Consider the following 54,716-nt stretch of genomic DNA (forward strand, 5'->3'; position numbering starts at 1 on the left):
CTGCCCTGCCCTGCCCTGCCCTGCCCTGCCCTGCCCTGCCCTGCCCTGCCGTGGGATGATCAGCAGCAGCTCCCCTTAGCGCTGTCCAGGCTGCGGGGGCTTGGCCTTCTGGGTACCCATTGCTGATGCTGGCTACCATTTCTCTGTTAGAGGGGCCCGTGCCCTGCTGCGCTCCCCCAACAGTGCACAGGCTGCTAAAGAAGGGAGAGGAGTGGGTGAACAGAACCCGCCTAGTAGCTAAACTAACGTTAAAGTCATTAAGAGGGAGGTTTCTGCAAAGCTTTCCAGACCTGGAATTGCCTAGAAGTTTATATTGGCCCAAATGCCTTCAGTGATATAAATGACAAGTGAGTGTAAAACAATTGCATAAGCACTTTCAATAATTTGTTTTATTTTTGTATCTAAGTAGCATTCTGTTGCTACCTCGTTGGTTGGTAAGGGATGCTGCAATATCCTACCAAGACTGGAGAGCAGTGATGACTTGCTTGTGCAGAAAAAACTCATTTTAAATAAAGCCTTTCTCAGTCAGGTTGGTGTGTCTTGTAAAACTCACAAACCCTGACTTTTAAAACAGAAACCAGAGATTCTTTTCAATTACGCATGCTAAATGTCTTTGCAGATTTGCCATTATTTTCAAACTTGGAGAAAGACGGCTGCATCTTCATGCTTTTCCTGAGAAGGAATTACCAAGATGCTTTGTTGGGTATTTTTTGGTGAGTAACATACTATGAAATCACAAGTACCAAAATAAAACTCAGTATCATGTTACTGTTTATTTTCCCTTGCCTTCCTCTCTAGACTTAATTTAAATCCAGTTGGAATAGAGAATGGACAATGCATATTCTTTGTAAAGTCCAAAGTATTGTGCCGAAGAGGCTTACTTTTCTTTGCTCAAAAAACTTTTCACCCTCTTTTTTTGATCTAACAGGACAAACTGTATGATTCAAAATAGATACCATTGCAGTGGCTTCATAAAAAACAGGGTAGAGTAATGGAAGGTGTATATGATATCTTAAATTTCTCTAATATTTTTCTGTTTAAAACTGTCTATTCTTCAAAGATGTTTACAGGGAAGCAAGTTAAAAGTTTGCTTTTTCACTCCCCCTCCTCAACCCACATACACATCATTCTACATTAGTGTGTTATTTGTGTCAATACTTGTATTCAAATTTTTGGTACCTCTAGGAATCAGGCTGACTTTATTTTACATATCCCACAGTACTAAAACCACACAAATATGACATAGAACATACTGAAAACTTCCTCAAGTAGCAGCTGGAGGTCAAGTAGCTTTCTTAAACGTTGTTAGGTGCCTATGTCCATGTCTGAAATCTAATCCACTGTAGTTACAAAGCAGTTTCAGTATCACTACATGTCAGCTACAAAATTTTCCCTCTCAGCAGACACTTTGGCACCCCAGAGCTTTGCATATATCTGATTCCAGTTGCCTTTGTACAGTTACCTTTATTTCTAAGTGTTTTCACGCACCAGTAGGAAATTACTATCAGTATCTTTTAGACAGGAAAAGGAAATATTTATAGAATGGTGAGGTATTGGCAAAATATCAGCTTTTTTATGGGAAATTGCCCTGACGTGGGTATTCCCACACTATTGATTATTATTGTATGTTTGCTTACTGTTCATCCAACAAGTATGCTGAATTTATTAAAAAATGCTATATGACCTGTACTATAAATTTCTATCTAAGAGAATTTGACTTCATGCCTTTTAAACAGATTATATTGCTGAAGAAAAAAGATCATATTAAATAGTGAATATATTCTTAGTAAAAGACAAATGAAATAATTTAAAATACAGAAGACCATATGTTTTAGTACACGAGCACAGAATTTGACTTGTTTCAAAGTTTGAGGCAGGAAATTAGTGATATGTTTGCCTTGTAAATTAAATTCATATAAAATGCAAAGTGAGTTTTGTTTTTACAGAAGCACAGTCTGAGTTATAAGGACTTGGCCAGATTTCAGAAGAGAAAAGACATTAAGTATTTTTTGTGCTATAATATTTGACTCAGGCTAAAATTATTTTTGCTCATCTTGCTTTGCAGGTGGCAATTACTGTCATAGGTTCAGGGTGAATCAGGGTTGTTGAAGTAACAAAAATACATGTATTCTTTGCATTTCTTCCACAGTTTTGTGGGTTTTCCTGTTCTGTGCCAGCTGACACAATGTCCACTTATTCCATAATTTAACACTGTTGCACAATTTCATATAATTTTTTTTCTGTTTCTTAACTCATTTCTTCTGGATTTTTTTTTTTTTTTTACAGAAAGCTGTGTGAAATCTTCCAAAGAAGAAAGCAGCTTCTATCCAAGCAGGAATATCCAACTTAAAAATAAGCACTAAGTGTAGGTAAGTTCTTAGTGAACATAGACTGAACACAATGTCTTGAACACAATGCCTTCAAAATACATATGAAAGTAAAAATAAGTAAAAATTGGAGGACACCATAAGTTTGAAAAAAATATCAAAGAATCACATTCAAAAAGCAGGCAGAGCTGCATAATGCTAGAATTAAATATTAGCCTCATGATGTGCTTCAAATCAAGTAATATTTCACCAAGAGATATATCTGAGCAAACTATATTAAATACCTGAAGAATCTTCCCTTGGATGAGGTAAAAGTCTGAGATATTTATATGATCTATTTTACAGAAGACTATTTATAAAAATTTTAAAATAGAAAAGCAGTCTAATCTTTATTTTGGTATTTAGGGTGAGTTAATGCTAAAATACAAATCAGTCATGTTTTTATGTTCTCAGATGCACTTGGTGATGAGAAAAATCTCTTTTTTACGACTGTGCAATTATTCAGTCAGTACCTATCAGTTATTAAATAGGACTTTTTTAAAATCTGGAAGATGTCAAAATGTGATTTTAGGTTTCCACCTCGGGTATTAATAGTCTGATGGAAGAGATGATTCGAAGAGTTCTGTATTTTCAAAAGACAGAACTCTTGCATACAATAAGATTTGGTTTTGGTTTTTTGGTATTTTTTTTCCCAAGATACTTTATTTTTAGGAACATAAATTTCCTCTCAGGAACCTCAGCACCCTTTCCTGTATCCTCAGAGATTTCAACTGTGGATCCTGCATTGGTACTTGAGACCCTACACAAGCCTTTGAGCAAGGACTCCTAGAAGTAAGCAACATGTTGAAGAGAAGTAAGCAAGGTCAGAAACTGAACCATAGGACTCATGCCCTCTTTAGGGCAAAGAAGATTGTAGACTCTTTCTGTTGAGTTTGGTCTTGTATTGGACACCTAGCCCATGGTTAATCCCAAAAACTGTAGTGAGTGTGAAATGCTTTTTTTTTTTTTTTTTTTGCCCTTTGATGGCATGTTTTGTATGCCTTAATTCTTTGAATTCTGGGTTGTTTATAATTATTTATAGAATGCAGATGCTATAGCCAAGTTAGAGGTATTTAATAGATGAAGTGTCAGTGCTAATTTTCTATGCTTGGATAGATATGCAAGTACATATATAGTAGATTAAGTGCAGCACTTTCCACTATTTTGGTATTTTCTTCAGTGCTTTTTAAGTACTTAAGATATTCTTCAAAACATGAAGTCTGAAACTAAAAGCTCAATTTAGCATGATTTAAAATAATATAAGCAATTGTACCTTTTTTATTTGACAGGCAAATACTGCCATGGATTTGGTTCCACACAGAATGCCAGAAGGAGAAAGAAGTGAAGAAATAAACCTCACATTAATTTCCTGAGGCTTTTTTTCTGATGAGGAGCATGAAATTATACTGTAGCATTGCCATTTATGTATGGAAGGTACAATATCTTTATTTTTGCTAAAAACACTGTAGAAACTTATAGAAGCAATATCCTATCATGTCCTGCTGTTTTGAGAATTACTCTGTCCCATGTGACATTGTGATAATGTTGCATTTGCTTTCAAATAACAAGCAGGTGTAACTAATCCCAGGTGGTGGGTAGGTGTTGGAGTTTCATGCATATCACTATTGGATCAACTTGGATCAGTTCCCATCTGTGATCTTGGACAAGGAATTTCTGCCTTCAGGGTTTTCCAGATGTTGTTTTACTGCCAAATTACATTCTATGGGAAGCATGATGACACCTTCACTAGAGTGAAGAGGGATATTGGAACACACCCAATATTTTGAAACATTTAAGTCTTTAGTGTAAAGGTAGGCCAAGTGAAGAAAGGTATTTTAATAGTTTATGCAAAGATACAAAAATTTTCAACTGTTTGAGGACAGAGCATGGATCTGATGCTGCTGATCTGGAGTCATGTGAGTGTCACTTTGATGTAGACTCAGGTCCACATCATTAGTCCCAATGGTGGTGCATTCAGAAGCAAGTTCTGGAAGGATTTTTATTTCAACCTGCTGGTGAATAGTCTTGCCACCATTAGAGCTTACCTGTAGCTCACATCTATGTGGTGGATTAGGTGGGCTACACAGTAACCTTATTGGTTTGCCCATTGCAATTTCACATGGGCATAGTGTGTGTTTTTATTCACAGTGATCTTGATATATATTAGGGCCAAAGGGAAAGCATTTGTCCCTTTCAGACCAGTTTATTCACAAACTTTGGCTAGTATAATTCTTAAACAGATTTCTTCCTTTCAGCAGCTTCAAAGTACAAATGCTGTCAGGCTCCTAGGGCTTTACACATCCCCTGGACAACCTATCCTGTGAAATGAGTCCCCTGGTCATTACGTGGTGCAATCAGTACTCCAAAATGATTTTTTGAAGAGTTACTTAGTGATATGCTTAGATCAGCATTTCTACATGGACAGAGCTCTACCCATCCTGAGAAAAAGTTTATGATTAAGTAAGTATATTTGTGGTTACATTGTTTGGACATCTGCATAAAATTCTCTTGCAAGTTTACAGAGGAAATCCATGTGTCTCGGTGTACTGCATCTTTGGTTTTGACCCTTCATCCGACAAGGGTGAATTGGACAAGTGCTGCAGTACTGCTGTGCTCTAACAGAAAATTTGGGGCCAACCAAGCTTGTTGTATTGATGCAATCACACCCCCTAGTCAGGATGAGCCACCAGGTGAGTCACACCAGCAGAGTAAGTGAGAAGAAGCTGAGGTGCAACAAGGTGGTTATCTGGGGATGGCCATAAGGAATCAAGGTGTAACTGGCACTCCTGGCACAGCCTGGCAATGTTTTCATCTTCCAGGGCTGAGTCCTGCAAAACAGTTCTGAAAGAGAAACAAATGGTGACTGCTCTGTAGAAAGGTGATGAGGTCATTTACAGGAATGTGCCAGCCAGAAAGACCCATTGTCCTTCCTGATTGATCAATTAACATATTTTCTTGTTTGGTATCATCATAAGGAAAAACATGAGTGTAGTATTTTACTATTGCTAAGAGCAGTGAGAAGCAGGCATATTGCTAATGCTTGCAGAAGAGCTTCAACATAGCAGCAAGGCACTTGCATAGGAGTGCCAGGGAATGTTAAGAAGCTGAGTTGCTTTCAAAGTTATCTGCAACTGTGCATAGCCCCAGAGGCATATCAGGAATCAGTGTAACACAGATGGCTAAGGAAAGCCAATGGCTCTTGTGCAAGTAAAGAAGTACTGATCAGGACAGTAAGTCCTGCAATTACTACTGGCGAGCAATAATAAACTTCCACTGCTTTGGTGGAAGTACAGACATTACACCCTGAAGCTGGATCAGAGGGCTGGAGCACCTCTCCTATGAAGACAGGCTGAGAGAGTTGTGATGGTTCAGCCTGGAGAAGATACAGGGAGACCTTGTAGCACCTTCCACTACCTAAAGGGGCGGACAAGAGAGCTGGAGAGGGACTTTTTACAAGGGCATGTAGGACAAGGGAGATTGGCTTTAAAGCTGGAAGAGAGTAGGTTTAGATGTGATACTAAGAAGAAATTGTTTACTGTGAGGGTGGAGAGGCATTGGAAAAGGTTGCCCAGGGAATTCATGGATGCCTTGTCCCTAGAAGTGTTCAGGGCCAGGTTGGATGGGGCTCTGGGCAACCTGACCTAGTGGAAAGTGTCTCTGCCCATGGAAGGTTGGTTGGAAGTAGATGATCTTTAAGGTTGCTTCCAGTGCAAACCATTCTATGATTCTCTGGGTGGCCTGGGGAACCACAGGGAAGGACCCATCTATAAGAAAGATTATGTCTGGCTTCTGTGGGAGAAAATCTTTGATGTCATGGAAGGATGCTAATGGTTATTCTATGACAGCAGGGCAGTCATGGCAATCTCCACAGGCAGGGCCACGATGTAATGCTACAGGAATAAGGACAAAACAGCAGAACTCCTGGCTGTTGACAGGAGTTTTTGTTGGAAAATGTGTCTGTGCTAGGTGGAAATATGCAGAATTTTCTCTTTTCAAAAGAGCGATGCAGCAGGGTGGAGAAGAGCAGCTGTTAGGAGATATTCTAGAACCAGACTACCAAGGTTTTTTTCACTTAAAAAACCAGCTGCAGTGACCTTCCATGATTTCTTTTGTTTAGGTTTTATTTAGGTTTTTTTCCATTTGATGTCTTTTCATACCTGCTGAAAAAGACATCCCATTGGACTGTGCCACCAGGTTGCCTGATTCTTTATACTATTAAACATTCCAACAAGGGAGCCAGACTTTAAAAAATGAATGCCTTATGAAAGTGATATTACAAAACAGGAGTATGCATATTTCTTCTCGTTTGGTAGGACTGCAGGCCCAGAGAATTAAACTAATATGTAAAGAGGTGTGACATGACCCTCAGTGCCAGAACAATTTCTCATCTTTTCTTGCAGCACTTTACTGTTATTTTTAAATGTAATCTGAACTATGAATATGTAGAAAAATTAAAGAATTTTAAATGTTTTGTCCAGCTCCAAACAATTTTTCTTTACCCTATTTTCAGGGGAGCTCAGGAACCTTAACTTGGCAAGGAAACAAGTTGAAGGGGATGGTAGTCACAAAGGCAAGGAGAGTTGATATTTGACTTTGCCTGTTCTGCTAAATAGATGGGCTTAAATTCAATCCCTCAAGACCAGCTGGTATTTAGGACTAGGCCACTCTCTAGAGACTTCCTGGAATCATCTCATCAGAGCAGTCCAAATACATCTGGAGAGTAGCTTTACAGTTTCCTGGAATCATCTCATCAGAGCAGTCCAAATACATCTGGAGAGTAGCTTTACAGTTAAGTAGTGTAAATTACTAAGAGGTCAGTGTTTCAGGTGCACCCAGCTGCTATTTATTTTTTTCATTTAGTGATACAAATACTTAATCAAAGTCTTCTCTTTTAGTTAATGCAGAAAGAAAAGTTTCTTTACTGGTTGTTTCAGTTCCCCTGATGTAAAATGACTTCAGAGGGGAGATATATTGCAGGAATCTCCTTGTGTTAATTTGTAGGACAGTGACACCCATAGGCTCAAATTGACTATGTATATGCAAATGTCCTAATACAATTCTTGAACATCATGCCATGAGCCATTTCTGCAAAAGTTTCTGTACCTTATGTCAGCAGCTACTAGTGGCTTGATCATTGTACAGAAAACTTTTCATTACTGAAAAAAGTTTTATATTTGCATGTGAACCTTTTCCTAGTAAAATTGTAAGATCAGTTTTCAGGGGGAAAAAAAACAAATTCAGAAGGTCTCCTTGTGGCAGTTCTTGAGTTTCTTGTTTTCACAGCCTTTGACAAATGTTCTTTTGGAAATGAGTCTTTAGAGAAGGAAAAAAGTCAGCTCCAGCATGCCTAAGGCTTACACGTAAATCAGTGTCTGACATAGGAGAAATTAAACATATAAGATGAATTCCAGATAGTTGGACATATTTACAGGTGGAAGACTCAAATAATTAACATAAAAGCAGGCTGGTAAAGTCTCAAGACAAAAGGCTGCAAAATATATTTTTAAAAAGTCATGAGCCATTCTACTAAAATAATAATGGATTTTAAAAATGATCACTTTTTATGTATTTGTTGAGATTTCTTCTGAGAAGATTTTGTTTGAATCCTAGTCATTCTCATTTCTCCATCCATATTACCAGATGTCAATGTTATCAAGAAAAACTAAATTACTTGCAAGACTTGGCAACTAGGAGATAACATCCTGTTTTTATTGTGATGTCCTGGACTTCACAAAACTGAAGAATTTAATATCTTGAGAAACAGACCACCAAGTTTTGTTTGTTTGTAATTAAAAAGGCATAAATAAGACATAAATGCAGATTCCTTTCACAGGTGAAGAAGATTCCACTCCACATCCCCCCCAGCTTGTCAAAACTTTTTTTTCAGAGATTAAAACTTTAGTGCTACCTCAAAGTGTTATGTACAGTGATAGGATGCTCTGGGACTTCAATACCAATTTCTGACACTGGGTGGATCTCTGAAGTCAGGAGAATAAGAAAATAAATTTGTAATTGACAGAGTTTTGGCATGAGAAGATTGGGCTCCACCCTGTTTGTTAGCGTCTTGATTTCTCCATTTTTAATCTGCTTCAGGACAGAATGATTTCCTGTGCCATCACTGAAAGAATGGGAATAAATTATCACGGAAAGCAGCAGAATAGGCAATGCAATAGCCTTTCTGATAAACTTCAGTAGCTGATAACATTGAAAATCTGCAATTCTTTGTCATAGGACTTAAACTCACCTTACTTTTTAAATACTTTTTCTGCACCAGTTCTGCTGAATCTGGGCTGAAGAGAAAAAGGTAAGGAATTTTTCAGCTTAACTTTTGAACGCATGTTGTTTTAGCCACCTCTTTCAGTAAAACCTTCCTTCCTTATTCTATAGTTTTAGTTTTCCAGGATACTTTCACATTTCATACTTAATTATCCAGTTTCTAAACTGAAAAAGTCTTCAGTTCCATAGCAGTGTTTGAAGTTGGATGTGTAGGTATTTGCCCTGGGTAAGCCAGGACCAAAATTCTGTACTGCCAAAGTCAAAATCCTATTTTTGCATGACTTAATTTTTTTATTTAATAAGTATTCAATGATACAAAACTCATTCTTTATTAAAAAGTAGATTTCCCAAAATGGAGTTTATTGATCACAGAGTACTTGCTGCTTTTGTGGATCTGCAAAATGCAGCTCAATCTGTAGTGCACTTGGCAAGCACGTTATCCTCTAACATTTATCTCTCAGAGGAAATAATATTTATCTGGTATAACAAAAAACTGAACATTTGCCCAGGTAAGACACAATATACACAAATCTACAATCTACATTAAATCTAGGAACTATGAGTTTTAATTCATATTATAAACTTCATAATAACTGCTGCAGTGTATGTAAGAAAAATAATTCTCTTCAAAAACGTAAGACACCACTGCTGTCCATAGTAGTTTTTAATAGGCTACTACTAAAGTGTAGGTTCTTCTGTGGCATAAGTACAAATGAATACAAGATTTCTACATTGTATTAAATGTGGAAGGTCCCATTGTGCTGTGGATTTGAATTTGTGCTCAACCCACAGCTGGCTATTTCCCTTATGAACTTTCCTTATAATTTCTTTGGTAGTTATATGGGTTAACAATTGAAGAATCATTTTATAATTTATCTTATTACAGTATCCAGAGACTCTGGATTAGGGCTCAAGGCAATGTTTACAAACATTTACATTTAATTAAATGTTTCACTGTGTATAAAAAAATGGCAGATAATCTGGGTTTATGTTGTTATGTTTTTCATGTGATCTGAAACAAGGCATTGACCAATATTATTTCCCTTCCTTAAACTTTGCCCATTTGTGAAGTTTTTTTAACTTTGTATGATTAACTGCTATAGAAACATTAAGTACTTGTTGCTAATTCAGACACAATATCCTCAATATTTAAGTTGTATCTTCATAGCTGATGCTTGTGCTTCTCATCTGTATATAACACCCTGCCATAATGTAACACTAATAGTGCCTTTATTCAGTATAATATTCATATTAATTTTGATACTTTCAACTGTTCCATGCTTTTAGCGACAAAAAGATGAAATAAAGTTATTTAAGAGGCATTTTACATGCTTTATAGATAGTGTATAATGGATTACAAATGTATAACTGAAAAAAAGAGATGTGACAGTTTTTTTCTATACTTCCCTAGTCAGAACTGAATTAAGTACATGTGCCTCCAATCTTAATCAACTGAAACAGACATAACAGCCCATCAGTATTCATCATATGGTCTCATTTATCCATTTGATGGTGCTGAGTTTTTTTGGGTCAACCTTCACATTGTATCACCACATCTTCCCTGACTTGCATGGCATTGCAGCATCGTACAGCCACAAAGGGTTCACAGCCAGAATGCATGAAATCTGTTTTGTTACAAAAGCATCCCTCTCTTCACATGAAAAAGGTGGTGAACTGGCATCACTATAGTTTAGAGCAACTGAAAACAATCCTGACAAAAGGCAATGGGGAAGATGCAAAGTCATATCCTGACTGGAAACTCAACAGATGAAACATTATCACCCATTGGTTACACTGACAGAGTTTACCCTTCAAACAGCCATTGTGTACTTTAGTGCCCTTTTATTTCAGATGCAGATAAAGACATTATGAGCAACTGCTTGAAAAGTCTCAGTCAAACACTATTTAGATAGAGACAGCATTTTGATACTTGAGCCATTGTTCAAAGAAAGCATCATTTACCATGTCATTAAGGAGATTATTTTTAAAATGAGCCACATGTTTCCATTGCTCTTCATCTTCCAGTGACTCACAGAGTGGTCTACGTTTTTGAACCTCTATAATGAAACGTAAATTCACAAATAGCTGTACTTGATAGCCTGTTCTTGTGCTTTCTCTATTAGGAAGAAATGTTGAGAATGCTACTTTTTTTTTTTCCTTTTGCTAAGTGCTGTTAAGCTAATATCAAAACATACTAGTTGTAACTGGTTTTGGGGGGGTTTGTTTGTTTATTTTTTGTTTGTTCGGGTTTTATTTGGTTTAGTTTTCTTTTGTGGGAAAGCTTCAAAAGTCAGTACAGAATGCAAACAAAACTCTTGTAATACAGACATCCCCTAGAAAATCCATTAGTCTGCTGGCTGGAATAGTCAGTTAAAAACAGTAAATCGAATTTCCATCCTTGTTCTGCTTAGTTCTGGCAAGCCAAGATTAGTAAGCATTGGTCTTCTACATGCCCAGTGATTTCCAAGTCATTGATAAAACTGTCATGTCTGCAGTCAGACATCACTTTTTGAGCTCATTACATTCAATCTTGATAACAAGAAGACACAATTATATTTTTTTAAATGCTTGGCAAGCTTGTAAAAATACAAGCCTGGTCACTAACAATGTGGATGCAATATTTTTTAGCTAAGATTTTATTCCATATCTAGATGTAGCTTTGGTGACCCCTCACCTCCTAGTATCTCTTACAAATTATTTTAAGCACAATGAAAGCTAGTCATCCTAAATCTTTAGCAGTATTTACCAGAATTGTCTGCTAAACAACTTAAAGGTAAATGTGACAGAGTTCTTGATCCAAAGATCTGTTCCTGTTTGGGCTGTGATATAGTTAATTTCTTCTTGGTAGCTGCTACATTGCTGTGTTTTGGATTCCATACGAGACTAATGTTGTAACACCCTGGTATTTTGGTTGTTGCTAGGTTGTGTTTATCCAAGGACTTTCTTGGTCTCATGCTCTGACAGATGGTACACAACCAAAACCAAAAACAAACAAAAAACAACCAAGCAAAAACCCCACAAACAAACAAAGAAAAAAAAATTATTACAACAAAAAGTCTCTCACCAAAACAAAACCCAAAACAAAATGCAAACAAACAAACAAACAAAAACCCCACCAAAAAAAAAAAAAAAAAAAAAAAAAAAAAAAGCCAAAAAAAAACCAATGACAACAAGAAAACCCAAAACAACTGTGAGGGACCATATCTTGGGCAGCTTACCTGAACTGCAAAAGGGATATTCCACACTACAGACCATCCTGCCCTGTTGCATAAACAGAGGGAGCTACCTGTTTGCCCTAAGGGAGGCTAACTGGGGCTCAGGGATGTGTCTGGCATTGGTCAGCAGATGGTGAGCAATTGCTTTGTTCATCACTTGTTTTTTCTTTTTATTGTCATTATTTACTTCTTCTTCATTGATTACTTCCTTTTCCCCTTTATTTCAATTATTAAACTGTTCTTATCTTAACCTACAAGTTTTGCTTTTGATTCTCTTCCCCATTCCACCAGGGTGAGAAGGAGGTAAGTGAACAACTGTGGGGTTCTTAGTTGCCAGCTAGGTTTAAACCCAAACAAGACCCTAAAATCTAACTACAACCAGTGTGGGAAAAATACATGTCCATAGTTCCATCACTACTTCTCACTCTGCCTAAACAAGTTAAACTCCTGATTTGAATCATTATGTATGTCAAGTTACACCTACTTGCTGTGGCAGATGTGGAGGACATGAGTTTTCACAGGAAGAAAATGTATGTAACTTTATGATTCTGAATCATTTAAAAGTTATCTCAGTCTAAAAGCCAGACAATCCTGTTCCCTGCATAGCTATAATTCTGCATAAATTATGCTCTACATCACACAGCAGAGATGCAGCTCTGATGCCAGTCAGTGGTACTCTACCAAGCAGACCCTTGAAGAGACCAGTCTCCTCTCCTGAAGTCCAGGGCACTGAGCTTGCTGTGCACCCTCCCCACTGCCCTAAGTGTCTAGAAAGCCACCATTCCATGGTCACTTGCACCCAAAGCTGCCCTTCAGGCCCTCCTTAGTGGTGAGAAGGCCCAGCAAAGAGCCTCTCCTTGTTGGCTTCTGTGTCACTTGGAGAAGGAAGTTAACATCAACACACTTCAGGAACCTCCTGTATTGCTTATGGCCTTCTGGTATGTCTGAGAGTTTGTATCCTTCCATTCTAACACCAGTCACAGAAGCCATCCACCATGTCTCCATGGTTCCAATAAGAGCGTGGCCCTGCAGGCATGTGCACATCTCTAACTCTGCTTGTTTATTCTCCATGCTGTGTGCATTTGCATAGAGCCATTTAAGTTGGACCTCCCTATGAAGCCAACTCACTGGCTGGAGTGGCTGGAATTCCTTTGTGCTGCTCTTCAGGTGCTCTCCTGCTGGCCTATTGTTGCCTAAAATCAGAAGAAAAACTTTCCAAACAATATTAGAATGGATAACATAAAGAGCAGGTTTTTAATGAAAGCTTTCAGGTGCACAGATTATCCCTATGTGCACACACAGTATCAAATTTTCACAATTTTTATAAGTTTAACTGATTAGTATATATAGCTAGTACCATCCAATGAGAGACTGCTTGCTGTGGTAACCCACCCTTGGACTTGCCCCACTGGAGTTCCTCCAAGGAGCCCTTAGCCCTGTATCATGTTATGTCTCCCAGGTGCTGGTGCAAAACAAGATGTCCTTGTTGGAAATTCTTTTCCTTGAAAGTAAGACCAAACAGAATGTGACACAATGTATGAGAAATGGTAACTACTGTTCTAAAGTGTAAGAAAGTGCTAGAAACTATACAGCTATATATTAAAATCTACCAAGCTACAAATATATAAAGAAGCTAAAAATCTTTAGGCATCACTAAGATCCTCCTCCAGGTTCTGGGCATCTCTTGCAGGGGCACTGGCATCACACCAGTGGGACTGGGATGAAAGAGGTTCTCCCTCCCTGGCAACTTTAGTTTAAAGCACTTTTACTATCTTGGCAATTCTATGACTGAAGATGGTCATTCCTTGTGCACAATCCTTTTAGATCTTTACCTGCCTTGCTTACTATTACCCTTCCCTGTTATTGAATTACCCAATGAACTTTTAATTTTTATTAACTTACTTTTGCACTATAATTTAACTTCCTCCTCTGTAAAATGCAAATATACTGGACATAACACAGTCTTGAACACACACTACTTTCAATACGTTGGTTCTTTCCTGAATTACTTGATAAAGTAGAAAAGCACAGTATAAACACATAGCAAAAAGGTGGGTCATTTGGAATAAGTAACCAGAAAAAGAAGAATTAGGCTACTACAAATAAATTTAATTGCTGTCATTGTCCTTGAGTAAATTAATTTAACACAAAGCAAAAGCCTATCCACATATATTTAATAAATTTAATACTTAAAATTTCATTCTAGGTTCTGTTCTTTTTTGATAATCAATTTGGATATTTATCCTTAATTTGATGCTCTACAGTCCACAATCCAAATCCTGGTATAAATAGTTTTGCTATAGTGCTAAGCACTGACATTTTTAACTGCCTCAAAAATGCTAGGAATTCATCTGTATAATAACTCCTTCGGTATGAAAATTACTGCTTGCAATTTGGTTGGTATTTTCACAGGCAACTACTAATTATGAATGCTCTACTTCAGGTGAATATTTATCTGCAGTATTACTTTTCCCTTCCTGCAGTATAACTTTTCCCCTTCTGTTTTCTGTAGTTAGCCAAATACATTATCAGCATAAAATTTTACAGTCTTATTATGTTGTCTTTTCTAAGAGTGTGAATATTATTCAAGGCCCTTGTGAACAGCTGTACTTAATACAATGTTAACAATGTTTACAGATTTTTAATTTCATTTATTTAACAGTAGTCTTCAATCAGTTTTTGGTTATCAAGAAAACAAGATTAACAGTGGAGAATAAAATAATTTTAAATTAAATTTCAAGTTATATTATTCATAATGCGTTCTATCAAGCATAAATATGAATAATGTTTGAAGCAGTGAAGAGAAATGGAAAGTTCTATCTCAGAGATACAAAAAAATAAGGCAGAAAATCTACTTCTAGAATTGTCATAAATGTTTAGAAATGTTATGCTGTATTATGGCAAATCTACTAAATTCCTAGGAAAAGAATGAGTGTATAAGAGTTATTAGTATGCTGTGTACAGTAACATTTTATTATCTTTTTTCTTTTTTGCTGCTTTTAATCATCTCACATTCCTGCTGCTTATTAAATCATGTTTTTGTTTTTTTTTCACTAGACTCTGCACTGGCTGTGCTTTGCATCCCATACATTTACGTAAAAGGTAAGAATAAAGTCTTCTTCTAAATATTGTGTGGCTTAAAATTCCAATTTTTAAAATTTAAACTACTCATATTATTATTCCATGTATGAATTTGAATGGGAAGATGTGAGGAAAAGCTTTCAGGTCTGTTTGTTGTAAGCAAGTGTTACTTGCTGTTTTTTTAATTCTCAAGCTTATCACTACTACTAGGTGTGAATAAGGAACGGGGAGGCTTATAAGTAAAAACTGATTATGAAATGAATGTATTGCGTGTATTAAATATATCCAATGCTTTTATGACTGATTCAGGATGGCTTTCTGAATACATTCATTCTGTATTCACAATATTGTAAGCATCTAGATGGCAATTTAAGTTTTTAAAAACCCAGCTTTTACTAATTAAAAGTGGTGTTGGTGGTGGTGTTATTATTATTATCATTATTATAGGACCTAGTGGGAAAAAAGGGTAACATCTAGAAAAGAGGAGTTTAAACCTAATATATGGGGCAATTACAGCACTGTTGTAGACACTACTTTCAAAACTGTAGCTACTTCTTTCAGCTTCCCAATGTAGAAAGAAGTCTAATTTTGTGTGCCTTTCTTTCTTGTTTTTTAATCTACTTGTAACATTTAATGTGTACCAAGCTACTGCAGGAAATTTTGTTGGCAATCAGAAATAGTGGAAGAGGGATGTATGAAGCCACATTTAACAAAAGACTCAGAGCTTAAAAAGGAGCCAAAGACAAAATGATTCATGCCCTGGTTGTTACACGTTTCCTGGCCAGAGCCACCTTTCTGACACCAGGGGTGGAGAGCTGTGCTCCCTTTTTGTTACTCTTGCTCAGGTAAACTCCAGCAGCAGCAGCACCTTTGGCTTTAAGCCAAGATGCAAGGGCTGTAGATAAATCAGCAATAGTCTGGTATGCCCCTAAGTCAGTACCAAGTGCTACTTCACATGAGTATGGGATCTGTGAAGGAAGCTGAAGAATCATTTAGAGCTCCAGAAACCTGCCCCCTCTTCACACCAGCTTGTGTGTTACCCTTAATCACAGTCTCACAGTTTTACAGAATCACAGATAACAGCCAGGGTTGCAGGATTCCTTTAGGAACATTTGTTTCTCCACCAGAAATTCCAGTATCAGTTTGTTACAGTTTAGAAGACAAAAAGTAAGCAATAAATTAAATAAAACTATTTATTACAGTTAAGGGTGTATTTGAATGAGTAAGATTATGGGAGTTGGTTATACCAGAACAAGCAGCTGCTTGTTCAGCCACCAGTTTGAGTTGATCTTGTTCTGGTTGAAAATCTCAGCTAGTTAGATTTTGGCAGAAGAACTTAAGCAATGTCATGTCAGTGCTATTCTTTAAAGGTGTCCTGTTCTCACAAAGCAGCCCAGTTACTGAGTCCCTGATTCTTAGATCTCAAATTCAGACCTTGGATGGATGTTTAATGAAAATATGGGAGGTAAGAAGGGAGACTAGATATACCAAAATCAGTACTCTACATTAGTATTACTGTTTTAGATATCTCTACTTGAGGTAAATTTTGGGTGTTACCAGTATTTGTTACCAATAAATATAGCAGAAAATAAGATAAAACCTTGTGTAAGGCACCTGTTCCAAGTTTTGTCTCTAACTGCCTTGAGAAAATACATTGCAAACACCCAAGTATTAACTTTAGCCTCTGGAATAGGCCTACTTTCTTCAGCTAAAACCAGGTATCTAAAACTTGAAGGAGTAATCTTCTCAGCCTAGACAACATCTGAAGAAGCAGCTCTGAGTCATAATTGAGTATTTCTTTCACAGCAACTTGAAAATATATCCAAATATGTGAGAGAAAAGAATCATGTTCTTTTTCTGAGTGAAAACACATGGACTGTGTTCACACCTTGATTGAAACCTACTCCAGATGTTGAATGAAAAATATGAGAACATGCCTCAAAAATAAATGGGTCCCACAAGACAGAAATATTCTTAAATTCAGTAAGGAAATTAATCTCTTAAATTAAGATTGCTCACTTGACTTTTCTAGCTTTACAACTACTTCTGTTGTACATCAAAGATCTTTTAATGTCCTTTCTTGTATTACTCTGCCTCTCGCTGAATACTTAAATAAATATTCGGTTCTGCTGCTGCTACAAGTCCACGAGAAAAAAGCACCTGAGCTCATTGATGTTCATGAGGTCACTCATCTGTACAACTTGAAGGGTTTGGTCTACATTCCATTGCACAAGTGCTGAATACATAAATGCTTCTTCAGCATTATCTCCTGGGGTGCCTAAAGTCTTATTTATTTCATTTTTTTCTCTTTTATATTGAGGCTGCTGCCTCAAAACAACGTGTTTTTATAAAGTTGTGAAGTTTCGGCTCATTCTGTGCTTTGCTGACGAAGTGTCTGATGTGTGAGAGTGGGAGCTGCGCAGTCCGTCCCGTAGCTAATGTCAGCTTATTTACAGCTCGAGTGTTTCGGGAGTCATTCTGACGTGCCCCGAGAAAAGCCACCAGGCAGGTTTGGCATGTTTTCATCCCAAGTCAATTTTAGGAAACGTTTCAAGTCTCTTTCTTCTGCTGTTAATGAACTTCGAAGTGCTCCAACAAGTTTCAAACCTCATCCAGGTACTCATTGGTCTCACTAATTATCCCGGCTTCATGCCTTTCGCAGGCGTGTCGTTCCTGGTTTTATTTCGCAAGCTGGATCTCCACAGGCAGCGCCGTTCGGAGGGATTCCCCCACGCCAGCGCGGGGCACGGGCGCTGCGCTGCTCGCGGCGCGGGCCCGGCCCGGCCGCAGCGCCCCCTGGCCGCGGCGCAGGCGCTGCGGGCGGGCCGAGCATGCGCGAGGCGGCCGCGGGGCGGGATGGTGGCGGCGCCCGCGGCCGCGGGGAGCAGGTCGGTGACGGGGCCGGGCGGTGCGAGCGGCTGCCGCCACCCAGCGCCGCGCACAGCAGCGCAGCCCGGGCTGGGCCGGCCGCAGGGGCCCCGGCAGCCGCTCCATGAGCGCCTCGGTGCCTCCGGGCAGCGCCCCGGGGGTGATGCGGGCCCGGCCCGGCCGCGGCTCCGGCCGCGCGGGGGGAGAAAGACAAGAAGAAGAAGGAGGTGGTGGCGGTATCGCTGATGCTCTGCGCTTTGTGTTTTCCCATCAGGTGTTGTCCTTCTTGCTTCCCATGTCCTATTACCAGGAGGATTTCTTCAGAGAATACCTCAAGATGATGGCGAATATGGTCATCCTGAACTTGCTCATTTGTATTTCGCTAGCGTTCTGGATCGTGTCCATGACTGCAAGTACGTACTACGGTGAGTCCAAAGGCCGGGGACAGGCTGGCATGGCACGGCCACGGGCGAACCCTCCCCTCCTGCTCCTCCAGGCAGGAGACAGAAAATGAGGAGTGTGCCAGTCCCTTCTTCCGTCAGTGGAGCTGATAACCTCACCTCTTACAGTAGGTGACCGTGGTTTAGGAGATGCTGACAGCTGCTTACTTGCAGCTCCGCCCAAGGATCACGAACAATTTAAAATGGTGTCTTTTGTGATTTCTTTCTCCGAAAGAAAGCAAATAAAAATTAAGAAGTGAAAAGAAAGACCGAGCTGACAGAGGTCTTTCTATATCAGGGAGAGTAGGTGACAGCACAGGAGGAATGCACCAGCTCTCAGAACTGTTTTAGGAATCAGCAGCATCTGCAACGTGCAGAACAGGGCATGCAGGAAGACTTCCGTAGTCGAGGAACAGAGAAACGGGACATGGTGTGAGAAGATAGGGATGTATGCATGGAGTGGCTGACTTAGGTGTGTACAGACAGCTCAGGCAGCTCAGGCTGGCTGTCACTTTGTTGTGTGTAGCTGCAGTGACACAAGTCCTCCCTGTAGTCTCTCTTTTCGGCTCCAGGACTATTCCTTGGAGCAGTGTGCAGAAGCAGCTGATACTGCCTTCAGTATCAGTTTAAGCCTACAAGAATTTAGCTGCTTTTCCAAGACAGTACAGACTTAGCATTCATACCCCAGTCGGTTTGATGCAGGAAAAGCTCCAATGTCATTGCGGTATTGCTGAAGGTGCCTAGGGATGCAGTGTGAATGCCTTCAACTGCCTAGTTCTGGATCCAGAAGCTGCAACAAATACCCCACCAGTATGAGTTAACTTTTGCAGAGGCAGTTGCATGTCTCTTCTCAGTGTTTTTCAGTGCTTTAAGTTTTAAGTTGGGGTATTAGTTCTGGTACAGCATTAAATCTGTGTTGTCTGGATACTTCTGCTTTGGCTTTTAGTCAGATGGCAGATGTGTAAAAGGTGTGCAGAAGCAGGCTTCACAAGCAACTTTTATTTATATCATTTGTAGCTACCCAAGTTGGATTTAACATGCAACTTCATTTATGTATCTGCTCTCTAAAGGCATAGCTTTTCTGACAATTAGGGTATTCTAGTCCCTGTTCTCTTATGTAACTAGGAATTTACAGTATAGCATGGAGACATCTGGTATCAGGTGAATCAGGATAGGGCCCGATAGAAAGGAGAAGACTCTGGACAAATCCTCCTTTTTGTGGGGAATGGTTATGGAGCAAGAAGGACATAAAACTTCTTGTTTGTTTGCCTGAGACTATGGAAAGACCTTGGCTTTTCAAGGAGGTGAATGAAGCATAGAGTAATTAATGGGCTTTGAATGGTTCAGCCCATACAAATGGTGAAATTGACAGTCCTTAATATAAAAATAAAAATACTACAAACATACTTTTATTAATGTACAATTTATAGCAATTCTTAAGCACCAAACAGTAGGCCAGATGTTAGTGAAGCCAGAGTGTTGAAGAACACATTCATTGTTTTTTTAATAGATCCAATCTTAGTCTTAACTGTTTACATTTAGTAGTAATTTAGTAAAAATACTTTTCTCTCCTACAAGGAAATCCAAAAAGGTTAGTTTAAAAATGACCTTGAAGGGATGAAAATTCTTTGTCAGCCAAGCAAAAGGACCCCCTCTGTGTACCAGTACTGCTTACACTCAGGTTTGCACCAAGAGCTGTCTTGGTTTGTGATAAGCAATACTAAGCTACAGCACTGGAGGGCTCTTCATACACAGATGGTGCTTGTCTTCTGAATTTCTGACTCAGCCCTGATTGCAAGACCCCCTTGCTCACCTTCTATGGCTTTGGGGATTTTCAGTACACAGAAGAGAATTTTTTTTCTTGTGAATCTTTGCAATGGGTGTTTTACTGTGATTTCACAGACATGTTTGTCCTGCTTTGCACCAGGGAGCCTGTGTTTTTTGGAAAGGTTGGGGTAATGATGACACAAAAGTTCTTGTTGAAAACCATCATGTTTATCTTTCCAGCAAGACAAGCTCTATGCCTGTGTGAAATCTTTCTTTTACAATGTGAGACTTATTTTAATGCAAGATTTATGATGTCTTGTATAGGAGATGTAATAAATAACTTCTTGATATTTTAATTTTTTATTATTTTAAAACCTGCATTAACTATTGGCTTTAGGTTTTAGATGTTTGTGGATTTTCATATTAACACTGTCACTTCAAATCTTGCTGAGATATTCATCAGCTCAAAGTATATTTTAAACAGCCTTACATCAAGGTCAGAAAGAACTGAGAGGGCTGATGTTTCATAAAGTGAACACACTACTTTCACCTAGCAGACTGCTTGGCTTTTTTGGTAGTGGAATTTTGTCACAGTAAATTCAGATGTTAGTTTTTGAAGTTCATAAATCCCTTTTAGAATGGAAAATAACACCATATTTATTTCTTCTCGCATTTTGCTATTTTTTTTGGTAATTAATTTTAGTTCACAAAATATGTTTTCTTTTGATAGCTGAATAGAAAAACTGAGTAGATAATTGCAGATACATTGTCCTTCTGTCCTTCTCTTTTAAGTTCAAAACTTAAGTATCTACCAGGAAATAATGACTTTTCAGAAACGAGCACATAAAAAGGGCTTTGTGAGGATTATCTGTAACCCTGTTATTTGATTTATCAGGTACTTTACGACCCATTTCTCCATGGCGCTGGCTTTTTTCAGTCTTGGTTCCACTAATTATTGCTACACAGGGTTTTAAGAAGAAGAGTCTTGATCACAGTGGTGCATTGGGAGGTATGTTTTTTCTGAGACTTAAGCTAAGCATTTAGTAAACTAAAGGTTCTTTTTATTGTTTGCAGTTTATGACTTTACCTAGTTCTATTATAATAAAGTATAAATGTAAGTATACACACCCTGAATTCATACTGTTGGTTTTTTTCTCATGGCTGTTTAAACAGTCAAGTTAATTCTGTGCTACTGTTTGTAATTGATTTGATTAATATTTATATTTATATTTACCTGGAAGATTCTTTTAAACTTTAGAACAGTATGCAGTTAAATCACGTGCTTCAGTTTAACATATAGAAAGATTCACAGAGAAACAAAGAAGTGGCAGAGGTAGTAGTAAAAAAGACCCTAAACTGATTGTGTCAGCAGTCTTCCTGTTTGGTGGGAAATCAGTTCTTCTTTCTGTATGGTTCTCCTTTCTGTAATAGTAGCAGTTCTACACATTTTTGGCCTGGCAGAAGTAAGAAAATTAAATCTGTACTTTACTAAGAACAAATGTCTGTTTCTGAAAAGTTTTTCTAGACCACATGATAAAAAGCCCAGCCTAGTGTACAATAGTGTTTATTGAAATCTGATGCAAGGTTTCTGGGTGAGGTGATTCACACTTGTCTTGTGACATTGTCTGAATTGATGTTCAGTGGAGTAAAACAGGGCTTCAGATCCTTCCTTCCCATGTCACCCATTTGCAAATCTTCTGTCTGTGGGAGTTAAGGGAAGCATTTTGTACACTGACAAAAGTATTTTTGACTTTTATGTTCTGATCTCACCTTATGTCCAGCTCTGCTAGCCAATTTATACTGGCATTTGCTTTCAAATGCAACAATTTCTTTCAGTCCTTTAGAATTGTAATCTTGTGGTGTGAAGTGAAGTTAAGCCTCCTCTGTGAAAGGGGACATAAAAATGAATTGTATCAAGGAGATCAAATACTTAAAAAAATAAAAAAAATACAGAAGTGGAATAAAAATCAGAAACTAAAAAAGAAAAGAATAAAGAAGTAGCATCTGCTGAGATATGGAGGAGGGTTTTACGGGTTATCTTCTAGACCTTGGATGTGGGATTTGATACCCAGACTGATGATAAGCTTGCTGATAGAGGCACAGGCACAGCTGTATTATCTTCTCCTTATAAAAATAATATTTTTCAGGCAGAGTACTTGAATTTCAATTATATATTCTTTGGATTTTTATTTTTACACAGTATTACTGATTTGTGACAAAAGATCTTAAAAATCACGTGATTCAGCAGTTAAAATAAAATTATTATTATTATTAATTGTGTATTATTGCATGATGGTCTTAGGTTTATCAGGAATATACTCTTCATATTCAGAAAATTTGAAATACTTAATTGCTTTGCAAAGCAGCCATTGTTACATAAAGGAACTTCATATACTTCTCTTTTCTTCATAGGACTGGTGGTTGGATTTATCCTTACAGTCGCAAATTACAGTTTCTTCTCTTCTTTGTTTGTATTTTTTGTTACTTCTTCAAAACTTACTAAGTGGAAAAAAGATATAAAGAAGAAAATAGATTCAGAATACAAAGAAGGTGAGCCAAACTACTTTAATTCTTTCAGATTCCTTGTGGAGAATAAATACTGCGTGTTCTTGTTCCCTTCAAAGGGTCAGGTGAGATGTAACATCTAGAGTAGGGAACACTCTTGAGACTCCCCTCAGCCCTATCCCTGTGAATATTAGCAAGCCACTTTGCTTTTGCTTCTGTTCTCTTTAATAAATTGCTATATAGTTTCTGTTTTGATTGTGTGTCTTTTAAAATTTAAATATATATGTGTTATTTTGCTTTTGCCTCATGCTGTTGTCTGAAATTACTAAAATTCAGTTTTTATACTTCAGGTGGACAGAGGAATTGGGTTCAGGTATTCTGTAATGGTGGTGTCCCTACTGAGCTGGCTCTCTTATATATGATAGAAAATGGACCCGGTGAAATTCCTATTGACTTTTCAAAGGAATATACAGCATCATGGATGTGCTTATCCCTTTTGGGTGCTTTGGCATGCTCTGCTGGTGACACATGGGCTTCAGAGATTGGTAGTGTTATGAGTAAAAGCAAACCAAGATTGATAACAACCTGGGAACAGGTTCCAGTAGGTAAGGTGTTACTCTTCCACATGTTCTTAATACTTTGTTAATCTGTTTTGAATCATGCATGCAACTTGAAAAGTTCCAAGAAAGACATAGAAAAGCCAGTATCAGGAATTTGGGGTTAGAAAAGGAATGCATTCTCTGAAATGGAATATAATCAACTGTGCTTCTTCTGCATCTTGTTGATGAGATGCACGAGCATAGCAACCATAGCTAAAATCATTCTGAATCCTGTCACTTCTAATCTCTGGCAATAGTAAAAGAGTTTATGTTGCTAATGTGAAGAATACAAGTAATCAATTTATATTTTTCAGGCATTATTTTAATCTATAGAATACATATATATTCCACAGAAACACTACAGAAAATTCTGTTCTTAACCAAATCACTCATTTCCTTTAATATTCTGCCAAGGGTGAATAAAGTGAACTTTCTGTCTGGCAGACGTCTCCGTGGTAGATGTCATTGCTGCTTTAAAGCAGTATGCCTTTTTTGAGTCCTGCTGGACAGGTGATCAGAGGTACAGATCTTGTTGGATAGGAGTTAAATGCATGGGAATATTTTTTTCTTTATATGTATTCTTCAGATTTTTATTCAGTGAGCTGTCAAACATGTCTGTCTATGGATTTGGTTGTTTTATTTTTAGATGTGTAGGTGAAACATGTCTTAGTATACTACTTCTGAAAGAGAGCATTGCTTTAATATGCACATCTCAAGGTCTGGGTTTTTTTTTTTAATTATTAACCCACCACCACCTGGAACAGACAAAACCAGGTGACATTAAGCAGTGGGCTGTCTAGTTTTATTTAATCTAATGCTGGTAAATATTTCTAGAGAACTAGCCCTAGAGACAGGAAAGGAGGAGTAAGAGACAGTAACAGTACAGGTTGAGCTGCTCAACAGCATAATGGGAATTGTAAAAGCTGCAGTAGTGGAGCCTTGTGGATGTAAGGAGAGAAGATTACTATGGACAGTTTTGATTTAATGTAAAACATTTCAATTCATACAAGTCTTTTTAAAAAATGTGTAAATCAGCTACATTTTATTTGGTGTAGGTACTAATGGAGCAGTTACTTTAGTGGGCCTGATCTCAAGTTTGCTTGGAGGCATGACAGTAGGTATAGCCTACTTTATAACTCAACTCCTTTTTGTGACTGATCTGGAAATGTCTGCTCCACAATGGCCCATTATTGTGTTTGGTGCAGCAGCTGGCCTACTGGGATCAGTTGTTGATTCGTATTTGGGAGCTACAATGCAATACAGTGGTAAGAGTCTTCTTTTGTTCTTCTTTTTTTCTCTCCCCTTTCTCCCAGTGTAACCTAAGATTGGACTTGAACTTCAAGAAGGGCTGAGGATATGATTTTTTAAATGGAAAGAATACAGAAATAAAGGACAAGGGAGCAAAAGTAATGGACATAGTAATGAAAAGGAACAAGGGTGACTGGGCCTTTTCCACATTTGATTTGTTTATTGTAGCTTATTGTCTTGTTGATGACTGAAAGAGACAGAGATAGCCAACAAGTTCCCTGGAAAAAGCAGTTGCTGCCCTCTCCTTTTTTATATCTCTAATTATAGTAACATTTTATAAGAAAAAATGTCAGCTTAATTTTATCAATTTATTTGGATGAAGTTGTCACTGCAGAAGCTCCATTCCTAACTCTAAAGTCTTAGCAATAGGCTCAAATTTAAGAATTAAATAAGAAAATGTGAACAATAGTTTACCTTCTGGCTTCTTTTCACTGCTTCCTGTACAAGCTCTATAATACAGAGCACTGTTTCCTATAAGTTGAGCTTATCACAAACTAGCTGTGACTTGTAATAAAAAGACAATATGCTTTTTTTTTTTTTTTTAATTGTTGGCTGGCTGGTTCTAAATTATTTCAGTGTTTACTCATTGCCCTGAAAGATCATTGCCTGTGAATAAACACTACAGACAACCTTTAGGCTAAGATGTAAATTTATCCTGTGTTTCAAAATTGTTTAGAACAATATCTGACACTGTCATGTTTACCAGCTTGTTTACAGAAACAACTTGAGTTTCATTGTTGGTATACTTATTAATTGGAAGTCAAGGTGTGTATGTGCAGAGAGACCTGCCTTTAGGTCTGCAATCACAGTGAGGTCTACAATCTGTTGTTGATGCTTTGAATTTGGCTATACAGCATTTTTTTGTGTTCTATTCCTTGTAATTCCATGAAAGTTCAAAATACAATGGAGTGTATAACTATTTGATGAATTTTTAGATATTTCTGTCCTATACAAGCACTCAGACAATGTTTCAAGATCCTAATGAGGCAGATGCATTAAGAGAATGGAGTAAACCAAGCTAATGCATGCCTGCATTTATCAGCATCTATTCTTCATTTTATGTATTTTTTCCATGCTCAGCAACTTACCTTTTTAGCTGCAGCAGAGACATTATGCAAGTTGCACAGTTTCTTTTACAAACTCACAGGCATTGGTGGAGTATATATACTATGTTGTACATGTACATACTGTGGTATATATGTGGGGTATTAGAGGCAAAACTGTGCTGCTCACTTGTGTCTCTCCTTCAGCCCACTTTTTTATTCCCTTTTCAGTGTAGACTCAGAAGGAATACTCTAGTCTCTTCAGTGTCTTGAAAATAATAAATCTGGTAGTGGAAATAAAGAATTGTGTTTCTTTTTTTGAAAACACTATCCTGCTAATCCTATATGTCAGTGTCTATTAGACTTAGAAATTCGATTTTTCTGTAGCTCTTTTGCATTATTTAAATGTACAAAATGTATTTAAATGTACAAAACAGTATTGCCAACTATATATCTGACAAAGACATTTGTAGTGGGGTTTTTTTAAAGTTTTGTCTGAGGTGCAGATTTTTTTTTTTTAATAAAGCAGCAGCTTTCTTTTAAGTTTCCAGGTTGTGAGTGTTGACAAATAGTCAAATCTAAGAAGAAAAAAAAATTAATATAAAATATACTGATTTAGTTTGGAATGTTCCAACCTTAAATGCGTGCATGTGCATGTACCCAGTTATACTTCACTACAGTGTGAGTTAAAATCAAGCTTTCTTGATTGGTGTGCTTTTATCAGCGTACAGAATGTGCAGCTGGTTAAAACATAGGATAATGGTGTCTGTACAGTAACAGCTAATGAAGCTCAATATTAAAGCATTGATAATACAGAGGCAGAGCAAGAAGTTACCTAAGTACTACAGAAAAATCTTCAGCTGCTGGTAGTATAAAATTGCTGTGTAAATAGAATTTATAAATTCAGCCTTTGTTAGGAGCTTGTTTTCTGTCAAATTAAGTAATAATGTTGTTTCCATAATTTTCCTTTTAAAACAAATGCATCTTCTTGCCAGAAAACATGTTGATGATAAGTTGTTTCTGTTCAAAACAGCATCCTATGCTTTAGAGTGACTCTTGGAACAGCTTTTTCCCCTTCTCATTTAGCTACATTCCTTTCTTTGCTGTGAAACTACATAAAAAGAGATTTGACAGAAGTGTAACTTCTCAAAAGAAGTAACTTTTAATGTAAAGTATTGCATTTATATTCCATTCTTTGAAGGTACTAAATTAAACTGACTATAATTTAGTTTAGTCTGATGACATCTGCTTACAAAGATATAACAGTGTTAGAGTAAAATAAATTTAAGAAGATGTATATACTTGGTTACTAAGTTTCTCTTCATCTTGCTTGGCTTTGTAAAATGAAGTTTTTATCTTTTTCCAGGTTTTGACCAGACAATTGGCATGGTTGTTAACCACGAAACAAAAGACTCCAAGCACATATCTGGAAAACCTATTTTAGACAACAATGCCGTGAATCTTTTTTCTTCTGTGATCATTGCTCTGGTGCTTCCAGGCACAGCATGGTTTTTTTGGCCAAGGGGTTGAAATGATTTAAGGTTTTCTGCATGCGATTCATTTGTGTTCAGTCTTGCTCAGAGACTCCAAAGAGTTCCAGTTGAACTCTCCTTAAGAAATGGATCTGAAACGTTCAGAGAGCCAAGGGACTTTCCATCTCAGCTTGTTAAGGCTGTGAACCTCATGTGGCAGTCAGCATCTCTCAGGAAGGTGCTTTGTCAATAAGGCTCTTGCTGCTCCTCAGGTGGATGTAGGTCATTTTGAGGTGAAGCACCTGATTCATTTATTCTCCATTTATGGAGCTGAAGTGTTGGTGTCTATTCTCTCCAATTTCCAGCATCTGGAAGGGCAAGAAGCTGGAAATAGAAGTCTAAATCCACATCACTCAGTGTGATGAAGCCTTCTGGCTTTTGTCCCATCTAGACACAAAATACACTGCAGCTTTATATAGGCAATGGTAACATGGGTGGAATGGGTGAATACTGGTATATCCCATTATCTACAGTTTGTGAGGCCTACTGGAAGTATTTGGTCAGGGAACAGAGAATTAAGCCTTGTTGCCTGTTCTCTATTATACTATCTCCAATTCCCTGAGAACAGGTTTAATAAAAATGATGATTGATGCATAACATTTGAAGCAAAAATCTAAATTTAAAGAAACTCACTGACTGTTCCAGTAAGAATAATAATTCTTTCTATGATTTTTTGACATCTTTATTTCAAAACTAATGATATTTATGAAGATTTGTCAATACTGTGGTGCTTATCAAATAATTTAAAATTAAAGATGACAGTTGTGAATTCACATTCATCTCTTAGAAAGAGAATGCTTTTTTCTACAAGCATATAATTGCACCTTAGTATTTGGCATTCTAACCAAACTATACTTCTTGGTTATTTCTCAGCAGTGGAAATGTTTCCCATTTTGTTTGGGGCTTCTATTTAGAGATGATGACCTTAGCCAAAGAAGCTACAGATGTTATCCTTGTAACAAATGAGGGAAGTCACACTTATAAACCATTTAGAAATAGAAATTTAATTTTTGACGCTCGGGCTCCTGTGTTAGGTAATTCTGTCTTCTATCATTCATTTATAAAAGTTGCAGAAGTAATGTAGCCAGTGCAGATTGCATTTAAACTTTAGAGATACCCTCATCATAACCTCTCAGTGTTGATATTCAGAAGCATGGGCACATATTTTTAACTTATGTAAAGCTTTTTCTTCTCTTGTTAGAGACAGATGAATATTTTGTATTGAACATCTGGGGTTTTTTTACAAGTTTCATGTGTATATTTCCTGTCTTAATTCAGTTGATTTTTTTATTTTGTCACCTTTTATGGGAATATTAAAAAACTTTAAAACCTTCCGTACTGAGTTTACTCTTTTGAAATCTAGTCTATATAAATCTGGGATTCATCACTGGAACTACTTCACTGTATTAGGCAACTATAAAGATAAGATTTTGAAGTAGTAAAAGCTTTCTGAAAAGAACAAATTGTGTAGATGCTCTATGTCTGTTCCTGTGGAAGGGCACAAAATTTTGGAAATAATATATGCACTTAAACTGTAACAATAAACACTTGGAAATTTTATGCACTGTTTGGACTTAATGCTGCTTCTAAATAAACACTGTATTAGTTGTCTTCTAAGATTTTATTAATACTGTTGTGGTTGCTAGAATTAAGCAAGATAAAATTTTTGTAAGGTGTTTTTTGTTTTTTTTTTTTTTTTAATTAAATGCCTTATTCCTACATTCTTTTGTTTCCTGAAGTGAAGTGTACTTTTAGCCACTGAAGTGGACATGGTCAGCTTTTTCACTGTTTTCATTTGGAAACTAGGTTACTATAGTGAGAAGACATCTGATTTCATATTCATAGCAGCATGAAATGCTTTGATCTGTGATCATAGGAATGAATGTGATCTGAATGAATTAGCATTTTCAAAGGCCATTATTTTGGATTTTTTTATTTTGGTCATGTCTTAGTGATGACACTTGAGTTGCTTTTGAAATTTCCACTCATAAGTTTCCTGTATACAGAAATCTCTGAGCATACTTGAAATCTTTTAACTTCAGGTATATAGAGTATAGCTTAGGCAAATATTGTTACATTTAACTACTTAGTAGCTGTAAACTGACAGGCTGTTGGAGAAGGTGGAGGTGGGAGTAAGGGATGGGAAGAAGTTACAGAATGTGACAAACTGCCTGTAAATTGGTGTTGGTCACTAAGAGAAGTTCCTGGGCTCACAAGGCATCAGACAGAGCTACCACCTGTCCAAGTGCTACTTGGAGAGACACAAAATGCAGGAAGTAAAAAGAAAAAGAGAGTTAAGAGAAAACCAGGAAGTTGATAGATTTGAAATTGCAAAATAGGTTACTGCAGTTAACAAATTTAATTCCATTCTTTATACACTTAAATTATTCTTTAGTTTCAGAACCATCAGTACCCCTAGTATATACCTCTGTCACTGACTTTGCATTCATAATTGAGTGGCATCATTATTTTCACAGCATCAAGGCAATACACTCAAAAACTTTTTAATTGAAGTGGTTACAGTTGTGGGTTACAGATCCTCATGCTTGTCTTGATTGGTAGATGTGATAGATGTTTGAGTAAAATTTTAAATAATTTGACATGAGAAACCTTTAGCCAGGTCTTACCTAGACTTGGTGCCATCATTGCTAAGTACTCATATCAGAGTCATCAGTATCTGTTTTTTAATTTCTATTTTATTGTTACAACTGCAGATTGTCTTGAGCCTGCACATGCTGCATTTAATTCATCCATCATTGCACAGTTTCCTGGGACAGCAAAATAAAGTGATGTAAAAAAACAAAGGTAGTATACCACCTCTCTTGGATATTAAGGACAAGCTGATTTTTTCTGGCAATAAAGGGCTGAAATGTCATGAAATACTGTTGATATTTTACAGAAGCAACTTGGGCATTATTCATATTACAATCTGTTAAGACTGGGCATTTCAGATTTGCAAGTAGGATTTGTTTTCCCTGCATTTCTCCCAGCAGTACTTTGGTCCCCACGCAGCCCTTTATTTACATTTCATTATCTAACATTTTAAATTGCCATTTCTTCAAGCAGGAGTTAACCTGTTTTACTGAAATTTATTCCCTTAAAGCTTTGTAAGTATGTTACAGTATCTGCTTCTGGCTATTGCTATAACTGGATAATAATTCTAAATTTAAATACTGCTTATTTTGGGGGATAAGGTGCAGCTCTGGGATACAATTATGGGCCTGCTGTAAGGCATAAATCAGAGAAGGTGCATGAATTCACTCAAACTATGTGGATCCCTGCAGCACTTCCAAGCCTGCAGCCACCCTCAGTAAATATTAATGACAATACCAAATGAGGATGAATACAGAAATGTGGAAACAAAGCTTCTAAGCAAATGACAGCTTGTACATGGGTACTCCTAAGTCTGTAAAACTTGATTCCAAGTGAAGAAATTCCACCAGAAATATTTAGTAGCTTCAATATTCATCCCATAAAGTAAATTTTAATATCTTCCCACTACAACCACTAATTAAATCATAGAATCACACCACTACAACCACTAATTAAATCATAGAATCACAGAACAGCCCAGGTTGGAAGGGACTTCTGAGAGATCATCTGGTCCAACCTTTTGTGGGAAAGGGATCTTTGGTGAACTGATCTAGCAATAATCAGTCTGTCCAATCACATTTTGAAAACCTTTGATGATGGGTGCTCTACCACATCCTTATATGTCAGAGTTTTCCTTGAAACACAAAAAGGTGGATTCACAGGAGAGTAGATGGAGCACCATTATGATTTCTGATCAGGAAACATTTTGTGACTGGCTGATGGTATGAAGCAAGTGCCATACACTTTTTCACTTTAGCAGATCACCCAGCAGCATTGGTTGCTCTGTGCTGTTCTGGGATTTGCTGTTCTAGAGTTTTAGGGATTTGTTGATTTAGGACAAGTGTTTGCTAATCCAGGCGAGATTCTGGCAGTGAAGACTGGATTAGCTGAAATGTGGAAGAACCAGCCTAGCCCATGCTGAGGAAAGGAGAATACCACCAGTGTGGAAACAGCTGCCTGTTTGCAGGAAGGTACCTGGCTGGACCTGCTGAGTCACCTGTGAACCTTGCATAACTTGTTTGCACCTCTCTTGTCTGGTGGCTGCTTTTTTGTGGCTTTGTTCAAACAAAGCATAAAGCACAATTAAATACTGCAATATGATGACTGTCCAAATTGGTCTTGGAGGTTCAAACCCTCACCATTAGCAAGGATGACAGTGGTTTAAAAAAAAACAGAATGCATCCTGCAATTAGAGGAAACATCAGTAGAAAGCAGTAAGGTGCTCATTTATTAATACCCTTTAGTATCTTCAGTAACTATTTTTGTAAGGTCTTGGCAGCTGCAGCCTTATCTGCAAAGCTGGGAAGATAGAAGGACAACATAAAAAATCGTGTGACTGTGCTCTGATGTTTCTTGGTAAAGGGCTCTTGTGGTGGTTTGTGCAGAGTTCAGCCCAGTGCTAGAAAAGCAATGACTTGTGTAATCCTACTTGTCACTACTACTTGTTTTCCTGATATTTCATTATTCCACTTGTTGACTTCCTAGGTTCTGAAATCATTCCACTGTCAAAAGCTGCTATTATCAAATGCTCCCCAAAAGCAGCAGCAGTTTCAGTCTGCCTTAAATTGCCAAATGCCCTGGTTATGGTGCTCCCAATAGATGTGAATCATCTCATTCCAGTAAGCGTCTCATCCTAATATAATTTAAAATGAGAAAGTGAAAGGAGCTGATTCATGATGCATTGGGATGAGAAGCATGAGTGTTAGTCACCTCTGAATTCTGGAAACTCTGTCTTTTGGGAGGTGTCATAAGAAAACCAAGACATGGGTGTCAGCATCTGATGTTGCACTTGATGGTGTCTGCTCAAGGAGCTCCATAGTAGATTTAGCTTGTGCAAAGCCATGCCAGAAAAAAAAAAAAATCCACCATCAACCAAACCGTAAAAAGTGCCTAAAGCCCTTAGCACAAGACAAAGAAGAAGTGCAATGTAATTTGTTGTTTTTTTAGAGTTTGCAAGTTAAATGAACAAAAATATTCTCACATTGTTTGCCTGTAGATTTGAATAATACACCACTTATATTCAAACATGTTTGTTTGGAATAGATTAACAAATATTTTGCTTGGATTCAGAATTTACCTGAAATAAGAATGTAATCTAGATGTTAAACTGATGTGCCTTACCTTACATTTTCTTTCTTTTCTTTAATGAAGACAGTTTTTTATAATATATTTTGAACTTTTTCCCCAGTGGCAAAAAAATGGATATATATGTATCAGGGTATGCCCGTGTCATGGAGTCTGCGAGTCCAAAAAATAATGCCTGCACATACACCATTTTGGGATTTTTGTCCCTAGTTCTTTGCAATTGTAATCATTTAAGGTCTTTTAGAATTGTTGAACATCCTCTCGTGTTTGTTTTCTGCTAGTATTTGAAGAAAACAGATTGAGTTTAATTCCAGTTTCTTTTTTCTCTGTTTTACCACCCCAGTTCCTGAACTGGAGTCTGCAGCTCGCCTCTGATTCTGACTGTGAGTAAGAGAAGCCACAGAACAAGAACTCTTTTCATAGCAGCAGATACAAAGTCAGTGTCTGCTGTTCTGGGCATGACACAGGACTGATCTGTTTTGTGCAATTATTTTCCTTTGCTAGTGCAAATAGTTACATAAAAGTACTATTTGATGTCCTCTGGGATTTATAATGTCTCCCTTCCCATCCAGGTTTAGGGAAAAGTGAAATATAAACTCACAAAAACTGGCAGCTAGGGCTGAAAGTCACAGAAATCTGAGCTCCACTTTGGCATTAAGGATTTTGAGGGGTACTAAGGTACCCTTATATATATATGAGAGTTTAATGCAGAATTTAGTTAGAAGGCAGTTCTAAAAAAAACCAGCTCAGCATCTTCCCCAGAATCACAGCATCAGTCTTGTTTGAGGCCATATCAGGACACGACAGAGACAATTAGCCTAATCTGTTCAGGCACATGGGACCCCATGGGACCATTCATGTTCAGAATCTCTTGTCAGCACAGAAGATTTATTTTTTCCTGCAGAACTGAAAAGATGTAACCCCCCAGCCCTGCATAATGCCCTGGAGCATCACCTACTTCAGACGTGGGGGGCAGGAGTAATACATACTTAGGCATTTTTCTAGACAGAAAGTGATATCAATATTTCTATCACTACAACTCTCCACTTCTAATAACAAAATACAAAATTTTGATCAAAGTGGCAAGAAGATGTTGGTTTTAGGTGAAGCATTCTGCTAAAAGTAATATGCACTTGACCTTGATAAACTCTTCTTTGCATTTTGTCTATTGACTTCCTTGAAACTGGGTTACTTAGTGTAATTAAAAGAAGCACTGGCTTTAATTAGAAATTTCTAAGGGAAGAAATTACAAATATAGGCTAACTGATTAAATTCCATTTGTTCAGTCACAGAAAGGAAAGCAGTTGCTTTAAGAGTTTACATGATCATCCTGGTGTCCAGTCACTCTGGTCTTTTACACAATATTTTAAAATGCAGGACTGAGCAAGGATGGTAACTGACAATGTAATTGTTGTTGCTGATTTGTTTACCTGCTCATCACCAGTATCTGCTGAACAAAACACTTCAAGGAACCCTTCACAAAGGAAATTTATGTATTTTAAGAGCCCAGCAATAAATTTTATATCAATGGTAGGAGTTGAATGATAATGTTATAAATGGTTTATTAAGTCTTTGTCCTTGTTTTAAAGGCCACTTTAGGATAAATTGCTTCAATTTTAACCATACAATGTAGTCTTGGGATTTTTCCACTCCTTCCCATGAAGTACATGTTTAGAATACAAGTTTTCTCTAAATTTTGGAAGTCTTAGTTGAAGGCCTTTAGTGAGATGTGGTTCTCATTTGGGCCATTAATAATTCTGTCTGCCTTTTCAGCAGTGAATATGATGAACACAATATTGAAAAAATAAATCAAATTTTAAAAATTATTATTAGGTGTGAGAGCTGGTAGAGATAGTCAATCTCTATTGAGAGCCTGGGGACTGCCTGAAATGCAATCTGTGTCTGGCCAAACTCATGTCACCAAGCTACCCAACACCCCTCACACAAAGCTGTCAGAAAACAAGGAATTATTTACTTCACTTGGTAATTGGTCATAGTTGTAAAAACTTGTCTTTCATTTTGAATCTTTGTGTCTGGCTTTAGATTCCTTCTATTAGTTCTTTCCTTGTGCTTGTTCTACAGCACTGATGAGCTGACCAAAATGAGCCCTTTCCTGATCTCTGCCCTATTTTTAAATTGTGTGTCAAATTCCAGTACAAGTTTTATCAGTGCCATGCACTGAGATAAAAAACTTCTTCATTACTTCCTTATTTCATATCCAAAAATTACCTCTGCCCTTTTGCTGCAGTCATATACTTAGATACCTACTAGGTTTAGACTCTGTAATTTTTTACATTGACTAAGAGGTAACACTTTTGTATTCCTTATAATGATCCTACTTTTCATTTTCAAATGACAGCTTTTTATACAGTTTCTGATGGATATCTCATTCTTGTCACTGTTTATCACACTGACAGTGCCATATCACTTCAAGTTTGATTAGCATTAATTTTATATTTACTTTACAGGCCATTTAGGAAACTAAAGACCCTAAAGGAAAAATCAGTTCTCAAAGACAGCTGTCTCACCAATAACTGCTATGAACCACTCATCCAGTTCTTATGGAATGAATTTGTCCTTCATTGCATGAAAAAGTAATTTTTTTCCAATTGTTACCATGTGGATACTAAGCCAAGCTCCTGAAAAAATTAGTACAGCTATGACCTTAAGTTTGAATAGTCAAAGACTGTAATGTCATCTTGGGTTTCTCTCATGAGACCTGTTTCTTCATTAGATTTTGTTGACTGACACACATAACTTCATTTAATTATTAATTCATATTAATTATTAGTCTTTCTTTCTGTCATTACTTTTCTTTGTGTCATCATCTGCTCCTCCCCACAGCTGAAGGTGTGACTGCCATGGTGAAGATGGGTGTATCAGGGCTTCAGTCAGTGTCTTGTTTTGGTGTGCCCTCTGTTAGAAAACAGTGCTCACACTGTTCTGCTAGGTGCATTCAGCACATGAACTTCATACCAGGTGTCTCTGGTGCAGACCTTTCCAAAACTTCCATTCTTTCTCACTGGAAGAGTGAGAAAATCTCATTTCCACTACAGTGTTTACTGTAGTAATACATTTAGGATTGATGAAAAATCACTTATGCAGAATTTTAAACCAATCAGATGTATCAGTATATGGATAATTTCCTTGCAAATAAGAACTGAAAAGTATAAATCAGGCACAATCTTCAGTACAATCCTGTGTGTATATAAAGAATGCACATAGAACCTATAAAAAAAAAAAAAAAAAAAACCAAAATAAAAAAAAACCCAAAACAAACAGTAAAAAGCTATAAGAACAGGAAGGTTTTCGAAGACACTCCTCCACCCAGCCATGTGTCTCAGCAGATGCATTTGCCAGCAGTTACCCAGGAAAGCCTCAACCTGCAGGTTGTGTTCATGAGCACTGATTTCCATTGTCTTTGGCAACCTTAACCCAAACTCCATTCTTTCTCCTTCTATTCAGCCTGAATGAATAACTAACATGCCAGTCAGTTTTACTGCCTGTCCACAGAAGGCATGACTGGCAGAAGCCAGCATCACTTTCCAGCACAACAGTGTTTTTATAGCTTTTATATCTTGCTGACAGCACTTATGTGCTAATAAAACTAGAAATTTATTTAAATAAAAGATAAGCCTGAAGATTGTGTCTGCAATGATTTTTTCCCCCTTGTCCCATTTCCTTTATTTACTAAAAAGGCTTACTTTACTTACCTCTGGAGGAAATAAAAACAACGCATTCTTTGTGTGAATGTAATGCCATTCAGTGACGAGGCTTCTTGCTTCGGGAAATACAATCCTTGTTTTCTGGATGGATTCTCCGTTCTTTTTTCTTTCTCACACAACAGAGCATTAATACTATATGGCAGAGAAAAAGGAAATTGCACCATGAAGCCTTTTCATAGGCAGCGTTTTTCTTAGCATCAAATGATCAGTAGGGAGAGGTTGCGCTGCAGTCGTTTGGACAGGTTTGTGAGGATTACTTTTAATTAAGGAATGATACCCAGTTTTTCAAGGCAGTTATCCAGTTCCTGTGTGTGAAACTCTACTGGAGCCCTGCAATCAAAGAACTCGACGGGAGAACATTTTTCTTGTGCCTTTCTCCTCACCTGCTCCCACATCCCTGTTTTAAAGTGCTTCATTAGGGAGTTTTATTTTGCCAACATTTCGGGACTAGTGTAGCCTAGTTAAAGGGAATGCAAATCACAGAGAACCCGTGTGTGTTTCGGTTTCCCGGGGAGGCGCCGGGCAGGCGCGTGCGCTGCAGAAGGAAACCTCAGCCCGCGACAAATCCCTGCGGGCCCGCGCGGGATCCCGCCTGGCCCCGCCCCCTTAGCGGCTGCTGGGCGGGGCCTCCCGCCGCCACCGCGTCCCCCCCTCCCATTGGCGGCGGGGGCTGCGCGTGACCGGGCGGTGCGTGACGTAGGAGGAAGAAGCCGCCATTAGGGGCAGCGGGGCCGCGGCCGCGGGGCAGGTTCGGTTGCCGTGTCCCTCCCCAGCCTCTGTCTCCGCGGCCTCGCCGGTGCATCCCCATCCCCGCCAGCCCCGCTCCCCAGCGGGTCCCCGTCCCGGCGGGCGGCGGTGGCGCCGCGGGGCGGCCCGTTGATGTGAGGCGCGGCTCGGCGGCGGGGCGCGGATGGCGGCGGGGACCGGCGCGGCGGCCGGGGGCCGCAGCTTCTCCTTCAAGGTGGTGCTGCTCGGGGAGGGCTGCGTGGGGAAAACCTCGCTGGTGCTGCGCTACTGCGAGAACAAGTTCAACGATAAGCACATCACCACGCTGCAGGTGCGGGCCGGGGCGGGCTGGTGGAGCGGGGGTCCCGCCGCTGTTGTCCCGCTCCGCGCACTGCTGGCAGTGCCTCCTTTGCGGCTCAGTGGCGGCCGCAGCCGCCGCTCGCTAATGGTGCCTGTCCCCCGCCGAGTTCGCTGGAAGCCAGATTTCTCGTTCTTTTCACGCCTCAAATCTAAGCTTTCAATCTGTTTAGGCCTTGTTTCTATTCTGCATACTAACCGCTCTGTTTTTTCCAGTTACGTATATGAATGTCTTGATTTGAATCTTGGAAAGTATGATGCAAAAGTCATGTTGTTATTGTAATCATTGTTAGTGGACTGATGACTAAGTGTTTCGTACGTGCTGCGTTTCTGTTAATCATAATCTTCCTCATGCTCTCAAATTCTAACACTGGCACTATCTAAACGTTTTTGTTTAAGGAGAACAGCCTTCACAAAATGGTTTATGAGATTAAGGCTTATGATTTAATAACGGGAAAGATTCTTAAAGCTTAGCTGCTTGTCATGACAGCTGCCTGAATTTTGGCTGCGTTCTCGGTAGTACTGTCTGCTGTTATAAAGAACTACAAAGTGATGCTCGGCTAATGAAACGTGACAGGGTGCCTGCTTGAAAGCAATGGGCTTTTTCATGGCCTACTAGTTAGTGATGGATGGCATGTATGCCATGGTACAGAATAAGCTGCTTGTACTGTACGTGGTCTCAGAAAACATGTTTTGAAGTTTGTGTTGTGAGTGGTGTGTTAAGTCTTTCAGGATGTCAGCTTGCATAGGTGGAAGCGTGGACTCGGTGTATACCACTCTTAATTTTTTTTCTCTTAAATAAAGAAACAAACCCTGTTGCTTGGTGGACCAGTAGTGGGTTTTGAACTAATTCAGAGTTTCTTGAAGTACAGAAGAAACAGTTGGCGATGTTAAAAAGAAAAGAGTTTTAAGGTAGCTATATGCTATCCTCATGCATTTAGGGAAAACTTCTTGAATTGTTTTTCTTGGAAGCAATTAATAGTAAAACTTTCCCTTGAAACCAAAGCAGATTATAGATGCACTAGAAGCAATACAGGGAATGTTTCATAAAGATAATGTAGCTTCATTTTTGCTGTGAAGAGGTAAAAAGAATGTTTTAGACTTTGTTATCCTGTATTTATACTCAGGATTTTACGTTAACCTATTGGTAGGCTTAGTAGGCAGGGTGTTTATAGGAAGCTAGTTGTAGCTGTCATGCCACAGAGGTAATTGAGAGTTGATATGCCACAGAGATGCTGTGTATCTTGTAGGTGTCAGAGCTGCAGTAGAAGTGTAGCATTGGGCGACCAGTCAGTTAAAGTGCATCAAAATGATCACGAGTAGCTGAATTCTCATTTCCCATGTTTTAAGACTAGGTCTGATTAGATAGTTGTGTGATGAAGCTTGTTTGTTGTTTGGGTTTTGTTCTTTAAATCTGTAGTGGGAAACCAAAAAGTGGGTTGGAATACAGACTTAGGTCACAGATATCATAAAACACACTTTTAAATTGCTCCAAAATGCTGATAGAAAAATGTCTGTAGATAGTGTGGCTCCAGAGTTTTTGGTCCTGACTATCTGGAGAGGGGTGTGTTGAGTGGAAGCACGTGCTTTCAGTTCCTACTGAGATTTTATTTCTCTACTGTAACCAGGTTTGTGGTTGCTACCTGTGTCTTTTAACTGACTGCACATTGTTTATCAAGTGATTTGCTTTTGTATTCTGAGCCTCCTTGGCCACATATGCATCTTACTACTGATTGTAAAATACGATGTCAATTGCTGTTGAGTCTTACTGTGCATCATATGCACTTGTAAACTATTATCTTTATTATTTTTATTTCTCTACATCTTACAAAAATTGAAGTGAGTTCTTCCACTATTGAATTAAAAGATAATTTAAAAATAAGATGAAGAGAGACTAGGGTATCTGATTAAGCAATGAAGTAAAATATTTGCAAAGCATCCTTTTTTTTTTAAGATAAAAGGCTTAATCTGATAAGGTTGCTTTGTTTCATGGTGACAGTTCAAAGTATTGCACTGAATTTCTTTTGTTCCAATAAAGCCAAAATTTGATAAATACTTTGCTCCTGGTCCAGCAAAGGAGTGACAATGATGAATCATATGAAAAGATCGCTAGATATTGAGACAGGATGCTCTCTATCCATAATATTTTCCAACTTAAGAAAATAAAGTATTGCATAGTGCTTTATTCCAGTATGTTTGCAACAAAAAGGGTGCTGAGACTGTAGCCTTCTGGAAACTTCATCTAGTGATGTTATTCTTTGTATACTCCAATATATTCTTTGGTGTTAGTAACTGAAGACTTCTATTCAAAGGGAGCAGTTTCTCCTGCCTCCCCACTCCCCTTCTGTCAATGCTAACTGGAGTGCACTGGAGGCTGCTGGGATGGGTTGCTGTAGTTGTGCAAGTGTCAAGTCGTGTACTTAAGATATTGATGGTCTGCATGTTGAAGTTAAGGTAGCTACTGATTCACAGAAGAAAGCATCTAGTTAGAACATTGTGGAAAAGCTGATGCAGGAAAAGCAAGGGTTTTTGTACACAATATAATTAATAACCTGTTGGCAGACCTGGTGGGGCAGTTAGAATTGGTTCCCATTGTTTGAAATATTGAAGTGCCCTTATATTGATATAATAATTATAAGATATAAATTGATATAGTGTGAAGTGTGCTGGAATTACTCCAGTAATAAACCTACTGCAAAACTATTGGTTTTTTAAATTGGGTTAAATACCTTTTATTATTTAATTACTCAAGATAAATCCAGCTTCTGAATACTGCTCTCATAAATGTATGGAGTATTGCAGAATATCCAACCAGAGAGAGCTGCTGATGTGGTTCTAATTGTAGAGTTCCTGATTGCTTTGATGGATTTGGCATAACCTGCAAAAGATGTCTTGGTTATCAAGATAGCTGGGGTGAGTGGAAGACAACGTAAGGAAGCTCAGTGCTATATGTAGTGTTTGTATGCCTGACCTGCTTCTGTTGAGCACCAAGCACTCAAGGGCAGGTGCCACATACCTGCTTTTGTTCAGTGACTTTCAGGAGACTGTTCCAGCTGTGCCTTCCTTGTGTTCCACTCAAGCCCCTTTATCAGCTCCTAGAAGGGCCTGGTGGGCATAGAAAACTGAACTCACAGAAGAAACAATTTAAAGGAAGAAAATATTTCCTTCAGCCACATCAAAAGATTGGAATTTTAGCTCTTATAAGTGCATTTTTCTTTTTTAAGTGCCTAAGTATTATTCAAACCAGTCATAAGACAGTGTCAAAATATGAAAATTAGAAGCTTCAAAGAGTTGTTTGAAATTACTTATCTTTGAATTAACCATGGCCCTCTGAGTTTGTGGAAGTCCTAGGAAAAATGAACTGTTGTAGTAATTGAAATAATACGGAAAAGTGCTGCTGATTGTAAATGGAGTCAACTCAAACTTGTAGTACTCGATTCAGTAATTTTTTTGGAGATTAGAGAAAATGTTTTCTGTGTGTAATTGCCTAACACCGTGTATGGAGTCAAAGGCTTTGACTTTTAAACTTTGACAAACTTTAAAATCTTGGCAACTGGCTGTTTCTCTAAACTGTCTCAAAACAGAAGTTAAGATGCTTTCTTATGTGTTGGTTTTCCCAAATTTCTAAAAACTGCGTAGTCCTGCTATTCTTTTGTTTGTTGTTTTTTTGGTTTTTTTTTCCCCTCACTAACCTCAGAATGGTTGTGTATTGTATGTGTGTATTGAAGGGCTAAAAGATATTAGTTGATTTTTCTTTGGCATGTTTGCCACTGTGGATGTAAAATGTTTCATTAATGGTAAGTGCACCAAACTTGCCATACAAATTCATGAGCAGAGTCTGCTAACTGTGTTCTTCAAGTATATGAACAAAATAAAAAAGAATGAAGCATTAAATCTGTAGTATAGTATTGATGGTTTCTGCCAGCATGTTCCCAAAGCTTTCTGCTCATTACTAATCATGACTGCTTCAAATACCAAGTTCCAATCTTGTTATCAGACAAACCTGCTTGTAATCAGGGTGTCTGATAGAGGATACTGTCTCTTCTTTTTTGATTATGGGCCTAAGAATTTAGATAGACTACAGCTTAATCATTACAAATTCATCAAGTTTTAATACAGAGACCAAGTATGATAGCCCAGTGCCAAATACCCTTGCCACAGTCTCCTGTGATTAGGGATGATTCTGTGATACTAAAAAGCCTTACTTGCATGTAGGAGTCTTTTAGTGTTGGGCTATATAAAAAATGGAAATCTGTCTCTGAGTGATGAAAGACACTATTCCTATCAAAAACTGTAGTACCTGAAGGACATACCTGAAGGTTATACTGAAGCAAAACTTAGCTATGTAAATAAACCTACTTTAGTTTTTGCTCTGTCACATAGGAGATACACTTGTGCTATTAACTGGGTCATTGGCTAAAGCTACAATGATGTGGCTTTATGGATACTGAGTTCTCTGTTTTTTAAATATAAATCCCCTTTGTGTGAAAGATTTTTCTGTTCAGAAATTGTTTCTCAAACACTTGTGTGGAATTTGCGTCAACTAAGCAGGTTTGGATTGTTGGTGTTATGACAAAAGCAGGCATTGCTCAGAAGAGCTTTTCCTTTGAGATTCCCAGTAGAATATTGAGTACTGTAGTACAGCAGATCAATAAAATATTGTCAAGTAAGCTTGATCCATTGTGCCTAACAGTAGCTTCTCTCCCTGTGGCCCAAGTGTTGAATTAAAAGTTCTGAAGTTGCCTCCAAGCTTTTGGGTTTTAAACTGTGTGTAATACAACAAATGATGACTACTGAGGAGTTAATTCTCAGGGACAGCTGTTTGAAAGCCATCAGCTACTTTCTCTAGAGTTTAAAGTATGAAAAGTTTTCTGATGTTGAAGATTTGCTACTCTTCTGTTAAGCTGTTTGTTGCAGGTTGGCTAGAGAGTCACATCCATTTAATGTGCTATCTGGAAGTTTTTCCAGAATTTTGACACTGCAGTGAGTCCCCTCACTGTAGACTGAGGGGGTACTGTAGTGTTAATTCTTTAGTTATGTGGAACACAAGGGGTTGTAGTGATCAGTTCTTGGAAAATGTCTGTTTATCTTCTGGTCTGCTCTTTCTCTCTATGCTCTTTTTATCAGACTTTGTGGAAAGGTTTGGGGGGAAAGTACAACTTTAAAGATGAAAACATTTTTTAATAATCTCATCTTGGGTCATACAAAACTATGGAAGTAGGGAATTAGCTGAAGAGCGGGAGCTGCTCTAGCAATTGAATGTTGAATGATTTTAACTGTAATACAGGCAGCACTCCAGAAAGGCACTTGGACAGCAGTTTAGGCTGGTGTACATTGAACTGTTGTGGTATTCTCTGTGCATTCTGGTTGTTTGTGTAGTTAAGCAGCAAGCTGGTTCAAGCAGCTTGTCTGGCCTATGACACTTTACACTTGTGACTTGATTCTGTGGCTGGTCAGTGCTTATACAGAGAACTCTTCTTGAGCTGCAGCAATCCAGCCTAAAATAACCTGTGATGAATGTTTAATAAAATGCCACAGAGTACTTGTTTGAACCCAAATGTAAACTGAGGTAAAACTGAAAGGAAAACTGACTACGATTTAAGACAGAAGACAAAAGTTAGCCCTTGGTAACTGAACTGTTGATATAACACCTTACTGCTAGTCTTTAGACTGGGGGGAGCAGGTTCCTAACCCTGTTCTGGTCCATTAAACTTGTATTAAATTATATTCCCTTTTTAGCCATCAAATTACAGACTTAGTAACAGAGGTGGTGTCTGAAAATGTGAATCATGCAAGTTTAGAGGAAACCAGACATACTCAAGTTACTAAAATTAGATTAACCTTGCAATGTGCTCTGGTCCTGTAAAACATTTCCAGAAGTTAAAGTAATGGAATTTTAAAGCAGCTTGTATGCTTGTTCTGAGACTTCTCAGCTCAAACAAACAAACAAAAACACAGAACCAATAAACAGATGAGGGTGAGTTGTGGGCTCACTTCAGCAAAAAAAAGAAAGTTACAGAGAAGGAAACTTGTGAAATGCTAATGTTCCAAGATATTCAGTGATAAGTTAAAACAATTGTTTATGGTTCTAGTAATTTACTAATAGTGAACTACTTTACCTAATTCCTGCAGATTAAAAATCCTGTTAGGCTGGTTCCTACCCAAGCTTCATGTACTCTTGTGAAATGCTTTGTGTTCAGCTTAGACATATCAGTGTTGTGAATTCAGACTCTTTCCCCACAACTCATCCTTCCCAAATCATTCAAAGCAACAGCAAAACGATGTAGTAAATGATTTCTTAACCCCAATTTATTTAGACTAGACTGCTGGCAAACTGTAGTGAAATGACTAATTGGCTTAGTATTGGCTTAGACCTCTTGCTTACAGAGTCTTTTGATCTGGAAATTTGTGTTTCATTGATTCTGTTGCTTTATTGATAAATTAATTTGAAGTCAAATTATGTGTCTTGTGTGTAAAATTTAACTACAGTCTTTTTTGCTTTCCAGGCATCTTTTCTGACGAAGAAGCTAAATATTGGTGGGAAAAGAGTAAATCTTGCAATATGGGTATGTTTACATTACTGTTTTTCCCCCCTTAGCTAATTAGAATGTTTTCCTGAAAAAAAGTTACTTAGGCTTACTATATCTCAAGTGTTAGACACTTCTTAATAAAGTAGAATTTCTTAAGTATTTGGAGTTCCTTGAAGTATTGTTTGCTTTGTCTTGAATGCTAACAAGTGTATTTTAAATGCAGGATACAGCCGGTCAAGAAAGATTTCATGCATTGGGGCCTATCTACTACAGGGACTCTAATGGCGCTATTCTAGTATATGATATAACAGATGAAGACTCTTTTCAAAAGGTACTGGGCAGCTTTTACATCTCAACTGTAAACTGGTTGAAAGATAATCTGTGATATTATAAACAGAAGGCTGCTGTTTTCAGCAATATGTATTATATTTGCAAATGTAGATCGTGTAATGGAAGTATCCAGCTTACTGTATTCTTTTGAAGAACTGACTTCCCTGCTGTCAGGTTATTCAGAGAACACCAGAGAATTAAATTGCTCAGTTTCTAAGAGCACAGTCCTAATAAGATCAATGTTGTTGGTTTGATCCCTGTATGGGCCATTCATTTCAGAATTGCACTTCATGATCCTTTTGGTTCCCTTCTAACTCAGAATAATCTGTGATGCAGCTGTGTGAGTCACCTGTGACAGGCTATAAACATAAACCTGGACTGTTGTCATGGTATGCCATACTGATCTTTACTGTGTAAACCTAACTAGGAAAAGATGCTGAGTGACAGGACCTTTTACAGATCTGAGAACTCTTAAATTGCAATACATGATAATGGAGACATTACCTTCTCTGATAGGTTATTTGTTCTTCAAATCCTCAAGATTTATAATTTGATGGCTAGTATTTTTATGGCTGTATTAGCTGATTAGATTGATCATGTTTTTTCTATGCTGTGTCAATCTATGCTCCCACTCTCTAGGATGTTTCAGCTAAAAACTGATGACACTCTTTTCTAAGTTTGTGTCTGATTAGCTTTTGGCAAAACCAGTTGGACTTCTGTGTAGAGAGAAATGAGAAATTGTGGTTGTATGGGCAAGGTTTCGTTTAGCAGCAATAGAGTAAGGGTACAGATCAACAACACCTTAATTTAAATAGTCTGGTGTAGGGCAAGTAAAGCACTTGTGCTAGCAGTTAAACACTTTCACCTGCAGACTTGTGGATGCTACTTCAGAGTGTGCCTTTTAATGTTGAACCCTACATACCAAAACATTTAAATGTGCAGAAAAAGAGGGAAGACTGATTTACAGAAGTTGCTGTAGAAGTTCCACTGTATCATGTAGCCTAACTTATTTTTAGGTTCTTGAAGTGATTGCCTCTCTTCACAATTATTCCCTTAAAAGAGCAGTTCCTAAGTCAATGCAGTGATCATACAACTTTTAAAGCATGACAACAGGCTTGATACCCTACCATCAGCTGATTTGACATGCTTGTCCTGTCTGTTCTCTGGTGAAATAAACATCTGTTCTCTTTGCAGGTAAAAAACTGGGTTAAGGAATTACGAAAAATGTTGGGAAATGAAATCTGTTTATGTATAGTAGGTAAGTATTTTTCAACATGACTGAGTTGGAAACATCTCTTTTGATTATTAGCATCTTCCAAATGCTGCTTTGACTGCTAATGCATGTGAAGGGGTAAAACTCATGTTAGATATTTAAAAATTAAACTGGAGCTAGAAGTTTCAGTAGATCACATGAAGGAAAATAAGAGTTTGATGGAAAAAATGAGCTGTTTAATTTTACACTGTTAGAAGTGCATTGTACAGACACCTGCAGACTGTAGTTTAACAAAAATAGGTATATTATTCTTCTTTCAAGTACTTGTACTCCTGGCTTTTCTTGGTGGCATAGACTAGGTGTTTGTTTTGATAATTGTTTGCAGGTAGGAATGAGCCTTAAAGCTTGGATATTTCAATGCAAATGGAATGCAACAGAAATGCTCTAATTATTAAAACCATTTCATGAGGTTAGATATGTGGACATTCTACAAAAATTACCTCTGCAGCATGTGGATGGTGCTAATAAATCACAGAGAAAAGGGGAAAAGGCTGAATTATCTGGAGGCATTTAGCTGTCCTGATTGCTCTACAGAAGTAGCATTTCGTTGCCTGTAAATATGTGTGTGAAAGGAGATTTTTAAATCATATTTTCCTTAAAAGTGAGACCTTTGCAAGAGCTGGTCTTTACTGGGATGGCTTGAGAAAATGGAGTACCATGCTTACATGTCTTTCTTTTTGGGTAATTTTAGAGTACAAAGACTTAAAAAATTAACTTGTCTTCAACAGGTAACAAAATAGACTTGGAAAAAGAGAGACATGTTTCAGTGCAAGAAGCAGAAATGTAAGTCACGCCTATTACTAATAGAAACAGTCATTGCAGAATTATGCTGGAGTAATAAACTCGTGATGCTGTTAACATAGCAGCCAGCTAGGCACTGCTGGCTTATGCCTGCCAGTTGTTGAGTGTTCTGTTAGTATCTGAGTCACAGGGTATCCTGGCTGACCAAACTGTAGCTTGAGAGTAGTTTGTGATTAAAATCAACATTTGCAGTTTAAAACCATTTCTAGACATGAAATTATATCTAGTGTATTGCATCAGTCCTGGCAGTTTTAAACAACTCCATTTTTAAAATTAAATAAGCATGTGTAGATTAACTCTGAAGTCAGAATAAAACCTCTTGTGATCATCTTATTCCTTCATGTAAAAGGGCTTAGAAAGATTGAGTCCTTTACTACAGTGAGGCTCCATATCTGCATTTTTACAGGTATGCTGAATCTGTTGGAGCAAAACATTATCATACGTCAGCTAAACAGAACAAAGGAATTGAAGAACTGTTTCTTGACCTTTGCAAAAGTAAGTATTTTGTGGTTTGTTGGTAAGGAGCTCATTTATAAAGTGCTTCGGGCTTCAGAAATGCTTTTCAGGCTGTATAGAAAAGTTTTAGTGTGAAGTACGACTTAGAACTGACTTCATTTCACTCTACTTCAAGCCAGTTGTGTTCTGTAACAGCTCTGGAAGCTTGATGTATGGATGCTTACAATATTGCATATTCATGCTGTACTGAAAAATGTCTTGGTCATTTGTTGAAACACTGCTACCACACATAAGTAATAACCCAATTCTCACTTCATGTTACTGGTCCCACCAATGCTTGCTTCAAACCCTCTGTTTCAACTTCTTTCAAAAATCTTCTCAACTGATGTCAATTACAAATTGTAAACTCAAAGCTTTATTGATGCAAATTTTAAACAGAAATCTTAAATTGTAAAGATCATGGTACGTGGGATGAAAATCCAGCACAGGCAAATCATCCTGATAGTTGTATTTCTGTGATAAAAGAATTTCAGGAGAAGGTTTCCTGCATTTCTGAAGAGATAGTTGGTTGGGGTTTAGGGGGGGTGGATTTTTTGGGAGGGTGGAGTTTCTTGTTTGGTTGGTTAGGTTTTTTAAACAATGTTAATGCTATGGGTGGGTAAATCTAGCTTTTGAAGTTGCTAATTCCAGGACACCTAAGTGACCCTTAGTTACCAGGAGCTGCTTATGTTGGGTGCTTTAGCAAAAGACTTTAGTATGTTCTTGCAGCTGTGCCATGTGATACCTGAGTACTTAGTTCTGCATAACAAATAGGAGAACTGCTCTTGCTGAACTTTTGTCTCTGTGCATATAGTTCAGATAGATTAAGACAGTAGAGTCTTAATGTAAAAATGTGGTGGAATTAATGCAGTGGAATGTCATCTAATACACTTCTTTCTTTACAGGAATGATAGAAACTGCTCAAGTGGAGGAAAGAGCAAGAGGCAATGGCTCCAGTCAGTCAGGAATAGCAAGGCGAGGTGTACAGATCATTGATGATGAGCCACAAGTACAGAGCAGTGGAGGGTGCTGTTCTTCTGGATAATTATAAAACTGTGCATCACTGCCCTCTCAATATGAAGACTGCCATATTCCAAGTCACACATTCTTTACCAATGGAGTAATAGAATTAACAGTATTTAAAAATAATCACATGTAACACTGCAGAGACCTTAAGTGCTAAACTAGTGGCGTCTGTGACCAGAGAATTGGCGTTTTCTACAGTGGTTAACAAAGCAATTACCAATGGCCTTTTTACATATTTTTCTTTAATGAGGAATAATATGCATGTAGAAAAGACCTACTTAAAGGCTTCATTTATATTCTTTTAAATCAGATCATTATTTAATAACTTATATACATTGTTGTTGGAATGGTATACGTTTTTGCAGCTCTTTGTATTTTGTGGTAGATGGAATTGTATCACTTCTAAAATGCAAATTGATTTTTTTTTAAATTAGCAGATATCTGAATTAATATTTTTGCAGGGCCTCCACAATCCTATAACTCAACTACTTTGATATATTCTGTTCATCTGTATGCCAAGCTGATAAAATACATTGTAAATTACATATTAAATATTTTATCTGCTTTTACAGTTGCAGGTGCAGAAATATGTACATCAGTCTTGTCAGTGATTGTGAAGTGACTAAGTCAGTGAAAGATGCAAGCTTTACATGTGAACTGTTAAATTGCTCATTCTATCCCCCTACCTGAAAACAGCTTTGTTTTGGGTACATCCATAGCTACAGCAATTTTTTTAATCCATTTCTGGCAAGCAGCAGTATTTAGAGCATCCCCTTTCTAGAAGAGAATGCTTCTGTAAACTGCTGTTTAACATTGAGGTGTTTGACTTGCAGCTAAAACAGTTGGTGCATGCACATACCTTGCCTCTGCAGTTACTTTGTCCTCTCAGAAGATCCCCAGAAAGTCAAAGCAACTTTAGCCCTCATCTGTCTGGTAGCCAGTAAACCAGATGCATGGGAAACTCTTCAGCTGCTTCAATACATTTGTTTCCAAAGACAGCATTATAAACTATTCATGAGTGTATTTATTTTCCCCTGCAGGGCTTGAGTGAGCAATTAATTGGCATTAACTAGAACTTCTAAATTGGAGTGATTAAATTGAAGATGTGAAACTTGCCAGATGTAGCTGTAACTTTGGTGATTCTAGGCAGAATTGAACTTGCTCCCAGCTTGCTCTTTCTCCTGTAAAATATTTTGGAAAAGCTCATTTAAGTTTCAGGAGGAGGGTTTTCAGAAAAAAATGTGTAAACTATCACAAAAGAATACAAATGGTGGTAGCTGAAACTTCAAAATGTTTTGTGCTCTGACTTTTTTTACTTAAGTTGTCATGCTTGGAAAACAGTAAAGGTGATGTCTATGACAAAGTAGAATATCCTTGGCCTTCCTTTTTCTGAAAGGTAGATATAGTATTGCATATGAATGCACTGAATGGTGTGGGTATGTTCTGATACACAAAAAAATAGTAGTAATGAGTTAGTCTGTGTAAGAGAAGTGTGCTGTCTTCAATCTGATTTTTATTTTCTCTGGAATAATAGATGGCTTTGATACAGACTCATCCTGGTGCATTTTCTCCTTTTTTTGCCTTAACTTGTGATGTAGATACTTTTCCTTAGACTACCATTGCTGTGCTCTTCTGATGTGTTTGCATGCATGATGGAGAAAGGTGGTCTGTTCATGTTAGTGAAGATAAAGTTTCTTGGCTATACAGAGCTTTGGTGTGAATCTAAAATCTGTGATTATACATGTCTATTGTAGCAACACCTGTAACTTTTACATATCTAACAACAGTGAGCTCTGACCAAGTTGAAAACCAGATTGGTTTGATCTAACACTGGTATCTGACAATCAGCCTTGTAAGTGATACAATAGATGAAGATATGAAGAGTGAAATTGTCAAGTCTTGATGTTCAAGAATGGAATTGCCTCAGAATAGGAGTTTCAGGTTTTTTCATTCAAATTTAATTTTTTCCATCTCTACGAATAAAACCCCAAATAGCCCGATTTCAACTAGACTTAGTTGAAGCCCAGTGTAAAATGTATCTTTCTGCCTGCAGCTAAAGTGTTTCTAGTATATTGTGTGGTAAGGGCATCCCATGTGACTTCTGCCAATTACAAAACTAACAAAGGCATGTTGATACTAGCTCTTAACTTTCTTACAGAATTAAAACTATTGCTACTGAAACTTAGGTGGGGATAAGAAAGTCTGCAATTTGGTAGTACTAAAATGGCTCTATTAGTGTATTTTTAAAAATAAATTCTCAAGTTATTTTTCTTAAGCTACAACATAAAAAATACTCACTGGAAGCCTTCCTGTCTAAGCTGTGGTTTGGTTGGACTTTATTTCTGAAGCGTAAAACCTGTGTTTGCAAGTATTATGTAACTGTATGAAAGTATAGCTTTGTGAAGTCAGGGAAGCTGGTTGAAAACTAGACAGAGATGAAAATATGAATGTTTTTAGATTGATCAACTGAAGACTTCAACCACTCATCTTTAGCAGACAAAATACAACAGTTCCTGGAAAAGCCTCTTCATCAAAGATACTGAGAATGTTCTTTGTGCTTGATATAGTAGAAAAGCACAAATAGCTTGGTTTTCTATATTCGGGCAGGGTCTTACTCAAGTAACCTGGTGTTACTAGTATGTGGCTTGCTTTTCAAGAGTCTTGAATCTTGCATTTGATCTAGATTACCTGATTTCTACATCTGAAGGAAACTGTTTTCTTGTTGCTGATTTCTGTGGTTGCAAACAAGTAAGCTATTTTTCATTCTTCTGAGAAGTGAAAGAGAACAAGGCTGTCTTTAGAAAGTACCTCTATTGTGGAGCAGATAGCCAGACACCCGCACTAGCATGTGTAAAACAACATTGAGCACACTTCCTCAGGGTATATCTTGACAGAGATTACTCACATACATATTGAAAACTAATGGTCTGACTTTGTACAATACCTTTCTAAAACAACTTCTAAGTGCTTGCTCATAGTTTTGATGCTGCTACTATGAATACATGAGCTACCTATGAAACTTTATACTTGCTGAAATAAAAGCCAACAAGCCAAAGTCCAACTGCTTTAATGCAGCAGTATGTCTCTCTGCTAGGAGTTATTTATGGACACTGTATACTGCACTTAAACTTTACTTCAGAAGCTATAAAAGATAAATAGGCTGATTCAGACAAGGACACGCAAATTCAGATGTGTAGTATTTGGAGATGACTAGTTGCAAAGACTGGGAGATAAGGCTTCATCTGGTTAGCAGTGGTCTTGCACATGATTCCAAAATGTGGGTGTCCAGTGTCCAGATGAACTGTATGTTACAGTCTCTTGAAGCAGTCAAGTAATTGAGTGTTACCTTGATTATACTGCATGCTTTTCTTCAGTCTTCACACATTGTGGACTGGTACTTTTGTATCCTTCCACATTGAAAACTTACTAATTAAATTTCTACTTTGGTTTCCAAACCAGATGAAAAAAGCTTTGCAGAAAGGTATGAAGTTATGGGAAGTGGTTAGATCTCAAATGGAGTTCTCCAAAAATGTTGGATGCTGTCAGAAAAAGAGTTTAAATGCTAGTCAGCAATCTCCGTAAGCTGAAAGCAGTTAAGTGATATGAATAGTAGAGTACAGGAGTAAGAGTTGGAGCCAGACACTTCCCATTTTTCTGCTTTTAGTGGAATGAAAAGGGGAAGTAGGGAAAAAAAGAAATCTTGGGAAAACTGACAGTGTTGGTGGTAAGCTGCTGAGTAATGTGCTGAGTTAACCTTTGAGTTGCTAGAGAGCCTCAGCAATGGCAATACCTTATTCTAATATCACTTTTTGGGTTGTTCCTCTTTGAAATACTATTTTTGCTTCATTAAAGAGAAAGCGACTAACTTTGAGCAGGCTTTCAGGCACACTAACCTGCTTAGAACTTTTCATTAGGATTTGCTAATTTATTAACTGTTTACATTTCATGGACTTTGTTAATCTTAGCCTGCATCAAATCCAAGGATTTTTTTTTCTTAAGAGGTCAGGAAGTATGTCATGATATGATAGTAACTTTTACTGCAGTTGTGTCAAAGAGTGGCAGATGATGACCAAGATCCTTAGCACTACTTAATGTGCAAGTTGAACAAGGTCCCCAGACTAGCTCACTAGTGCTTAACAGTACTGGGCACTTGCTCCTGCTACTCTCTGGAGGATTCTGCTGAACCACCAGCATTTTCCTTCTGTGCAGGCTTGCCTATACATATCAATGATGTAGCTGTCTAATAAATTTAGGGGTTTTTCTATCAAACAACAATGTATACTCTTTGTTCCTGCATTCTTGGAGCTGTCATTGGCCCTGGTATTGAGCAGAATGAGAGATGATTTTGAGCGTTGTGGAGACTATGGAATGTTTCTTGTCTTGAGATGCCTTGAAAAGTGGGAGTCTGTGAAAAAGAACATTATGACAAAGTATTCTGCTCAAGATAACAGAAAATAATTTGGCTTGGAGAAATTTTTACTGTAATATGATTAAAATGATAAATTGCTCTACTTCTAAAATGAAAACTTATTTCGAGCTGATCTCCCTAGTCTTTAATTATTTTTTTGTAAGACTTAGGTTTGCCTAACCTGGCCAAAGCTTTAAAGTGGTTGCCATGTTATACAGCCATAAACTAAACTTTGTTAGGAGGAGCAGCATACTTGTTCATATTTCACTGGCTAGTTTAGATCTTGGATTGGGTTTGTTCAATTCCAGGATATTGAAAGATTGAAAAAATAGGTGTTTTACTCTGTCTTTCCACTGTTTTGTGCACTCAGCCAAGTATATGATGCAGCTGCAGGGTCACTGTGAAAAGAGGACTTCTCTCTCTTTTCTTCTTCTTGGCTGTATTGATCCTTGTTGCTAAATTACTGCTACAGGAAACTGGGTGCTGTGCAAAAAAGGAAGTGCACATTCTCTCCTTGCTTCTCTAGATCTTGTAGACAGTGGTAGGCACTGGAGCAGTAATACCCAGTTCCTCACAGTTTGATAACATTTTCTTCCTCAAGAAGAGCTTTTCTTACATCTTGACAAATAATTTTCAGTGTATCTAGTCTCATATATCCCTTCAAGGGATTTTAATTCTTCTTGTAGGTTACCCAAAAGATGTTTAATTTAGAAGCATGACAAGGAAGGATAATGAGTAGCAGTATTACAGCAGTCTTCCCTAACAGCTGGCCATATCCCATCTCCAAAACAGTCAAGAGAGAATATGATAAGTTTAATGGTGAGTCCTTGCTAGCTCTATATCTGACTCCTGATGCTTGGCTATTGAAAGTGACTTATAAGAAATCTCAGTTGAGAGGATTTGAGAGAGCAAGGACTACTTCCTCATCAGATGCAAGTAGTTTGGTATTCCATGACAGATCCAAACTCATGTTTCTGAACAGTTGAAACCCTTAAATTGCTGTGTCTTCTTTAAGTTAATGATCACTTAATTCAGAAAAGTCAAGAAATTTGGGACTTGCAGTAAAAGAGAACAAGTAGTTTCTTTTTCAGAACAGGAAACTTAAAACTGCCTAATCAGGCTTGTTTTAGTAAAAAGAGAAAAAGCATGTGATACTCAAGTCTGTCAGTGCTATTTGATCATACAGGCATTGTAATTGTTTCACTGGATTTTTCTCATCAGATGCACTCATTAAGCTTATCAGTCTCACTCAAATAGAAAACATTAGCAGGGCAAATACAATGCTGAAAAGGATGCAGCATTTTTAATGTCAGGTAACTTAACACTATCAAAGTGTTGTCAGAATATTCTATCTGGCATTTGTGGATAAAAGAAATTTTGTAAAAACATTTAAAAATATCTGGCAGAGGCTTCATGAATGTTAACATTCCCAGTGCATTTCTACAGCTGGAGTTCTAAAATGCATCTTGATATACCAGTGCAATTACAGGAAGATAGTCCAGTAATAAATTAATGCCAAATGGTCAATCAAGTATAAAAACAAGGGTTCTTTTGTTATGACTGCTGGTTTATCAATGCCTAATATTAAAAGATAAAATGCACAGAAAAAGATCAACAGAGGAGAAAAGGTATCAATACAGAAAGAAAACATTGTCCCTTCATACATTTACAAAACGTTACAGGATTTGGGACTTTATGACAGTATATAATAAAGTGGCCCTGAAAGTTGCTGGAAATTGGGGGTAGTGATCAAGGACACAGTTTTTTTTATGTATTGCATATAATATTTCTGAACCCACCTGAGCCAAATGATGTGCCAAAGCACGGCTTTAAGATGTCAAACCAGGCTCACTGAGGTTGCTGTAAATTATGCTAGCATATACTCCAGAAACTGTAGTATGAGTATATCCCTAGTGAAATACAGCTTTGATCCTCAACACTGGTCTGTGGCATCTCAGAACAGAGGAAGGAGCAGTTGCTGTTGAATAGATTTATGTTTAACAGTAGCCTCAGGGATGCTGCCTATAATGCAGCAAAGCAAAGTTAAACATGGAACCAAGGCTAAGGTAGGAATTTTCCAACTATGTGTCTGTAACCTACTGCTGTCTTGTCTCCATCATGTGCTTGTTCATGATTCCCTAGTGAAAAATACTGCTTGGCTGACACTGTAGATTTGAACTGGATGGACACTGTGAGTGAAAACTTAGCCCTGTCACTTGTAGTTCTAAAAAGTCAGCAACTCTGTCCTACTATCTTCTTGTCAAAAGTGTCAGGTTGGAAGAGACCATTGTGAGTCATCTGGTCCAGCCTCCCTGCTCAAGCAGGGTCATTCTAGAGCACATTACATGGAATTGTCCAGGCAGTTATTTAGTGTCTCCAGTAAAGGAGGCTCCAAAACCTCTCTTTAAAAAGGTATATTTTCTAGTTAGTGAGATTTTGTTGTTATTGTTCAAGAAACTAAAATCCAGAGCTTTTTAGAGTAAATGTAGTTCCTTCACAGATTTAGTCTTTCAAAAATCTTATTTCACTAAGGGGGCTATATTAAGTGGTGAAGAGCAAATGTATTACTTGTAGTTAACACTCTGCAATCCTAGGGTGAATATTTCAAATAGCAAGAGGCAGCAGAATATCTGATACACCTCTGAAGTCCATCTGCTCTCCCACTGTTTTGTGACATAATTGCAATAATTGCAAAACAATCCTCGACTTTAAATTGTGCCCATCCTGTTGGATTGAGGAAGCTGGTTTGAGGCTTAAAATCAATCCATTCCCTTCGAGGGGATGTATGTGAATACTGTAGTGTTCAGCACCATGTACACCTATTCTTTTTGAGAGACTTAGGGATTTCAGCCTGTATGGGAAATGGA

At 37.8% G+C, this 54,716-nt stretch overlaps 2 protein-coding genes and 1 long non-coding RNA gene across 5 annotated transcripts; all 3 read left to right on the forward strand.

The window, feature by feature from the left end:
* Window positions 1-1,717: 1,717 nt before the first annotated feature.
* LOC306801438 lies at window positions 1,718-4,533 on the forward strand. The gene is made up of 4 exons (XR_013774091.1): window positions 1,718-2,110; window positions 2,287-2,369; window positions 3,024-3,307; window positions 3,656-4,533. It is a non-coding gene; the product is annotated as an uncharacterized lncRNA (long non-coding RNA).
* Window positions 4,534-8,420: 3,887 nt separating this feature from the next.
* Window positions 8,421-27,384, forward strand: TMEM19 (transmembrane protein 19). Of its 3 annotated transcripts, XM_079304514.1 has the most exons (8): window positions 8,421-8,670; window positions 14,915-14,959; window positions 18,081-18,231; window positions 20,909-21,022; window positions 22,426-22,563; window positions 22,869-23,123; window positions 24,173-24,382; window positions 26,835-27,384. In XM_079304514.1, the coding sequence occupies exons 3-8, from the start codon at window positions 18,102-18,104 to the stop codon at window positions 26,996-26,998; spliced, it is 1,011 nt and encodes a 336-aa protein (XP_079160640.1). In that variant the 5' UTR covers window positions 8,421-8,670; window positions 14,915-14,959; window positions 18,081-18,101; the 3' UTR covers window positions 26,999-27,384. The 3 variants fall into 3 exon arrangements, with proteins under 3 accessions (XP_079160640.1, XP_079160639.1, XP_079160638.1); XM_079304513.1 differs by lacking the exons at window positions 8,421-8,670; window positions 14,915-14,959 and adding an exon at window positions 17,757-17,826; XM_079304512.1 differs by lacking the exons at window positions 8,421-8,670; window positions 14,915-14,959 and having other exon boundaries at window positions 17,837-18,231.
* A 9,284-nt stretch (window positions 27,385-36,668) lies between these two features.
* On the forward strand, window positions 36,669-48,993 carry RAB21 (RAB21, member RAS oncogene family). The gene is made up of 7 exons (XM_079304829.1): window positions 36,669-36,960; window positions 43,493-43,552; window positions 43,740-43,847; window positions 45,041-45,104; window positions 45,848-45,902; window positions 46,327-46,415; window positions 47,321-48,993. The coding sequence occupies exons 1-7, from the start codon at window positions 36,814-36,816 to the stop codon at window positions 47,458-47,460; spliced, it is 663 nt and encodes a 220-aa protein (XP_079160955.1). The 5' UTR covers window positions 36,669-36,813; the 3' UTR covers window positions 47,461-48,993.
* The last annotated feature ends 5,723 nt before the right edge of the window (window positions 48,994-54,716 follow it).

Source organism: Erithacus rubecula (genome assembly GCF_903797595.1).
Source record: "Erithacus rubecula genome assembly, chromosome: 4".
In the NCBI taxonomy this organism is placed as follows: Eukaryota; Metazoa; Chordata; class Aves; order Passeriformes; family Muscicapidae; genus Erithacus; species Erithacus rubecula.

Bases quoted from the DNA above. Each gene is read 5' to 3' on its own strand.
- RAB21 (XM_079304829.1), top strand. From the start codon at position 36,814: ATGGCGGCGGGGACCGGCGCGGCGGCCGGGGGCCGCAGCTTCTCCTTC. The intron at 43,553-43,739 runs GTATGTTTACAT...TTTTAAATGCAG, and splicing joins GAGTAAATCTTGCAATATGG to GATACAGCCGGTCAAGAAAG. The intron at 45,903-46,326 runs GTAAGTCACGCC...GCATTTTTACAG, and splicing joins TCAGTGCAAGAAGCAGAAAT to GTATGCTGAATCTGTTGGAG.
- TMEM19 (XM_079304512.1), top strand. From the start codon at position 17,931: ATGAGCGCCTCGGTGCCTCCGGGCAGCGCCCCGGGGGTGATGCGGGCC. The intron at 23,124-24,172 runs GTAAGGTGTTAC...TATTTGGTGTAG, and splicing joins CTGGGAACAGGTTCCAGTAG to GTACTAATGGAGCAGTTACT. The intron at 24,383-26,834 runs GTAAGAGTCTTC...ATCTTTTTCCAG, and splicing joins AGCTACAATGCAATACAGTG to GTTTTGACCAGACAATTGGC.